Source organism: Bufo bufo, chromosome 3, assembly GCF_905171765.1.
Source record: "Bufo bufo chromosome 3, aBufBuf1.1, whole genome shotgun sequence".
Taxonomy (NCBI): Eukaryota; Metazoa; Chordata; class Amphibia; order Anura; family Bufonidae; genus Bufo; species Bufo bufo.
The window spans coordinates 99,510,497-99,571,444 of record NC_053391.1 but is presented as its reverse complement, the minus strand read 5'-3'; the positions used below and the strand labels follow the sequence as shown (position 1 = coordinate 99,571,444).

The 60,948-nt window shown below is 44.7% G+C and overlaps 1 protein-coding gene across 1 annotated transcript; it reads left to right on the top strand.

Moving 5' to 3' along the window:
- Nucleotides 1–240: 240 nt before the first annotated feature.
- Nucleotides 241–43,738, top strand: LOC120993637 (stromal cell-derived factor 2-like). The gene is made up of 3 exons (XM_040422115.1): nt 241–327; nt 5,839–6,072; nt 43,146–43,738. Exons 1-3 carry the CDS (start codon nt 241–243, stop codon nt 43,431–43,433), a joined length of 609 nt encoding a protein of 202 aa, XP_040278049.1. The 3' UTR covers nt 43,434–43,738.
- The last annotated feature ends 17,210 nt before the right edge of the window (nt 43,739–60,948 follow it).

The window sequence follows — 60,948 nt, the reverse complement described above, 5'->3', positions numbered from 1 at the left end:
GCCTAGGTGTGGGCGTGCCCCCCCCCCTTGCATATGTAACAGTTCGTCTTATTGTGTGTGTCAGCATTGTATTTCATCCATTCTAACCACAGGTTAGTGTCAGAAAATCCTGTATTGGCGGCCATAGTATCTTCAAAGGTGGGGTCTGCTATTACTGTCATCTGCCTAAGGGAGGTAGTGTAGGGTTTGGATGGACCCTTCTCTATCTTTGTGAGATTATGTAGGTCTTTGAGGTGGAACATGCCCATGTCCCCAGCAGTTGCCCCCATCCAGGTGCCTATAAGGTATGTCCCTGCCTCATTGGGGCTGGGGTTTTCTATTGTGAGGGTAAGTGGCATGTTGGAGCCTGTTTGTCCACTTGGGTGGCATCTTCCACTCTTAAACAGCGTCATGCGGGTAAGCAAGGATTTACCTATTTTGTCTTTTTTGTCTCGGGCACTCTGAGGTCTGTATCCCCATGGGTCACCCGTGTTCCACCTAACTGCTCCCCATGAGTTACACTGTTCCCCATACTAGTTATCAGTGACACAGATGTATGTAGATCTATGGCTGCCCGTTTGGTATATGCTACATTGCCATACTGGCATTGGGCACAATACTAGACTGCAGTAATCGAATTTGAAGGTAGCCACGTGAGTGCTGGAGGAATTAAACCAGAAAGTGGTCAATATGTAGCCATCCTTCTATTTTTGTTGGGTGATGGCCACTTGTCCTCCTGTCTTTGGAAGATTCTGTGTATATGTGACCGTGTAGGTGTAGACAAAAAGTAGCAGAGCGATAACTTGCAACAGGCATCATGCAGATTCAGCGGTGTTTCCCTTGATATCTGGAGCTGGCACTCGTATTCTTTTGCAATGTGATGCGTGGATCCAGTTAGGTCTCCCCTCGAGTTTTACAGAAGTTGGGGTGGTCAGCAGCACCTGGTAAGGTCCCTCATATCGTGGTTCAAGGGTGCTTCTGATATGCTTTTTGACCACCACCCACTCTCCGGGTTTCAGAGTGTGGCTTCCTTCTAGGGAGTTAGGATCTGGAATGGAAGAGAAAACTTGTGCATGTATGTTAGACAATTGTTTACTCAGAGCTATCACATATTTGGCAACATATTCATAATGCATTTGCAACTTTTGCAGGAAATACTGTCCCATCCTTGGCCCTGTCCCAAATAGGATCTTGTATGGTGTCAGTTTGTGTGGAGGCCTTGGTGTGTGCCTAACTTAAAAGAGTGCTATAGGCAAGCACTGAACCCAATTGAGCCCTGTCTCCCTGGTCATCTTCAACATTTTTTACTTCAACACCCCGTTCAATATTTCAACTTTGCCGCTGCTTTGGGGCCTGTAGGGGGTGTTATACGCCAGGTGCGACCCTACCATTTCCCAGACTTCTTGGGCTAATCTGGCAGTGAATGCTGCGCCCTGAACACTATCAATGACCTCAGGTACTCCGAACCTACAGACAAGCTCCTGCATCAGTTTTTTAGCAGTAGTAGTTGCTGTCTGATTTCGGACGGGGTAGGCTTCTGGCCACCCAGAAAACAAGTCTATCACTACCAGCACATATTGAAACCCTTGGCACATTGGTATCTGGATATGGTCGATTTGTATCCTCTGAAAAAGATATAAGGCCTTTGGGCTCGGTTCTACCTGGATTACACTCTGCGCAGATGGGGCACGCTTGAGTATGTCTCACCAGGACGGGGGTGATCCCTGGGGCCACCCATATTTTATCAATTAGCTCTTTCATGATGGTTTTGGATTGGTGGGTGGGTCCTTGAGCTATTGAGGCTATTAGGGTATAGAAAGTTCTGGGTAGGCATACTCTCTTTCCCTGAGTCCGGATTAGTCTTCGAGGGCTGACTCTTTCAACCAGGTTTCCTTTTCCCTGGGAGTGGCCTGTTTCTACATTTGTTTCAGTAGGTCCCATGTGACTTCCTCTTGCTCCAGATCTTCTTGTACTGTCAGCATCTGTTCTGTCTGGGATCCTTCCTCTTCCATTGCTGCTCTCTTCGCGGTTTGATCAGCTAGGGCATTTCCTCTGGCCTCAGGTATGTGTATGGGCCTTTACCTTGATCACTGCCACTTGCGTGGGCAGGAGTACTGCTGCCATTAGAGCCGCTACTGCTGAGGCATTTTTGATTGGGGTTCCTGCGGCTGTGATCTAATCCCATGCCTTCCATATTAGTCCAAAGTCATGAACCACTCCAAAGGCATATCTGGAATCCATGTAGATATTAGCGGTGGAATCTTTTGCCATAAGGGAAGGCTTCGGTGAGGGCAATGAGTTCAGCCTCCTGTGCTGACTGGTCTGGGCGCAATTGTTTTGCACACAGCACTTCATGCTCACTAGTGACTACCATGCCTGTATGGGATTTCCCTTTGTCATCGACGTACCTTGAGCCGTCCACAAAGAAGGGTTTGTCAGAGGAGTGTCTTGGACCGATGGTGGTGTCCCTACTTCAGCTTCCATCATTGTGATGCAATCATGATCCTGTTCCTGGCAAAGAGAGTCATTTGAGGTCCAAAATTCTTCCTCCTGAAGATCTTCTTCAGCATGCAGATCAATAAAATCTTCAGAAGCATCTCCTGAATCTCTAGTATACTCCCCCCTTGGAAGAGGAAGGAGTGTAGCTGGGTTAAGTATGTGACATTTCTGAATGGTGACATTATCTGGCAGGGACAGACTACACTGCAGCCGGAGGTGGCGTTGTGCAGTGAGGTGTTTGGTGAGTTTGGGTAAGAACTCCAGTAGTGTGACCTTGATGACATATAGCCTGAAGGGAAGGCTGTAGTTAGGAATCCCAAGGACCGGAGCGGTTGCAATTGCTGTCTTCAACTTGTCAAAGGACTCATTTGTCTCCCATGTTAACTGGAACGGAGAGGTTGCATTTCGGGGAATACAGTAATATAGGGGCTGCATCAGTACTGAGGCATTGGGGAACCAGGGTCGGCAGTTTACTACCTTGGGCAATACAGTGTCCAAGAAAGACTACCTTGGGTAAACACAATTGGAGTTTGGTTTGAGATACTTTGCAGCCCAATTCGGCCAGGAACTGTAGGAGATAGATTGAGCAGGACAGATATTCCTGAAAGCTTGAAGCACAAAGGAGGATGCCTCTGGCTGTACCGCGATGTAGGCTAATAAGGTAGGCTTCCTTGTAACTCGGTAGTTTATACACAGGTGCTCAAGGTCATAACGAAATCAGAGCAACGCAACACATAAAACACAGTGTATCAAAATCTCATCAATTACTGTGGGGTTCTTACTTGCGTGCCCTCAAAGGCACCCCAACTGCTACCGCACCCCTTCCTCAGACAGATGACAAGAGGCTACACCAGGGGACACAGTATAGGCAAGATTACTCAGTTTTCTTACCTCATATCACGGGTAGCGATCCCGGTGTCCGGTGGTGCGCCCCTACTATGTCTGTTCTCCGGGGGTACGGAGATCAGGGGGGTCCAACCTTCGAGCCCCACACGTCGGGCGCCAAAATGTTCTGGTTCTGATCAATGGTCAGGTAGGTTGATACACTGCTCCAAATTAGATAAATAGATACGTGCATGCATGGCGAGAGAAATAACACTGACACTCTAGATAAGGTCAAAGCATAACTCTAATTTATTAGGTGGGGGCTTCACATTATATACCTTCCATATTAGTGGGAGGAGTGGGCTCACATGATTGGTCTTTTAGCAAGAAGGAATGTAAACAGGAAATAAGTTTAAGGCCTCTTTCACACTACGGTTTTTTTTTCCGTTTTGCGGGCCGTTTTTTACGTTCCGTATACGGTCCGTATACGGAACCATTCAATTCAATGGGTCCGCAAAAAAAACGGAATGTACTCCGTATACATTCCGTTTCAGTGTTTCCGTATCTCCGTTCCGTGCAAAGATAGAACATGTCCTATATTTGTCCGCAAATCATGTTCCGTGGCTCTATTAAAGTCAATGGGTCCGCAAAAAAAACAGAATGCATACGGAAATGCATCCGTATGTCTTCCGTATCCGTTCAGTTTTTTGCGGAACCATCTATTGAAAATGTTATGCCCAGCCTAATTTGCTCTATGTAATTACTGTATACTGTATATGCCATACGGAAAAACGGAACAGAAAAACTGAACTGAAACGGAAACACAACGGAAACAATAAACGGAACAACGGATCCGTGAAAAACGGACCGCAAATAGCCATACGGTAGTGTAAAAGAAGCCTAAGGCATATGTATGATAGAATTCCTGACAGTTTCAAGTCTTTGCTGCAAATAGTTTCAATCATAGAATGCATACTGGGGGTTGTCTCTCGGACAGACACTATTTTGTAAGTGACAAGCAAGTGTCCATTATATTCCATAACACATGTTTACTTCATATGGAAGAGGGGAATAAGCTGCTCCCAGACATGCCAAACATTTGTTTGCCCAAATACCTGTCACTAAGGGCTCATGCATACAACCGCCTGCCGGCCATGCCTGTGCTGCAGACGGCACCATGTGCCCGCCATCTGCGGATGCGCACCTATTCACTTTTTTGCAGTGTAGAGGCGCGGACAGAAAACCTACGGAAGCACTGCACAGTGTTTCCGTGGGCTTCTGATCCGTGCCTCCATCCTGCATCTCACTGTATCTTCACACGGCCGGTGCCCATATATTGTGGACCCACTATTTGCGGGCCACAATATGGGCAAGGTCGTGTGCATGAGCCCAAGGATGTGTTTATGCAGAGGTGCCCATAGACTAACAGCCAAACGTATGCCAAAACTGTACTGTTGGCATACACTTGGTAGGTATGCATTTGTATACCTTTTTATACTTCCGTTTAAATCCTCCAAAAAATAAGAAACTATGCCCGCTATCTCTATATTCACAGTCATACATGGAAAGCTAGATAAATAGTATAGATTTATAGTGGCTCACCCTTCTGATTGCTAGGGTAGGTGCTCTAACTAAAGTGTGGTTTACCCTGACCACAATAGGGGGTTAAGAATTATAAATATGTTTTATAGTGGGCACTCAATATCTGTTGCTATACATCAGGTCTGATTTATTGTAACTTATTTATTAGATAGTCATTAATTCATAACAATATAACATACCTACAATAAATAGAATAGAAATAGACAGTATATAAAATATATAAAATACAAAATATCTCGGTCTGTTGTGAAATATCGCGGTTTGTTAGAATTGATGACTTCAGATATATATCCAATATCTCTAAAACATATTTAAAAATTTATATAAAAATTCTCATGTGTCCTTATAAACGCTGAACCTATGTTCCTAGCGCTTCAGAGTCTCAATCGTATATTATATTATTGGTAAGAACAGTTCACAGTCTTATGCGGTATATCCGTGAGTGTAAATGTTCAATTGTACTCACTATTTGAAGTCCGGCTTGTACGTATCAGCCCGTGGTAGTTGGAACCTGCTCACAACTTATTACTGTGCGCCCCACGTGTAGCTGGCGTCCTGCGTCTTACTAGCGTTCCATGTGGTTCGGGCGTCGGAGGAATCTTTACTGGTTAGTTAGTTCAAGGTTCCTTACGTTGAGTCAGGGGTGATGTCAATTACCGTAGCTACTGAGGAAGAGGTCAGAGACTTTGAAACGCGTATAGCGGTTGGGATCCTTATATTGAAAAAGACACCTCATCATATCGGAAATATCAGCTGATCAACACGCATAGTTACGGACATAACCGCAGAGACGGTAATTGACATCACCCCTGACTCAACGTAAGGAACCTTGAACTAACTAACAAGTAAAGATTCCTCCGACGCCCGAACCACATGAAACGCATTTCTGGCGCAGTTTTTGTCTCCTTTTTATTCTACATCTAAAAGCTTTAGGTGTCCAAAGTGATTGTTCCTTATCTCCTCACCCCAGGCAGTGGGCAGCAGTCGGTGACTGGAGTTACGGCCGCAGACGATGGTAACAGTTACTGGCGAATCCGTGGGAAGACGTCGACTGTTTGTGAAAGAGGAACATTGGTTAAATGTGGACACTCTATCCGTCTAACACATGTCAATACAGGACGTAATCTACACAGCCATCACTTCACATCTCCATTATCAGGAAACCAGGTGGGTTCCATGATAACAAAAAATTATATAAATTAATTTTTTTCCATTTTTCTGTCAGCTTCTGCATGGATTAGGTCATGTGCTCCACTGCAGCCAGTGACTGGCCTCAGCGGTGTCATGTCCCAAAGAAGCATGTCCTGTCACATGATGTGCATCTTGGGGACACATTACCGCTGAGGCCAATCATTGGCTGCAATGGAGCACGTGACACGATCCATGCGGAAATTGGACAGACAGGGACCAGAAGTCCAGTGAATAGAGCCAGGGAGTTGCAACAAAGCAGTGGGCGGCAGACAAACATGGATTTTTACACAGGAAAAGAAAAAACAAATCTAGTTCCGATCACCTTAAATTTAATTTTTCTTATTGGTCCCAAAGCAAGTAATATTAGTGTGATATTTAATCACAGATGTGGCTCCCAAGAATGTAGTATTGGAAAATCCAAGAGCACTCCTAAAATCTTGGAAAAGATCGTACTGTTTATCTGGGGAACGTATCTTCTTCCTCACCTTCCTGTAATCTCCTTTCAATGTTCACAAAACTTCTCAGTCACATAAACATAATTTTCGGATGTAAACCACAGTGCGACATCTGCGTGCAGCCAAAACACTGCTCATATGTAACAGCCATTGACCACAGAATTTTGCGGGTAAAATTGATGGATAATCAGCAGATTTGTGCAGCCATTGGCTGCCGCATGTATCCCTCAGAGAGTGCGGAGGGCACTTCTGTAATATACCATATTTTTCGGGCTATAATATATTTTCCATTATTCCTCCGACCTCTGTATTAGACCCCCATTCCTCTTCAGATCAAACCCCCAAGCACCATCAGACCAAAAACAAGCAAAACTTACCTCTTCTGCTCCAGACCGGAGCCTCGTCCTGCACTCGCCGCTCCCTAGTCGTCTTCCAAGCCCAGTGCTGCACTATGACGTGACATCACACAGCATCAGGTTATAGTGTGCGCCTGCTGTAAGCAGTCAGGACACAGTGCAGAGGAGTGGTGAGTAAAGCCAATGCTGCGCTTCCCTTATAGATCCCTGTGCCCTTTGCATCCATAATGGAAGTGTTCATTATCATTTGGACTATAAGAAACACTGCCATTTTCCCCCACTTTTTTTCGTCTTATAGTTCGAAAAATATGATACTGTGTTTATTTCACTCTTTTAATGACCAAATTGGCCCCTAAAGTTCAGAGTGTCTATAGCGCTCCGGAATCTGTACATTGCTGACATGTATACGCGATGTACAGCTTCCTCTGTAACTGCAGGCATAGGGGCACACATTGCTACTTCTGCCTGTGCCCGCTCTGGTCCGCTAAAGCCTGGCATAGCTCGTAGGTGCGAGGTCTCCTGAATCGATGTGCTATACCAGGCTTTAGCTGAGCAGAGCGGGCTCAGGCAGGAGCAGCAGTGTTCTATGCAGAGCCCCTGCCTGTGCCCGGTCCACTCGGCTAAAAGCACTGCTTAGTACATGGTTCCGGGACACCTGCACCTTATGCCTCATGCACACAACCGTTGTTTTGGTCCGCATCCAAGCCGCAGTATTTGCGGCTTGGGTGCAGACCCATTCACTGCAATGGGGCCGCCAAAGATGCGGACAGCACTCTGTGTGCTGTCCGCATCCGTTGCTCCGTTCCGTGGCCACGCAAAAAAAATATAACATGTTCTATTCGTGTCTGTTTTGCAGACAAGAATAGGCATTTTTACAATGGGCCGCCTGTTCCGTTCCGCAAATTGCGGAAGGCACACGGGCGGCTTCCGTGTTTTGCGTACAGCAAAAAACGGAACGGTCGTGTGCATGAGGCCTATATGTTATGCCAGGTTTTAGCTGTGAGGATCAGACACAGGCAGAGCAGCTATGTGCACTCCTGCCAGTACAGAGCTCACTGTGCATGCAGTTTTGTGGACTCCATACACGGCATACATGTCAGCAGTGTACAGATTTGAAAGAGCTATAGCAGCCTAAATTTCGGAGGCCTATTTTATCATAAAACAGTAAAGAAAATAAATTGTATTACAGAAATTAATCATATGCTATTTAGAATTGTTTAAAAAAGTTATATAAAAGGTTAGTTGTCCTTTAAAACCTGTAGACTGTCTATGGCAGGGGTGCACAGCCGGCGGGCCGCATGCGGCCCCCAGAGCCAAGGTTTGCCGCCCCCATCCTCCTGGACAGAAACACAGATGATCGTGTGATCAGCTATGTTTCTGCCATGAGCGTCACACGAGACAGCATTACAGCTTCTGCTCCCGCACTGTAACAGGAGCAGGTCTGTTCACGGCTGTCGTGACAGTAGGCGAGCCAAGGAGAAGGCAGAAGCAGTGTATCAGCGCTTCCGCCTTCTCCTCAGATAGGTGAGCGGTGGACTATGCAGGATGGACCCGGCTTTAGGCAGAGGAGAGCAGAGCCTGGAGGGTCAGGAGACCCTGCTCAGCTCTGTCTTGTACGAAGCAGGTTGGTTTCCCTGTAACTTGGGCTCCTTTGGATGTACCAGTTACAGTGGAACTAGTGCAAAAAAATCTCCTATTGTCTCCTAAAGGTCTTTCAGTGACCTCTTGGGGACAAATTATGTGGAAAAAATATGTATATAAAAAAAAAAATGTTAAAAAATTATTTAAAAAAAATAAATAAAAGAACATTTTTATGATCCATTGGGGGACATTTTGTGTTGCAAAAATATATACGTATATAAAAATAAAAAAAATTATAGAAAACTATTTAAAACATTTAAAAAAAAATAATAAACTACAAGTAAAATAAAAAAAAGTGCAAAATAATAGTGTTCATTGTCCCCCAATATTAGCCTAGAGGTTTGGACCCTTTAAAATGTAACTTTTATTGGTTCAATTAAAAAGCAAAACACATCACCCTGTGATAACTGGGTGACCGAAAAATATCAGGACAGGATGTCGCCCAGCTACCACCGTGAATAGGTGAAATTAATAAGATGTAAATAGTGCAAATTCCACAAGGGCACTTGTGACATTAGTGATAGGTATAGGTTTTGGGGGAAGGTTAGGGCACTTTTGATGGGTGCTGGGGATGATTCTCTCCCTGTACCCGCCCTAGGTTAACCCTTTGCCCAGGGATGATGGTGGGATCTCCCTGTCCCCGTGCCTGCCCTGTCTGGCCCTGTACAACCCTGCACGTTAGAAATTTCACACAAATAATGATGTCAATTTTAACCCCGACGCATTTCCCCACCACGGTTCATCAGGGGGTCGGTTAGAGGAGGATAATAGTTGTAAATAACATCATAGATAAAAAAATAGATAAACAAATGTACTATGTCCTGGGTGATACAGTAAGGCAGGCCATGCTTGGGGCTGGATAAATCACAAAGGCTCTCTTATTGGTGAAGAGGGATGTCACTGATGTGCCCCAACGATGTCCGGACTGCCACCTGCCGTGTTTGGTAAGGCAGTTCATTGTCCCCCAACAGTCTTTTTATGACCCCTTGGAGGACATACCCATATTTTTTTAAAGGAGAACAATAAGAAAAAAATATTTTTCATTAACCCTCAGGTCAGACCAGCAGTCAGAACCTCAATATTAATCAGACCTCAGCTCACAGCCCCTATCAGACCCCCAATGTTAATAAGACCTCAGATCAGACCCCAATGTGAATGACCCCCAATCAGACCTCAGATAAGAGCTGCATTGCCTCTCATTAGCCCCCATTGCCTCTCATCAGCCCCTATATGAGCCCCCATTCCTCTTAGCAGCCCCCATGCCTATGTGCAGCCACCATATGTGCCCCCATGCCTCTTAGTAGCTCCCATATGAGCCCCCATGCCACAGAAAACTTTAAAATTCGATCCACTTCCTCCTGCTGTCAGCTGTGCTGTGAAGGCTGCGCACAGCGTGAGATCACAGAGCGCACTCACTCTGTGCGCATCCATGCACAGCCGACAGCTGAGGACCAGGAAGCGGTGAGTACAGAGACTACACCGCTTCCCGGTCCTCCGGTACTAATGAGCGCTTCCATAATGGAAGCTCTTCATTAGTATTCGCCCCATAAGATGCAGGGGCGTTTCTCCCCACTTTTAGGGGGGGGGGGTGCGTCTTATGGGGTGAAAAATACGGTATTATGTGGCAAAAATATACACTGCTCAAAAAAATAAAGGGAACACTTAAACAACACAATGTAACTCCAAGTCAATCACACTTCTGTGAAATCAAACTGTCCACTTAGGAAGCAACACTGAGTGACAATCAATTTCACATGCTGTTGTGCAAATGGGATAGACAACAGGTGGAAATTATAGGCAATTAGCAAGACACCCCCAATAAAGGAGTGGTTCTGCAGGTGGTGACCACAGTCCACTTCTCAGTTCCTATGCTTCCTGGCTGATGTTTTGGTCACTTTTGAATGCTGGCGGTGCTTTCACTCTAGTGGTAGCATGAGACGGAGTCTACAACCCACACAAGTGGCTCAGGTAGTGCAGCTTATCCAGGATGGCACATCAATGCGAGCTGTGGCAAGAAGGTTTGCTGTGTCTGTCAGCGTAGTGTCCAGAGCATGGAGGCGCTACCAGGAGACAGGCCAGTACATCAGGAGACGTGGAGGAGGCCGTAGGAGGGCAACAACCCAGCAGCAGGACCGCTACCTCCGCCTTTGTGCAAGGAGGAACAGGAGGAGCACTGCCAGAGCCCTGCAAAATGACCTCCAGCAGGCCACAAATGTGCATGTGTCTGCTCAAACGGTCAGAAACAGACTCCATGAAGGTGATATGAGGGCCGACGTCCACAGGTGGGGGTTGTGCTTACAGCCCAACACCATGCAGGATGTTTGGCATTTGCAGAGAACACCAAGATTGGCAAATTCGCCACTGGCGCCCTGTGCTCTTCACACATGAAAGCAGGTTAACACTGAGCACATGTGACAGACGTGACAGAGTCTTGAGACGCTGTGGAGAATGTTCTGCTGCCTGCAACATCCTCCAGCATGACCGGTTTGGCATTGGGTCAGTAATGGTGTGGGGTGGCATTTCTTTGGAGGGCCGCACAGCCCTCCATGTGCTCGCCAGAGGTAGTCTGACTGCCATTAGGTACCGAGATGAGATCCTCAGACCCCTTGTGAGACCATATGCTGGTGCGGTTGGCCCTGGGTTCCTCCTAATGCAAGACAATGCTAGACCTCATGTGGCTGGAGTGTGTCAGCAGTTCCTGCAAGACGAAGGCATTGATGCTATGGACTGGCCTGCCCGTTCCCCAGACCTGAATCCAATTGAGCACATCTGGGACATCATGTCACGCTCTATCCACCAACGTCACGTTGCACCACAGACTGTCCAGGAGTTGGCAGATGCTTTAGTCCAGGTCTGGGAGGAGATCCCTCAGGAGATCGTCCGCCACCTCATCAGGAGCATGCACAGGCGTTGTAGGGAGGTCATACAGGCACGTGGAGGCCACACACACTACTGAGCCTCATTTTGACTTGTTTTAAGGACATTACATCAAAGTTGGATCAGCCTGTAGTGTGTTTTTCCACTTTAATTTTGAGTGTGACTCCAAATCCAGACCTCCATGGGTTGAAAAATTTGATTTCCATTTTTTAATCTTTGTGTGATTTTGTTGTCAGCACATTCAACTATGTAAAGAACAAAGTATTTCAGAAGAATATTTAATTAATTCAGATCTAGGATGTGTTATTTTTGTGTTCCCTTTATTTTTTTGAGCAGTGTATAAAAAAAATAAAAAGTAATAAACCAGTTATAAAAAAAAATATAATAAAATACAAATAAAAGGAAAAAGTGAAAAATTAACAAAGTGTCAGTGTCCCCCCAAAGGTCTTTTTATTACCTTTTGGGGGATATATTTAGTAGCAGAAATATATTAAAAATTAGGTTAAAAACACAAAAAAATAATAAAATACATAGAAGACAAAACACCCACACCAACCAAAACGGTCACCATTATCGCCCTATTCACGTGAAACCATACATATTATTAGATAACAAAACAACTGACACAAAATAGGGAACTAATTAGAGTAATTTATTTTGGTGTCAATTTTTTCATATTTAAAGAATAAAGAGCTATAGTTTGAAAATACTTTAAAAAAATGTTTTGTACAGTTTTTTTCCCCCAAATAAAAAAAATAAATAAATTATAAGGCCCTATGTGTCAAGTAAAAAATTGTTGCAAAAATTATTTCGGTAGTCACGACACATAAAACATAAAGTTCCAAATGTTTGAACCACCACGTGCGCTCACAAAAAAATTGACTGTTTAGGCCTCGTTATTAAAGTGGTAACCAATAAGCACTTTCCCCACTAGTAAGGTAAAGTGCTTACTGGTTAATACATGGCGCCTGTAACTGGGGGGCAGGAGGTGGTAATAACCAATGAGCGCCAGCCTCTGCAGTAAAGGAAAGCTCTGATTTATGAATAGGAGGCAGGATGGAAGGAAATGTCGCCACTTTTACTGGTTTTTTTCTGTAAAAAAGACTTTTTAACAGGTTCCTGCAGCACTGCCCCTGAATTAAAAGATTTATATTTACATGCTCCATGCCGCCCTGGTCTTTTGCGCTGCCTCCATCTTCCGGTTCCCGCGCTGTTTACACCTGGCAGTGCATGGCCATGGTCACATACGCCTCTCCAGTCAATGATTGGCTTCAGTGGTGACATGCTGCTTGTGGCCACATCACTGCTGAAGCCAGTCATTGGCTTGAGAGGTGTATGTGACCATGGCCATGCACAGCCAGGTGAAAACAGCGCGGGTACCGGAAAATGGATGCAGCAGGGGCAGTGCGGAGGACCGCACCGGTAGGGGAGCAGGTAAGTTTAACTTTGATTTAAGGGGCCATGCTGCAGGAACGTGTTCGAAATTCATTTTCACTGGGAAATCTCTTCATAAGAACGCTCATTCATAATAACTGGCCGGTATAATCGCGCCGCACATCTTTGTGTAATCAGGGATGTGCTGCCGATAATCAATATAACTAAATGAAGGAGGAAGGACTGTGATGGCGATCACTCCTCCCCAATCACTTTACATTGGCCTGTGTAATAGGCTGATGCAAATGAGCGCTCATCAACATTTATTTTTATTTGCGGCCCCTTGAAATAGAGCGTTGTGACAATGCGGCCCTCAGACCAAAAAAGGTTGTGTGCACCCCTGGTCTATGGGATAATGATTTAAAGTGGTACTACAGCTAAAGTTTTACAAAAACTAAGGAATGCTTTAAATGGTTACCGTACCTTCAGCAAACTGTATAAATCATTTCTATGGGTGAATATAAGAAACTTTGTAATATATATTATCAGAGAGGGAAAAAAATGACAGAGCTGAACCCGGACAACCACTTTTTTTTATTTTTATAATTGTCTTTTTATTGAAGGAAGTACCGTATTTTTCGCTTTATAAGACGCACTTTTTCCCCCCCCAAAAGTGGGGGGAAAATGACAGTGCGTCTTATAAAACGATGGTTGACTTTTTTTACAGGGCTGACACGGATGTATCGCGGGCCGCTATTCTGCACAGTGTGGCCGGCGATACAGTCACAGTGCGGGGATCAGTACTCACTATGAATGTAGCGTGCGGTCCGGCCGGCGTGTGACTGACTCACGCTCCTCCCACTTCATTAATGAAGCAGGAGCAGGATGAAGTCATGCGCCGGAGGGACCGCACGCTACATTCATAGTGAGTACTGATGCAGGCGATTAGGCTAGTAAAGTTTATCAAAAGGAGAGCGATTTATGGTATAAAGCATTAATGAAAGATTTTACATACTAAGAGACTTCTGTGCACGGGGCCCGGTGTACTACAGTGACTGCACCGGGCCCCGCTGTGAGTTGCCTCCAGCCCCTCCTCCCTCCCCGCACTGTGACTGATGTATCGCCGGCCACACTGTGCAGCATAGCGGCCCGCGATACATCCGTGTCAGCTAGTTTATCAAAAGGAGAGCGATTAATTCAGGATTAAAGAAATATTTTACATACAAACAATAAAGTACTGTAATGCTGTGAAACATAGGGCCATGAGGGGGACCAGCATAAGATGCTATATGTGTGTCACCCACACATATAGCATCTTATGCTGGCCCCCCTCATGGTCCTATGTTTCACAGCACACATCCGCCATAACAGTGCATCATCCATAGATCCCCCCCATAACAGTGCATCATCCACAGATTCCCCCCCATAACAGTGCATCATCCATAGATCCCCCCCATAACAGTGCATCATCCATAGATCCCCCCCATAACAGTGCGTCATCCACAGAGCCCCATAACAGTGTCATCCCCAGACCATTAGTTCAAAATCCACCAAAAGCACACCTTTTGGTTCAAAATATTTTTTTTCTTATTTTCCTCCTCAAAAACCTAGGTGCGTCTTATAATCAGGTGCGTCTTATAAAGCGAAAAATACGGTATATAAGAAACATAAACATTTCTTTGTGAAATCTGTTAACATCCAAGTGACCAGCATACATGAAAGATTTGACATTGCAAATAATTTTCAAAAATGCATACCAAGCAGTTCCATTTCTGCCAACACATATTGGTATAAACCACAATCAATAGAAAGGTAGATTTGAGCAGGCTAGTTTACAACCAAAGAGGCTGAACCCAATAGTAATATAACTGGACAAGAACAGTCCTCGAATATGTTTATGTAATATATAACAATTGAGTTACAATGGTCAAAAGACAAGACACAAGAGGGTAGAGGGGGGGGGGGAGGAATGCTACACAATGATCTCTGTGAATGTGTCCCACGGCTGCCATACTTTATGAAATTTGTCTGTAGTGTTATTGAAAAGCGCGGTTAGGTGTTCCATTCGTCTAACATCCATAACACTGGAGATTAGGTCAGGCCGAGTCGGTATGTCCTGTCTTTTCCAGTATTTAGCTATAAGGCGTCTAGTTGCCGACAATATACGAAGCACTAAGTAGAGTACATGTTTCTTTAGTACCGTTGGAGGCATGTTCAGTAAAAACATATAAGTGTCGAGTGAGAATTTTACATTAGTTAGTTGCAGAATAAGGTGTTGGGTTTTGTTAGGAGTTATACATGTTAACATGTTTACTGCCACCTGTAGGCTATATAGATATGACAGTTTATAACTTTTGTTATATTGTTTGTGTCTGAAGAAGGTTTGTTGAATTACCTCACATCACCTCAGGAAACATGGTGTCAGAAGTGGAGAGGGCTTTGGTGTTGTAGAAACCACTAAAGTCCTAATATCAGAACAAAAGATCAACAAGAATAGTTTCTCTGGTAATTTATTAATAAGAGACACACCGTGTTACAGAAAATGGCTGCAAACAACTTCCCTGTCCCGTCTCCCATGGACTGTAAAGGGGACCTGGCAGTTAACTGGACATATTTCAAATCCCAGTGGGAAGATTATGAGGTGGCAACTGAACTTGATAAGAAAGACTCCAAGGTAAGGATAGCGACACTGCGCTCAGTGATGGGGAGAGACGGTCTGCGTATTTATCAGCACCTCTCACTCTCTGATGCCGACAAGCAGGACATAGAGAAAACTCTGGATGCATTACAGAGCCATTTTATGCCTTCACGTAACATCATTTATGAGAGGTACATATTCAATACCACAAACCAAGGCCCATTGGAAACTATAGATCAGTATGTGACTAGACTGAGGCAGCTAGCCGCTACATGTGAGTTTGGAGTATTACATGATGAACTTATCAGAGACAGAATAGTTCTGGGATCAAAAGACATTAATGCTAGAAAGCGAATGCTCAGAGTACCAGACCTGAACCTACAGAGAGCCATTGATATGTGTAGAAGCCATGAACTTACAGAAATGCAAATACAAGCAATGCATAAAAGCAAAAGTGAAACTGAAGCTGTACATTATACTGCTAAAACCTATAAAAAGCCCATGAAAGAAAGCAAAGTAAAAACAATCAGATGTAGATACTGTGGAAACAACCACCCCTGGGGGAGAGACCACTGTCCTGCATATGGAGAAACCTGTAGTAAATGCAGAAAGCAAAAGCATTTTTCTAGAGTATGCAGGCAGAAAGCACATGCCAGAATACATATGGCTGCACAGATCAAGAGCAGCAGCTCAGAAGAATCAGTATTCACTATTATTCATAAAATAGGAGCAGTAAGCAGTCCAGGGTCACAGTGGTTTGTACCACTAGAACTCAGCATTGACAGAGAAGCAGGGGAAAGGTTACACTGTCAGTTAGACTGTGGGGCCACCTGCAACCTTATGACATACAAAGACTATTGCAAAATTGTTAAAGAAGGAAAAGCCAACATTACAGAAGAGTAATTTCAAATTAAAATGGTACAATGATACCTATATGATACCTATGGGCCAATGTAATCTAAATTGTACATATAAAGATAAAACATATACACTGCAATTCCAAGTTGTCCAAGGTAAACACAAACCACTTCTCTCAGCAGAAACATGTCAGAAAATGGGCCTCCTTACACTGAATGTAGAACATAATGTATTAATACATGATGACCAGCAAACAACTACAACCTAACCCTTTTCTTATGAAATGATCACAACTGAATATAGAGACATTTTCAAAGGACTAGGGTGTCTACCTGGAGAGTATCACCTAGAAATAGATGAAGCAATACCTCCTGTTCAACACCAACCACGTAGAGTGCCGGCTCCACTTAAAGCAGACTTAAAGGCGAATATAGAGAGATTAGAGACACTGGGAGTGATAAAAAAGGTCATAGAACCTACGACATGGATAAGTAGTATGGTTGCTGTTAAGAAACCAGGCAATCTGCGAATATGCATCGATCCCAAAGACTTAAATAAAGCACTAAAACGCTCACATTATCCAATGCCCACTATAGAGGAAATCCTGCCAAGTTTAACAAATGCAAAAGTATTTTCTGTCTTAGATGCTAAGGATGGCTTCTGGCAAGTAAAACTGGACACTAAAAGCAGTTATCTCACTACATTCTGGACTCCCTTTGAGCGTTACCGATGGCTACGCATGCCTTTTGGGATTGCTACTGCACCAGAAGAATATCAACGTAGACAACATGAAGCAGTAGAAGACCTGCCCGGAGTGGAAGTTATTGCAGATGATATATTGGTGTATGGCTGTGGTGACACTACAGAGGAGGCCACAAAGGATCATGACAAGAATTTGATTGGACTCTTAGAGAGAGCACGAAAGCTGAACCTAAAATTCAATAAAAAGAAGCTGAGATTGAGGCTATCTTCGGTACCATACATGGGACATTTACTCACAGCAGAAGGCCTGCGTCCTGATCTCGAAAAAGTCAGAGCAATTTTAGAGGTACCAAAGCCTGACAATGTACAAGCAGTTCAGAGACTGCTAGGGTTTGTAAACTACCTTTCAAAATTCTTACCACATCTTTCGGATGTATGTGAACCACTACGCAGACTGACAGACAAAGACAGCTTGTGGGCCTGGCAATCCAGCCATGATGAAGCCCTCAAGCAAATAAAAGATATTGTTACTAAACATCCAGTTTTGAGATACTACAATGTCAATGAAGAAGTAACAGTCCAATGTGATGCCAGTGAAAAAGGTCTTGGAGCAACACTTTTGCAAGGAGGTCAGCCAGTGACGTTTGCATCACGTACACTTTCTTCAACAGAACAAAGATATGCCCAGATTGAAAAGGAATATCTTGCCATTGTATATGCATGCCAGAAGTTTAATCAGTACTTACATGGAAAAAATATTATTAACATTGAGACTGATCATAAGCCACTAGAGAGCATTTTTTAAAAACCTCTCCTACTAGCACCAAAACGTCTACAGCGCATGATGCTACAGTTGCAAAAATACAACCTTAATGTGGTTTATAAAAAAGGATCAGAAATGTATATTGCAGACTTCTTATCAAGAGCAGCATTACCTCACAAAACAATGGACAAGGACACCCCAGATTATGAGATTTTCTTGATGCAATCAGAGGATGCCTTTTCTAAGGAACTGGAAGAGATAAACTTTGCAGAATATCTAAGAGTGTCTGATTTGCGCCTACAACAAATTCAGAAGTTCAAAATGAAGTCTTGCAAGCATTAAAAACTACTGTTCTTACAGGATGGCCAGACCAGAAAGAAAAAATACTGATTTGTATCAGGGACTACTGGGGCCAGGGGCGTAACGATCGCGGTCGCAGGGAGTGCGACTGCGACCGGGCCCGGCGGGGGGAGGGGGCCCGCTGTACTAACATGTAATGAAGCGCTGTGAAGGGGCCCGGCATGAAGTACAGTGACAATGCCGGGCCCCGTCAGGGCGCTCCATTACATGTTTAATATGAGGCAAGGTGGGGGAGGTTTGCGCAGAGGGGGTGGGAGGAAGAGGGAGGACGCGCGCACTCACTCACATACACTCGGCCCGGCAGTTCTTGTCACTGCCGGGCTGTCTCCAGATCATCAGTGAAGCAGGAGCTCTAGCGCTCCCTCTGCTGGCCGCACATCGGGCTGCTGGCTGTGGGAGGAGCTCTGAAGGCCCGGGAAACTGCCTTTAGTACAGCCAGCAGCGCGATGTGAGTGTGGCAGCGCAACATCAGGGAAGAGGGTAAGTATGTGTTTTTTTTTATTTTCCTAACACTGCAGACTGGGGGCAAAGGGGAAGGGGGGGGGGGGGTTGATGGGCACAACTAGAGTGAGGGGGCACAAAAGTGGGCATCTCTACTGAGGGGGCACCTAATCTGCCATAACTACTGTGAGGGGGGCACATAATCTGGCATAACCACTGTGAGGGGCACATATGTGGGCATATCTAATGTGAGGGGCACATAATCTGGCATAACCACTGTAGGGGGGCACATATCTGGCATAACTACTGTGAGGGGGGCACATATAAAGGCATAACTATGAGATGGCACATATAAAGGCATAACTACTGTGAGGGGGGCACATAATCTGGCATAACCACTGTGAGGGGCACATATGTGGGCATATTTAATGTGAGGGGCACATAATATGGCATAACCACTGTAGGGGGCACATATCTGGTCATAACTACTGTGAGGGGCACATAGTCTGGCATAACTACTGTGAGGGGGAACATATCTGGCCATATCCACTGTGAGGGGCACATATCTGGGCATAACTACTGTGAGTGGGCACATATCTGGGCATAACCACTGTGAGCGGGCACATATCTGGGCATATCCACTGTGAGGGGCACATATCTGGGCATATCCACTGTGAGGGGCACATATCTGGCATAAATACCGTGAGGGGGCATATATTTGGCATAACTACTGTTAGGGGGCACATATTTGGCATAACTACTGTGAGGGGCACATATCTGGGCATAACTACTGTGACAGGAACAAAGGTGGGCATAACTGCTGTGAGGGGCCACAAGAAGGACATAACTTTTGTGAAGGGACCACAAGGTGGGCTTAATTACTGTCAAAGGCCACAAGATGGGCATTACTACTGTGAGGGGCCACAATGTGGACATTAGTACTGTGTGGTAGCACTTAGGGGAAATGTCCTAAATTACCCTGCTATACATTGGCATAGCTCAGTCTACCAGGCCAGCAGAGCGCCCCCAGCTGGTAGTTTCACAGGGGTAGTCACCATCCCTTCCTTATGTGATTATTCTTTTTTTTTCTATCACCACAGGGACCTTGTTCTGGATCCAGCGGACATCACACCGACGCCAGCGACACCCTGGATGAGGTAGGACCAGATTTTATTAGGATTGGGTGAGTGTAGCCATGCATTGGGCTCTTTCACACGAGCGGATCCCATGTGGCTAATCTGCTGTGTGAAAGAGAGCCAAGCCCCGCTCCGGACAGCAGAGACACCGAGCAGTAACATGATTGATAATGCTCCATGCCTCTCTATGATCGTTTTGCTACAAAATCACGGTGACCACTTTATCTCCCTGTGATTTTTTAGTAAAAAGGTCACAGAGAGGCACGGAGCATTATCAATCGCGTTACTGCTCCGTGTCTCTGCTGTCCGGAATGGGGCTTGGCCCTCATTCACGCAGCGGACTAGCCACACGGGAAAGCCATTAGTAAGAAAATCTGCCGCTTCTTTATAAAAATCGGGGGGTAGGGGGGCCCCGATACAAAGTTTGCACTGGGGCCCATAACACTCTAGTTACGCCACTGACTGGGGCTTTAGAGATGAGATAAGCATACAAAATGGAATTCTGTATAAAGGACACAGAGTCATCATACCAAAAAACATGCGCCCAGAAATGATAGCGAGGACTCATTCTAGCCACTTAGGAATAGAAGCATGCCTTCGCAAGGCCAAGGATGTCATCTTTTGGCCACACATGGGCCCAGAGATTATAGAGGCAATAAAGAACTGTAATACTTGCAATGAGTATATGCGTAAACAAACAAAAGAACCTCTGATGACTCACAAATTGCCCACTCTACCCTGGAGCAAACTAGGCATGGACTTATTTTCCTTAACAGGACAAGATTACTTAATAATTGTTGATTATTATTCAGATTTCTGGGAAATTGATTTAGTTTCTGATACCACCTCTAAAACAATTATAGATTGTTGCAAAGCACATTTTAGCAGACATGGAATCCCTGATTCTGTAATTACAGATAACGGACCACAGTTTGTCAGCTCAGAGTTTGCACGATTTTGTAGAGAGTGGGAATTTGAACATCTTACATCATCCCCATATCACAGTCAGTCCAACGGTAAAGCTGAAGCTACTGTAAAAATAGCAAAAACACTCATAAAGAAAGCTAAACGAGATGACAAGGATATCTGGAAAGCGGTTCTTGACTGGAGAAATACCCCATCAGAAGGCACCAGCAGTAGTCCTGTACAACGGCTAATGTCAAGAAGGACCAGGACTTTACTTCCGACTGCTCAGAAACTGCTGTTTCCAAAGGTTATAAAAGGAGTGGTCGAGAACCTAACTGAAAGACGCAAAAAAGCAAAGGCATATTATGATAAAGGAGCCAAGGAACTTCCCGAACTAAGCATTGGTCAGCCAGTGCGAATACAACCATCGCCGTCGTCAACAGATGAAATTTGGCGACAAGGTATTTGTTTGGAGAAAGTTGCTCCACGATCTTATAAAGTGGAAGTAAATGGACAGTTGTACAGAAGGAATAGGAAGTTTCTGAGGACTGCAGATGACAAATCTGACATTGAAATAAGTGAAGTGATTACACCAGGTACATCTCCAGATGAGACAACTCCCAAAGAAACAGGGATGGATGATCATATGCAACAATGTGAAGCTCCTGCCACACCAAGACGTACTAGAACTAGGGTTATTAGAACACCAACAAGATATAAGGATTTTGTATGCAAGATACATTATAAAAAACATTGTCACCTTTGGAATGTATTGTGGTATCCAATCATCTTATGTTATCTATTACTTGATTTCACAAGGAAGGGAGGATGTTAGGAGTTATACATGTTAACATGTTTACTGCCACCTGTAGGCTATATAGATATGACAGTTTATAACCTTTGTTATATTGTTTGTGTCTGAATAAAGTTTGTTGAATTACCTCACATCGCCTCAGGAAACAGGTTTCCCTCCATAGTGGGAATATAGCATGACAGTCCCAGAAAATGTGAAACAAAGACCCTGGACCAGAGCCGCACCTCCAACATGTATTAGAAACAGTAGGATTCAAGTGTTTAAGCAACTGGGGTGTTTAATACCAAAACATCAAAAGCTTATATGAATTCTCTCTATAAGTCACACATGTGGATGTCATTGCCGCTCTACGCCATATAAGCTTCCAGTCACTCTGTGGTATTTCCCTCTCCAAATATCTCTCCCATTTAGACATATATGCATGGCGTATAATCCGTGGGGATTCCGGAGTTGAGAGAAGAACATACATGTCTGATATGAGACCTTTGGTGGAGGTCGAGAGTTTACATAATCACTCAAACATTGTCGGAGTAGATACCTTCGTGTCTTTAACCACCTCCGGACCGCTGTACGCAGATTCGCGTTCCGGAGGTGGCAGCGCTGCGCACAGTCACACATATACGCGTCATCTCGCGAGACACGAGATTTCGCTCCAAGCCGGCCCGCGCATGCGCATCGCGGGCCGGCAAAAGTTAAAGAACAAGTTCATCACCAGCCTGCCAGCAATGATCATTGGCTGGCAGGCTGGCGATTCCGGAGTTGAGAGAAGAACATACATGTCTGATATGAGACCTTTGGTGGAGGTCGAGAGTTTACATAATCACTCAAACATTGTCGGAGTAGATACCTTCGTGTCTTTAACCACCTCCGGACCGCTGTACGCAGATTCGCGTTCCGGAGGTGGCAGCGCTGCGCACAGTCACGCATATACGCGTCATCTCGCGAGACGAGAGATTTCGCTCCAAGCCGGCCCGCGCATGCGCATCGCGGGCCGGCAAAAGTTAAAGAACAAGTTCGTCACCAGCCTGCCAGCAATGATCATTGGCTGGCAGGCTGGCGATTTTTAAAAAATCCAATCACAAGCCATATAACAGATCATATTAGTAAATATGATCTGTTATATGGCTTCTCTGCTCCTCTGCTGGTCCTTTTCGTCGGTTGGATCCAGCAGAGAAGCAGACATCACTGTGAGTACACCAAACACTTCACTGTAGCCCCTGATCACCCCCCTGCACCCCAATTAACCCTTTGATCACCCCTTTGATCGCCCCTGTCAATCACCAGTGAAAGGAAAAAAAGTGATCAGTGTAAACTGTCACTTTTTTTTTTTCACTAGTATTGGCTGTTAGGTTTTAGGGATAGTTTAGGCCCCTTGGTTAGGTAGTTAGCGTCAGTTAGCGCCCACCCCACCGCACCGCAGTCACTTTTATTCGCTGAATAGCGTATCGCTAATCAGCATTTGTACTTTTATAGTATCTGTAAGTGATCAAAACTGATCACGGTCAGATCTATAATAGTATTAGTGTCACTTTAGTTCGCCCTCCACCCAAAACGCAGTGTTTGCCCGATCAGGCCTGATCGGTCGCCCACACGTGCGTTCACCCACGCCCGCCCCACCGCAGTGACAAAAAATATATATTTTTTGATCACTGCACATTCATTTTACACGCACTGCGGCGATAAAAAAATCAGTTTTGATATTTTTTATCAACCGCAGCGGCCTCTGGTACTTCGCTAGCCTCCCCTTTGTAAGACAGGTTTGCTTTTTTTCTTGGGTAGTCTCAGGGAATACCCCTAAATTTAGTAGTCCAAAATGTCAAACAGGGGGTATTCTTCTGAAGAGGCCTACAGGATTCTGACCCAGTCGGATGAGGAGTGGGAACCCTCATCTGATGAATCTAGCGGGTCAGAATATGAACCTGTGGAAAGCAGTGGCTCTCTGACCCAAAGTTCGGACGAGGAGGTGGAGGTCCCTGGCAGCACCAGGCGTACCCGGCCCCGTGTCGCTAGACCACAGGTTATGCAGGATCCGCTTCAAGAGCAGCAGAGTGGGGCTGTCGCTGCCGGATCACGTGGTGAGGCATACACCAGCAGCGCAGCCCTCCCTGGACCTAGTACCAGCACTGCCGTACAACATGGTGACGTGGCGAGCACCAGAAGGGCAGTTGAAGCTGGTACGGTGGCACGTGCAGTAGTTACCCCGTCGCAGCCACCGCACAGACAGGCCCGTAGAGCCCCTAGAATCCCTGAGGTGCTGGCAAACCCTGATTGGCAGTCACCAACTTCAGCCGCACCTGTAGTTCCCCCTTTCACCGCCCAGTCTGGAGTTCGGGTTGAGACGGCTCAAATCGGTTCGGCCCTGGGATTTTTTGAGCTGTTCTTGACTGCGGAGCTCTTGGACTTAGTCGTGGCAGAGACCAACCAGTATGCCACACAATTTATATCCGCCAACCCGGGAAGCTTTTATGCCCAGCCTTTCCGGTGGAAACCAGTCCAAGTTTCCGAAATTAAATTTTTTTTGGGCCTTCTCCTCAACATGGGCCTGACAAAAAAGCATGAATTGCGGTCATATTGGTCAACGCACCCGATTCATCACATGCCCATGTTCTCTGCTGCTATGTCCAGGGCACGATTTGAGGCCATCCTCCGTTTCCTGCATTTTAGCGACAACACCACCTCCCGTCCCAGAGGCCACCCAGCTTTTGACCGGCTCCACAAAATTCGGCCCCTCATAGACCATTTCAACCAGAAATTTGCAGATTTGTATACCCCCGAGCAAAACATCTGCGTAGACGAGTCCCTAATACATTTTACCGGGCGCCTTGGCTTCAAACAGTACATCCCAAGCAAGCGTGCCCGGTATGGGGTCAAATTGTATAAGCTCTGTGAAAGGGCCACAGGCTATACCCACAAATTTCGGATCTATGAGGGAAAAGATCAGACCCTGGAGCCGGTCGGTTGCCCTGACTACCTGGGGAGCAGTGGGAAGACAGTCTGGGACTTGGTGTCACCCTTATTCGGCAAGGGGTACCATCTTTATGTGGACAATTTTTACACAAGTGTGGCCCTCTTTAGGCATTTGTTTCTAGAACGGATTTGCGCCTGTGGCACCGCGCGAACTAGTCGCGTGGGCTTCCCCCAACGGCTTGTAACCACCCGTCTTGCAAGGGGGGAGAGGGCTGCCTTGTGTAACGAAGAACTGCTCGCGGTGAAATGGAGAGACAAGCGTGACGTTTACATGCTCTCCTCCATTCACGCAGACACGACAATCCAAATTGAGCGAGCAACCCGTGTCATTGAAAAGCCCCTCTGTGTCCACGACTATAATGCGCTCATGGGAGGGGTGGACTTCAATGACCAGATGTTGTCTCCGTATTTAGTTTCCCGCAGAACCAGATGCTGGTATAAGAAGGTGTCTGTATATTTAATTCAATTGGCGCTCTACAATAGTTTTGTTCTCTACAGTAAGGCTGGGAGAACACGATCTTTCCTCAAATTCCAGGAAGAGATCATCGAGAACCTCCTTTACCCAGGAGGTTCCGTGGCCCCATCCCCCAGTGTAGTTAGCCGTCTACACGAGCGACATTTCCCCAGTGTCGTTCCTGGTACCTCAACCCAACCGTCACCCCGAAAAAGATGTCGTGTCTGTAGCAGGAGTGGAATAAGGCGTGACACCCGCTATTTCTGTCCTGACTGTCCGGACCACCCTGCCCTATGCTATGGAGAGTGTTTCCGGAAGTACCACACACAGGTACACCTAGCATAGGGATTGCATCTCACAGGACAGGCACACAGGGCTATTAGGGCCCTTTTACTCTCAGCTGCTGCAAACCTCTCCTTTCACCTGGGATAAAGTGCATAACGTACTTCGCCACATCTTTGGGCGATTTGCGCTTTGCACATTGTCCCATGGGGAAGGAGAGGTTTGTTCTATAAAGGTAAAAAAAACTAAACCAAAAAAAAATTACCGGTAAGTAAAAAAGTTAAAAAAGTTTAAAAAAGTTCATATGTTCTGTTCTAAAGTTAATAAAGTTATTGCTTTGCGGCCTGGTTTTTTCTTTTTTGTTTTGTTTTTTTTTACCTTCCAGGTGGACCAACCGATCGACCAGCTGCAGCACTGATGTGCATTCGGACAGAAGCATTGCGCTGCTGTCAGATTACACGCAATTCGGTGTATGCGGCGCTGCAAGACGAGATTTCTCCTCTGCAGTAAAAGATATGTTTGCCGAGGCATATGAGCTGAGGAGGTGGCGGTGTTCATATACTTTGGCAAACACTTTGTATATATAAAAAAAAAAAATCCCGGCAATGATTTATTCATCCACATCGATTGATGTGAATGGAGAAATCGGGTTTGCCAGGGCATACGAGCTGAAGTGGGTATGGATGTTGGGCGGAGCTCCTATGTCCTGGCAGACGCCTTTCCCCTCCTTTTTCTTTTTGTGGCAGAGATTTTTTCATCCACATTGATCGATGCGAATGAAGAAATCTGTGCCGTTCATTTTTTTCTTTCAGCCCAGAGGCTGAACGGAAAAAAAAAATCTCATTACCCGTATGCTCAATATAAGGAGAATAGCAGAAACTCCTAATGCTGGGCATACATGTAATGATTGCGGAGACCCTCAAATGCCAGGGCAGTACAAACACCCCACAAATAACACCATTTTAGAAAGAAGACACCCCAAGGTATTCGCTGAGGGGCATATTGAGTCCATGAAAGATTGAAATTTTTGTCCCAAGTTAGCGGAAAGGGAGACTTTGTGAGAACAAAATCCCAAAAATCTATTTCCGCTAACTTGTGCCAAAATTTTTTTTTTTCAATGAACTCGCCATGCCCCTCATTGAATACCTTGGGGTGTCTTCTTTCCAAAATGGGGTCACATGTGGGGTATTTATACTGCACTGGCATTTTAGGGGCCCCAAAGCGTGAGAAGAAGTCTGGTATCCAAATGTCTAAAAATGCCCTCCTAAAAGGAATTTGGGCACCTTTGCCCACCTAGGCTGCAAAAAAGTGTCACACATGTGGTATCTCCGTATTCAGCAGAAGTTGGGGAATATGTTTTGGGGTGTCATTTTACATATACCCATGCTGGGTGAGATAAATATCTTGGTCAAATGCCAACTTTGTATAAAAAAAATGGGAAAAGTTGTCTTTTGCCAAGATATTTCTCTCACCCAGCATGGGTATATGTAAAATGACACCCCAAAACACATTCCCCACCTTCTCCTGAGTACGGAGATACCAGATGTGTGACACTTTTTTGCAGCCTAGGTGGGCAAAGGGGCCCACATTCCAAAGAGCACCTTTCGGATTTCACAGGTCATTTACCTACTTACCACACATTAGGGCCCCTGGAAAATGCCAGGGCAGTATAACTACCCCACAAGTGACCCCATTTTGGAAAGAAGACACCCCAAGGTATTCTGTGAGGGGCATGGCAAGTTCCTAGAATTTTTTATTTTTTGTCACAAGTTAGTGGAAAATGATGATTTTTTTTTTTTTTTTTTTTTTCATACAAAGTCTCCTATTCCACTAACTTGTGACAAAATTTTTTTTTTTCCATGAACTCACTATGCCCATCAGCGAATACCTTGGGGTCTCTTCTTTCCAAAATGGGGTCACTTGTGGGGTAGTTATACTGCCCTGGCATTCTAGGGGCCCAAATGTGTGGTAAGGAGTTTGAAATCAAATTCTGTAAAAAATGACCTGTGAAATCCGAAAGGTGCTCTTTGGAATATGGGCCCCTTTGCCCACCTAGGCTGCAAAAAAGTGTCACACATCTGGTATCTCAGTACTCAGGAGAAGGTGGGGAATGTGTTTTGGGGTGTCATTTTATATATACCCATGCTGGGTGAGAGAAATATCTTGGCAAAAGACAACTTTTCCCATTTTTTTATACAAAGTTGTCATTTGACCAAGATATTTATCTCACCCAGCATGGGTATATGTAAAAAGACACCCCAAAACACATTCCTCAACTTCTCCTGAGTACGGGGATACCAGATGTGTGACACTTTTTTGCAGCCTAGGTGGGCAAAGGGGCCCATATTCCAAAGAGCACCTTTCGGATTTCACAGGTCATTTTTTACAGAATTTGATTTCAAACTCCTTACCACACATTTGGGCCCCTAGAATGCCAGGGCAGTATAACTACCCCACAAGTGACCCCATTTTGGAAAGAAGAGACCCCAAGGTATTCGCTGATGGGCATAGTGAGTTCATGGAAGTTTTTATTTTTTGTCACAAGTTTGTGGAATATGAGACTTTGTATGAAAAAAAAAAATAAAAAAAAATCATCATTTTCCACTAACTTGTGACAAAAAATAAAAAATTCTAGGAACTCGCCATGCCCCTCACGGAATACCTTGGGGTGTCTTCTTTCCAAAATGGGGTCACTTGTGGGGTGGTTATACTGCCCTGGCATTCTAGGGGCCCAAATGTGTGGTAAGGAGTTTGAAATCAAATTCTGTAAAAAATAACCTGTGAAATCCGAAAGGTGCTCTTTGGAATATGGGCCCCTTTGCCCACCTAGGCTGCAAAAAAGTGTCACACATCTGGTATCTCCGTACTCAGGAGAAGGTGGGGAATGTGTTTTGGGGTGTCATTTTACATATACCCATGCTGGGTGAGAGAAATATCTTGGCAAAAGACAACTTTTCCCATTTTTTTATACAAAGTTGTCATTTGACCAAGATATTTATCTCACCCAGCATGGGTATATGTAAAAAGACACCCCAAAACACATTCCTCAACTTCTCCTGAGTACGGGGATACCAGATGTGTGACACTTTTTTGCAGCCTAGGTGGGCAAAGGGGCCCATATTCCAAAGAGCACCTTTCGGATTTCACTGGTCATTTTTTACTGAATTTGATTTCAAACTCCTTACCACACATTTGGGCCCCTAGAATACCAGGGCAGTATAACTACCCCACAAGTGACCCCATTTTGGAAAGAAGACACCCCAAGGTATTCTGTGAGGGGCATGGCGAGTTCCTAGAATTTTTTATTTTTTGTCACAAGTTAGTGGAAAATGATGATTTTTTTTTTTTTTTTTTCATACAAAGTCTCATATTCCACAAACTTGTGACAAAAAATAAAAACTTCCATGAACTCACTATGCCCATCAGCGAATACCTTGGGGTCTCTTCTTTCCAAAATGGGGTCACTTGTGGGGTAGTTATACTGCCCTGGCATTCTAGGGGCCCAAATGTGTGGTAAGGAGTTTGAAATCAAATTCTGTAAAAAATGACCTGTGAAATCTGAAAGGTGCTCTTTGGAATATGGGCCCCTTTGCCCACCTAGGCTGCAAAAAAGTGTCACACATCTGGTATCCCCGTACTCAGGAGAAGTTGAGGAATGTGTTTTGGGGGTGTCTTTTTACATATACCCATGCTGGATGAGATAAATATATTGGTCAAATGACAACTTTGTATAAAAAAATGGGAAAAGTTGTCATTTGCCAAGATATTTCTCTCACCCAGCATGGGTATATATAAAATGACACCCCAAAACACATTCCCCACCTTCTCCTGAGTACGGAGATACCAGATGTGTGACACTTTTTTGCAGCCTAGGTGGGCAAAGGGGCCCATATTCCAAAGAGCACCTTTCGGATTTCACAGGTCATTTTTTACAGAATTTGATTTCAAACTCCTTACCACACATTTGGGCCCCTAGAATGCCAGGGCAGTATAACTACCCCACAAGTGACCCCATTTTGGAAAGAAGAGACCCCAAGGTATTCGCTGATGGGCATAGTGAGTTCATAGAACTTTTTATTTTTTGTCACAAGTTAGTGGAATATGAGACTTTGTAAGAAAAAAAAAAAAAAATCATCATTTTCCGCTAACTTGTGACAAAAAATAAAAAGTTCTATGAACTCACTATGCCCATCAGTGAATACCTTAGGGTGTCTACTTTCAGAAATGGGGTCATTTGTGGGGTGTTTGTACTGTCTGGGCATTGTAGAACCTCAGGAAACATGACAGGTGCTCAGAAAGTCAGAGCTGCTTCAAAAAGCGGAAATTCACATTTTTGTACCATAGTTTGTAAACGCTATAACTTTTACCCAAACCATTTTTTTTTTACCCAAACATTTTTTTTTTATCAAAGACATGTAGAACTATAAATTTAGAGCAAAATTTCTATATGGATCTCGTTTTTTTTGCAAAATTTTACAACTGAAAGTGAAAAATGTCATTTTTTTGCAAAAAAATCGTTAAATTTCGATTAATAACAAAAAAAGTAAAAATGTCAGCAGCAATGAAATACCACCAAATGAAAGCTCTATTAGTGAGAAGAAAAGGAGGTAAAATTCATTTGGGTGGTAAGTTGCATGACCGAGCAATAAACGGTGAAAGTATTGTAGGTCAGAAGTGTAAAAAGTGGCCTGGTTTTTCAGGGTGTTTAAGCACTGGGGGCTGAGGTGGTTAAAGGGTTTCTGTCACCCCGCAAAACTCTTTTTTTTTTTTTTGGATAGTTAGATTCCTCATAGTGCGATATAGGAGAATATAATGCTCTTACTTACTTTCATGCGGCCGATTCTTTATAAAACGAACTTTTATAATATGTAAATGAGGGCTCTACCAGCAAGTAGGGCGTCTACTTGCTGGTAGCTGCTGCAGAAATCCGCCCCCTCGCCGTGTTGATTGACAGGGCCAGCCGTGATCTCCTCCTCCGGCCGGCCCTGTCAGTAATTCAAAAATCGCGCGCCTCGCGTCATTCGGCGCAGGCGCTCTGAGATGAGGAGGCTCGTATCCTCAGCACTCAGTCAGTGCGCCTGCGCCGATGACATCACCGAAAGAGAAGACGTCATCGGCGCAGGCGCACTGAGGGAGTGCTGAGGATACGAGCCTCCTCATCTCAGAGCGCCTGCGCCGAATGACGCGAGGCGCGCGATTTTTGAATTACTGACAGGGCCGGCCGGAGGAGGAGATCACGGCTGGCCCTGTCAATCAACACGGCAAGGGGGCGGATTTCTGCAGCAGCTACCAGCAAGTAGACGCCCTACTTGCTGGTAGAGCCCTCATTTACATATTATAAAAGTTCGTTTTATAAAGAATCGGCCGCATGAAAGTAAGTAAGAGCATTATATTCTCCTATATCGCACTATGAGGAATCTAACTATCCAAAAAAAAAAAAATGAGTTTTGCGGGGTGACAGAAACCCTTTAAATAAGGTTCTAAGCAGGTGTTGAATTTGTATATGCTGCCATCTAGGGGATTCAGGTAGATCGTATTTTTCCCTAAGCGACTCAAATGGTATAATCTCAAGGGTCCTATACTCCACTATATCAGCAAATCTAAATAATTTAAATCGAGTGTATATATACTGGCATCAATAATACAGTTTTATCGATAGAATATCGATTATAAAAAATTCAAATTTTTTTATAATCGATATTCTATCGATAAAACTGTATTATTGATGCCAGTATATACACTCGATTTATTTTATTGTGTTTGAATAAATAAGTTTGGTTCCACATCTCTCTTGGTGTTTTGAGTGCCGGTCCAATTTCCATTCACTATTTACTTTCACCACTTGCCGCTAAGCTAACGCCGAAAGGCGTCATCCCTGCGGCTCCCCCAGGCTACGCTAACGCCGATTGGCGTCATCTCGCGTGAGCCGAGATTTCCTGTGAACGCGCGCACACAGGCGCGCGCTCACAGGAACGGAAGGTAAGAGAGTGGATCTCCAGCCTGCCAGCGGCGATCGTTCGCTGGCAGGCTGGAGATGTGATTTTTTTTTTAACCCCTAACAGGTATATTAGACGCTGTTTTGATAACAGCGTCTAATATACCTGCTACCTGGTCCTCTGGTGGTCCCCTTTGTTTGGATCGACCACCAGAGGACACAGGTAGCTCAGTAATATGTTGCACCAAGCACCACTACACTACACCCCCCCCTGTCACTTATTAACCCCTTATTCACCCTTGATCACCCCTGATCACCCCATATAGACTCCCTGATCACCCCCCTGTCATTGATTACCCCCCTGTCATTGATCACCCCCCTGTAAAGCTCCATTCAGATGTCCGCATGATTTTTACGGATCCACTGATAGATGGATCGGATCCGCAAAACGCATACGGACGTCTGAATGGAGCCTTACAGGGGCGTGATCAATGACTGTGGTGATCACCCCATATAGACTCCCTGATCACCCCCCTGTCATTGATCACCCCCCTGTCAGTGATCACCCCCCTGTCATTGATCACCCCCCTGTCATTGATCACCCCCCTGTAAGGCTGTAATATCACCGACGGGGCGGCCTCTTGCTCCTCTGCCGCGATCCCCTGCGTTCCACTGTGGAACGCGGAAGTCGTGCGAACTCCAGGGAGTGGCGTGACGGATGCGTTCCAGGGTGGAACGCGGAAGTCATCCCGACCAATCGGCGAGCGCTGCGCACTTCCTGGTTTTACTTAAGGGCACTCGTGAGGCGGCATGGCGTGCTGTGATTATTGCCAGAACGCCTGCTGCCTCACGAACCTGTAATGGACATTACACCAAACCGGAACCTGCTCCTTCCACACCTGTCATCTGGAAGACGGACCCTGCTCTCTCCACACCTGCCATCTGGAAGACGGACCCTGCTCTCTCCACACCTGCCATCTGGAAGACGGACCCGCTCAGTCCTCAGACTACAGCCTTCCGGGAGTCTCCCCCATCACACAGCTACTGCCAATCGCAAGTACCCTTCTGGAGAGAGAGCGCTTCTCCTCTGCCTGCTTGCAGGCTATATCCACTGCATAAATGTGTTTCATCTACTAACCACCGTCTATGAAGCAATAGTACTGTGGCGTACCCTAACATTATCCCTGCTGCAGCCACTACATAAATGTGTTTCATCTACTAACCACCGTCTATGAAGCAATAGTACTGTGGCGTACCCTAACATTATCCCTGCTGCAGCCACTGCATAAATAGTGTTTCATCTACTAACCACCGTCTATGAAGCAATAGTTCTGTGTTGAATTGTGGTTGTGTTCCTTGATCACGTGATGGTAGAATCTCTAACTCACCTTTAAGACTGTGAGTGACGCCTGAGATTCATATCTGATTGATCATATAACTCCGCAGTTGCGATCCTCTATTGAAAAAACTGCAGACGTGACAGTATCACAGCACCCGTTTAAAAGATTGATCCAGCGGAACTCACTAGACATATGGTTACTTTATCTCAGAGAGTCGAGACCCTATCCACCTCTATGCAGGACCTACAGGTAGAGAACCAAAGATTGCGTTCTTTGGTTAATCAGAACATAGGAGCTGCAACTCCCAGAGAGGCCCCGGAACCCAAGGTCTGCGCCCCCGAACCTTTTTCAGGGGATAGGAAGACTTTTCGTCAATTTATAAGTTCGTGTAGACTCATGTTTGACCTACGCCCCCGCACTTACTACAATGACCGTATAAAGGTGCTCACACTCATCTCCTACCTTAAAGGGGAACCCCGAGCCTGGGCCGAGACCTACTTTGATGAAGAGGATGAGGTCCTAGAATCTTTCCCCAGATTCATGGAGGCCATGGCACTCCTCTATGATGACTCTAGTAAACAATTGACCGCTGAGACGGCCATCAGAGGACTCAAACAAGGCCGACGACCAGTTGAAGATTATATTGCTGAATTTAAACGCTGGGCTAGGGAGACGGAGTGGAATGATCTCAGTCTTCGTAACCAGTTCCGCCTCGGCCTTTCAGAGCCCTTAAAAGATGAGATTGCCCGTGACGAATTACCTTCTACCTTAGATAAGCTAATTCAACGCTCTATCACTATTGATCGCCGCCTCCGTGAACGGAGAGCGGAAAGGGTCTTCAACCCCACACCAGCCCCAAGAGTAGCTAGACCTCCCCCTAAAATACCCCACACATTGAAGCAAAAACCGGTCACAATTACTTTTTTAGATGGGTCCACATCCCCTTCAGGCCCAATCTCTCACCACACCCAACCGCTGCTGGTGGCCTGTGGAGAGGGTCACATCGAATACCTTATGTTTGATGTCATCTCCTCTCCCATGTTCCCAGTAGTGCTCGGGCTTCCTTGGATCAGACTGCACCAACCTTCTCTCCTCTGGCCTAAAGGGGAGGTGCAGTTGGATTCCCACTACTGTACCACCACTTGTTATCCAAACACTGCAATCATGCAGATAGCATCCACAGGGCTACCTCCCCATCTGGTTGAATTCGAAGACGTTTTTAGCCAATGTGGAGCTGCCACACTCCCCCCACATAGACCCTACGACTGCCCTATTGATCTCATTCCAGGCAGCCCTGTTCCTACGGGGCGTATCTATCCACTCTCCCAGCCTGAATTAGCCCACCTTAAGGCTTACTTAGACGAGAACCTAAAAAAGGGGTTCATAAGACCGTCAACCTCACCTGCTAGCGCAGGGATGTTCTTTGTAAAAAACAAAGATGGAGGATTAAGACCAATAATTGACTATAGGGAGCTCAACAAAATTACTGTAAAAAACCGCTATCCACTTCCACTTATCCCCGAACTGATCGAGAGATTACAAACATCCCGCATTTTCACCAAACTTGATCTCAGAAGCGCATATAACTTGATCAGGATCCGGGAGGGGGATGAGTGGAAGACTGCTTTTAGAACCAGGTACGGGCTGTTCGAGTACATGGTAATGCCTTTCGGATTGTGCAATGCCCCCGCGACGTTCCAGCATTTCGTTAACGATATTTTCCGTGATCTGCTGGACGTCTGTGTCGTGATCTATTTGGACGACATTCTGGTGTACTCGGACAGTCCTACCGACCACCGGAGGCACCTGAGATGGGTGTTGTCCCGTCTTCGAGTTCACTCCCTTTACGCAAAATTAGAGAAATGCATTTTCGAACAGCCTTCCATTTCCTTCCTGGGATATAACATCTCCCCCCAAGGGATTCAGATGGATCACTCCAAAGTGGATTGCATCCAGCTTTGGCCTGTGCCACACACACGCAAAGCACTCCAAAGATTCTTGGGCTTTTCCAACTATTACCGGAAATTCATAAAAAATTTCTCGGCAATAGTAAAACCCTTGACAAGACTAACCAGTAACAAAATACCATTTACATGGTCCTCCGAGGCCCAAGAGGCTTTCGAAATACTCAAACAAAAATATACCTCAGCTCCCATACTCCAATTGCCCAACCCCGAATTCCATTTTGTTCTAGAGGTTGATGCTTCCCACCTTGCCATAGGGGCAGTGTTATCCCAACAACCATCCTCTTCTGAACCTCTGCACCCAGTTGCATACTACTCCCGAACTCTTAATACGGCTGAAAAGAACTATCCCATTGGGGAAAAAGAGCTGTTGGCTATTAGGGATGCTCTGGGCAACTGGAGACATCTCCTGGAAGGTGCCAAACATCCCATTATGATTTTCACTGACCACCGAAATTTACAGTTCCTCAGGACTTGCAAAACCATGTCGGCAAGACAAGTACGGTGGAGTCTTTTCTTTGATCGTTTTGATTTTCACATAGCCTACAGACCAGGTTCCAAAAACACAAAAGCTGACTCCCTCTCCCGATTATACGAAGAGAGCACTGTCGCAGAGCCTCCTGCCTTATTGCTCCCGGCAAACCGGTTCGTCGGACTCGCCACGGGTTTTAAGGAACTCTTAAAACACGCTCCCTCTCAAGGGGATCCCCCTATTCCCCCTAAATTGACATCAACCGATGGGTTCTTTTTCAAAAACGACAAACTTTACATCCCTCCTAGAATGCAACCTTCTGCCATTCGACTCATGCATGACACACCCCTAGCGGGCCACCCGGGCATCACCAAAACGCTGGAGCTTGTACGTAGAAAATTCTGGTGGCCAAACATGTCCAAATCAATCCACGAATATGTCTCCACCTGTGATATCTGTGCCTCCACCAAAACCGATAGAAAGCCTCCCTATGGGTTACTGATGTCATTAGACACACCCACCAGACCTTGGGAGATTGTCTCTATCGATTTCATAGTCGACCTCCCTCGCTCAGAGGGTTGCAACACCATCATGGTTACCGTCGACCTACTAACCAAAATGGCCCACTTCTCTCCACTTAAAAAATTACCATCATCAAAAGAAACCGTCCAGACCTTCCTCAGCCAAGTCCTCCGCTTACACGGTTTACCCGCCGGGATTATCTCCGACCGGGGCAGTCAATTTATATCAAGATTTTGGAAGGCACTCTGCACAGCCCTCCAAATTGACCACAGGATGTCGACCGCATATCATCCGCAGACTAATGGTCAGACAGAGCGAGTAAATCAGTGTTTAGAACAGTACATTCGATGCTATTGCAGCCATCTCCAAGATGACTGGTTTGATCTACTGCCTCTAGCCGAGTTTGCATATAACAATTCCATGAATTCCTCCACTCAATATTCTCCTTTCTATGCCAACTACGGGTTCCACCCGACCAACCTACCACCTGATTACTTACCTGGTAATGTTCCTGCAGTTCAGGACTACCTCGAATGTCTAAAAGAAACTTCCCTCGTAATACAGGACAACCTAAAGACCGCAAAAGAACGTCAAAAAAGATATTATGACACTCGACACTCTAGTCCCCCCACATACTGTGTGGGAGACAAGGTGTGGTTGTCCACGAGAAATCTCCGCCTTAACGTGCCCACAAAAAAACTCAGTCACCAGTACATAGGCCCATTCCCCATCGAGAAAATCCTGAATCAAAATGCGGTACGCCTAACTCTTCCTTCCAATTGGAGAATCCATCCCTCATTCCATGTGTCCTTACTCAAACCATACAAATCTAACCGGCTCCCTCTTAGGGCCTCTCCTCCTGCCCCTCCAATTGAGGTCCAGGGTGAGGTTGAGTACGAAGTCGACAAAATACTCGACTCCCGAAGAAGGGGATCATCTATACAGTATCTCATTCGATGGAAGGGTTATGCTCCTGCGGATGACTCTTGGGAGGACTCACGGGATGTACATGCTCCTAGGTTGACCCGTTTGTTCCATCGTAGGTATCCGGATCGCCCTACTCCCACGGGGAACTCCGGAGGTGTTCCTTTGAGGGGGGGATACTGTAATATCACCGACGGGGCGGCCTCTTGCTCCTCTGCCGCGATCCCCTGCGTTCCACTGTGGAACGCGGAAGTCGTGCGAACTCCAGGGAGTGGCGTGACGGATGCGTTCCAGGGTGGAACGCGGAAGTCATCCCGACCAATCGGCGAGCGCTGCGCACTTCCTGGTTTTACTTAAGGGCACTCGTGAGGCGGCATGGCGTGCTGTGATTATTGCCAGAACGCCTGCTGCCTCACGAACCTGTAATGGACATTACACCAAACCGGAACCTGCTCCTTCCACACCTGTCATCTGGAAGACGGACCCTGCTCTCTCCACACCTGCCATCTGGAAGACGGACCCTGCTCTCTCCACACCTGCCATCTGGAAGACGGACCCGCTCAGTCCTCAGACTACAGCCTTCCGGGAGTCTCCCCCATCACACAGCTACTGCCAATCGCAAGTACCCTTCTGGAGAGAGAGCGCTTCTCCTCTGCCTGCTTGCAGGCTATATCCACTGCATAAATGTGTTTCATCTACTAACCACCGTCTATGAAGCAATAGTACTGTGGCGTACCCTAACATTATCCCTGCTGCAGCCACTACATAAATGTGTTTCATCTACTAACCACCGTCTATGAAACAATAGTACTGTGGCGTACCCTAACATTATCCCTGCTGCAGCCACTGCATAAATAGTGTTTCATCTACTAACCACCGTCTATGAAGCAATAGTTCTGTGTTGAATTGTGGTTGTGTTCCTTGATCACGTGATGGTAGAATCTCTAACTCACCTTTAAGACTGTGAGTGACGCCTGAGATTCATATCTGATTGATCATATAACTCCGCAGTTGCGATCCTCTATTGAAAAAACTGCAGACGTGACAAAGGCTCCATTCAGACGTCCGCATGATTTTTACGGATCCACTGATACATGGATCGGATCCGCAAAACGCATACAGACAACTGAATGGAGCCTTACAGGGGGGTGATCAATGACTGTGGTGATCACCCCATATAGACTCCCTGATCACCCCCCTGTCATTGATCACCCCCCTGTCATTGATCACCCCCCTGTAAGGCTCCATTCAGACATTTTTTTGGCCCAAGTTAGCGGAAATTAATTTTTTTTTTCTTACAAAGTCTCATATTCCACTAACTTGTGTCAAAAAATAAAATCTCACATGAACTCACCATACCCCTCACGGAATCCAAATGCGTAAAATTTTTTAGACATTTATATTCCAGACTTCTTCTCACGCTTTAGGGCCCCTAGAATGCCAGGGCAGTATAAATACCCCACATGTGACCCCATTTCGGAAAGAAGACACCCCAAGGTATTCCGTGAGGGGCATATTGAGTCCATGAAAGATTGAAATTTTTGTCCCAAGTTAGCGGAAAGGGAGACCTTGTGAGAAAAAAAATATATATCAATTTCTGCTAACTTGTGCAAAAAAAAAATAATTTCTATGAACTCGCCATGCCCCTCATTGAATACCTTGGGGTGTCTTCTTTCCAAAATGGGGTCACATGTGGGGTATTTATACTGCCCTGGCATTCTAGGGGTCCTAAAGCGTGAGAAGAAGTCTGGGATCCAAATATCTAAAGATGCCCTCATAAAATGAATGTGGGCCCCTTTGCGCATCTAGGCTGCAAAAAAGTGTCACACATGTGGTATCGCCGTACTCAGGAGAAGTTGGGCAATGTGTTTTGGGGTGTCATTTTACATATACCCATGCTGGGTGAGATAAATATCTTGGTCAAATGCCAACTTTGTATAAAAAAATGGGAAAAGTTGTCTTTTGCCGAGATATTTCTCTCACCCAGCATGAGTATATGTAAAAAGACACCCCAAAACACATTGCCCAACTTCTCCTGAATACGGCAATACCACATGTGTGACACTTTTTTGCAGCCTAGGTGGGCAAAGGGGCCCACATTCCAAAGAGCACCTTTAGGATTTCACAGGTCATTTACCTACTTACCACACATTAGGGCCCCTGGAAAATGCCAGGGCAGTATAACTACCCCACAAGTGACCCCATTTTGGAAAGAAGACACCCCAAGGTATTCCATGAGGGGCATGGCGAGTTCCTAGACTTTTATATTTTTTGTCACAAGTTAGCGGAAAATGATGATTTTTTTATTTTTATTTTTTTCCCTTACAAAGTCTCATATTCCACTAACTTGTGACAAAAAATAAAAAACTTCCATGAACTCACTATGCCCATCAGCGAATACCTTGGGGTGTCTTCTTTCCAAAATGGGGTCACTTGTGGGGTAGTTATACTGCCCTGGCATTCTAGGGGCCCAAATGTGTGGTAAGGAGTTTGAAATCAAATTCTGTAAAAAATGACCAGTGAAATCCGAAAGGTGCTCTTTGGAATATGGGCCCCTTTGCCCACCTAGGCTGCAAAAAAGTGTCACACATGTGGTAACTCCGTATTCAGGAGAAGTTGGGGAATGTGTTTTGGGGTGTCATTTTACATATACCCATGCTGGGTGAGAGAAATATCTTGGCAAAAGACAACTTTTCCCATTTTTTTATACAAAGTTGGCATTTGACCATGATATTTATCTCACCCAGCATGGGTATATGTAAAATGACACCCAGAACACATTCCCCAACTTCTCCTGAATACGGAGATACCACATGTGTGACACTTTTTTGCAGCCTAGGTGGGCAAAGGGGCCCAAATTCCAAAGAGCACATTTCGGATATCACCGGCCATTTATTACAGAATTTGATTTCAAACTCCTTACCACACATTTGGGCCCCTAGAATGCCAGGGCAGTATAACTACCCCACAAGTGACCCCATTTTGGAAAGAAGACACCCCAAGGTATTCGCTGATGGGCATAGTGAGTTCATGGAAGTTTTTATTTTTTGTCACAAGTTAGTGGAATATGAGACTTTGTAAGAAAAAAAAAAAAATCATCATTTTCCGCTAACTTGTGACAAAAAATAAAAAGTTCTATGAACTCACTATGCCCATCAGCGAATACCTTAGGGTGTCTACTTTCCGAAATGGGGTCATTTGTGGGGTGTTTATACTGTCTGGACATTGTAGAACCTCAGGAAACATGACAGGTGCTCAGAAAGTCAGAGCTGCTTCAAAAAGCGGAAATTCACATTTTTGTACCATAGTTTGTAAACGCTATAACTTTTACCCAAACCATTTTTTTTTACCCAAACATTTTTTTTTATCAAAGACATGTAGAACAATAAATTTAGAGCAAAATTTATATATGGATGTCGTTTTTTTTTGCAAAATTTTACAACTGAAAGTGAAAAATGTCATTTTTTTGCTAAAAAATCATTAAATTTAGATTAATAACAAAAAAAGTAAAAATGTCAGCAGCAATGAAATGCCACCAAATGAAAGCTCTATTAGTGAGAAGAAAAGGAGGTAAAATTCATTTGGGTAGTAAGTTGCATGACCGAGCAATAAACCGCTAAAGTTGTGGAGTGCCGATTTGTAAAAAAGGGCCTGGTCTTTAGGGGGGTATAAACCTGTGGTCCTTAAGTGGTTAATAAGAGCAAGGGGTGACTCTTTTTGTCCAGAGCACCTAGCGTGATTGTTCATAGTGAGCCATCTGTTCATTTTCTCCAAATCTAAATAGTTTGTTAGAAAACCATGGCTTAAAAAAGGTGTGCTGTAACCCTAATGGGAATAAGGGATTAAATAAAAACGAGGTCATGGAAGATTTATCGGATACCAATGGGAATTTCTGTTTGCAACTTTTCCAGATATTATATGTTAGGGACATAGGACCCAACAAGTGGGCCATACAGTTGGCCGGTAATGGTGACCACAGGAGGGCATTAGGGTGAGTAGGGGCCAACCATAGCTTCTCAATTTCCATCCATCTAGAGAATACTAGGAGGGAAGACCATGCGGGGATACGACGTAGATGTGTCGCCCAGTAGTATGTAGTTACATCAGGGAGTCCAAGACCACCTTGCGACTTGAGGGCGGTAAGAGTGCTGCAAGAAATTCTGTGTCTTTTGCCATGCCAGACAAACCTGAGGATGGAAGACTGCAAGGCTCTCAAATCCTTCTTAGGTATGGGAACTGGAATAGTTTCCATCACATATAATAATTTGGGCAATATGGTCATTTTGACCGCTGCAATGCGCCCTAGTAGAGAAATCGGCAGGGGCATCCACTTAGTCATGAGCGAATTAAGTTCCCGAAAAATGGGTAAAAAATTATGGGCATAGAGAGTATTATATGTTTTTGTTAATTTCACTCCCAAATATTTAAGGGTAGTATCATTCCACTTGAAATGGAAACTGCTTTGCAGAGTACTCAATATATCTGGTGGAATATTAATAGATAAAGCCTCTGTTTTAGATGTATTAATCTTATAGCCAGATAGTCTGCCATATTCCCTTAACGTCTGGAATAGGTTTGGTAACGAGGTATGTAGGTTTGTCAAGGCAATGTCACGGCCATGGCCATGGCCATGACCGTGACTCCTTAACCGCATGCGGTTGCCTGCAGTTTGTTTTTGGTTGTTCAACCACAGGTGAGGGCTGCTTGTGTGTGGCCTCACTTGTGGTTGCCGCGGGCAACAAGTGTTTGCAGATTGTTGCAGATAGCAGCCTGAGCTGGTGCTAGGCAGCTTGCGGCATCTTCATGCGGTTACACCTAGCTACCGCTTTGTTAGGTGTGTGTGTATGTATGTATGGTGTGCACTGTTTATGTTACGTGTGCACTGAGACCTTTCCCTTCACTGTGGCTGCTCGCAGCAACGTTTTGTATAGTGTGTACATGTGGTGGCAGTGTCCCGGCCTTCGGGCTGACTCCCAGGACATGGTAGCCACCCATGTCGTTGCTTGCGGCAACAGCCACAGTGTGACTTTCGTTTTGACACTTCCCCTTTAAGTTGGTGTTTTCCCTTTCCTGTGGTGCTGGAAGGGTTAACTCCCTTCCCAGTGTGTGTGATGTCACTGGGTGTGTCTGACTGTTGGGTGTGGCCTCTTAGGCCTATATAGCCTTGGTGTTTGGCATGGCTCAGTAGGTTGCTCCAGACATGCTTAGCTGGAGCAGCCTCCTGTGTTTACCAACTGCCAGTGAGAGCCACCCTTGTGGTTCACAAAATATAATGTCACATTTAGGTTATGTTCATCTTTATGTGTGATGTCTATGTGATGTCTGTTGGGATTTTCCTTATGTTGTTTAGTGCAGCTTATGGATCTGGATTCCTGTTTGCACAGGGATCCAGTCAGCAAGGCTGTGGCAGGTAGGTCGAACTCGGATAGTTCACCTGCCATATCCGTAAGACTGTTTGTGTTCCCCTTTTCCCTGCAGCTTGGCCAGTGAGACCCCTGTTCCTCCGTGTCCAGTAGGAACAGGCCATCTTACCTTGACTCCTAGCCCAGGGACCGGTCGGAGGGTGAGTTAGGGATCCGAGGTTCCTGCGCATGGGTCCTCCTACCATCAAGGTCGGCCCATGCAGGTAGGAGACAGGGTCAGCGTTAGGGACGCTTTAGGAGGTGACCTGCTCCCTAATCCTGTTGTCCTGGCCGAGCAGCCACAACATCATCATCTGGCATCGCACGGCTGAGGATTTTCCCCATCCTCAGCCGTGACAGGCAAGAAGTATATCGTCAGCGAAGAGTGATAATTTAAAGGTCACCTTATTGACCTCTACTCCTTGAATATCAGGGTGGGCCCGTATTAATGCTGCTAAAGGCTCTATGCAGAGTACGAAGAGTAGGGGGGATAGCAGGCAACGCTGTCGAGTTCCGTTCCGAATAGTTATCATGTTGGACTGGGCATGTGTCATTTTTACAAAGGCCGTTGGGCGGGTATAAAGAGCACAAATGGCATTCATAAAAGGCCCCCCTATACCAAAACACTGCAATGTAAAAAACAAAAAAGGCCAGCTTAGGCGGTCAAAGGCCTTTTCTGCATCCAGGCCCAATATTAACGCCTGCTGTTTCCGTCTGTTAATGATGTCTATCAAATCTATAGCCCTTCTCGTGTTATCGCCCCCTTGGTGATTTAATACAAAGCCGACTTGATCTTTATGGATCAAGCTCGGGAGCAGGCTAGCAAGCCTGTTCGCCAGAAGTTTCGTAAATATCTTTAAGTCTGAATTAAGGAGGGCTATAGGACGATAGTTGGAGCAATCCATATGATCCTTCTCAGGTTTTGGAATAAGGGTGATGAAGGATTGAAGCATTGTCTCTGGTATAGGAGAGCCCTCCAGGAAAGAATTAAATATCTTGACCATGTACGGAGGGAGGGTGTCTACGTATGTCTTGTAGTAAAGGTATGGCAGACCATCAGGACCAGGTGACTTGCGATTAAGGAGGTTCTTTATCACTTCTAATATTTCTTCAGCTGTGGACAACCACTTTAATGTGGTCATAAAAAAATAAAAATAAATCAGCTATAAATGTTATCGAGCAGAAAAAGAAACACACTCACCTCTTCCTGGATATCAATCACCGACACTTTGGTGGTCCTTTTGTTTTCAAGCACCCAGCACGTGACCACAGCAGTTATTCTATTCACTTCTACGGGACTGTTGATGGTGTGGTGGTCATACATGCAAACCACTGCTCCATTCTCATGGGGCACTTTTGGACCTCCGTTCAGGGACCAGACACTTGTGGATAAGGGGATATGTATTGTCAGTGGGAAAACTCCTTTATTGTAATCCCTGACCTATTTCTCCCTTGTTTATTGGCAGGAGGTCAGTGCATTTGGAGACGATGGAGAAGGAGATATCTTAGATGACTGGACTGTACTCTGCAATGGGGAATTCTGGCAGCGCAATGAAGAAGTGAGGTTCAAGCACGCGTCTACAAACGTACTGCTGTCTGTCACAGGAGAACAATATGGGCGTCCTATAAATGGACAGAGAGAAGTGCATGGCATGACCTACGCAGGTCCACATAACTACTGGAAAGTGATGGAAGGTATCTTCATGAAACCTAGTGAACCTCCACGGACTGACTTCACTCACTCCGAGTTATGATAGGACTCAGACTGGTCTAGGTCTTTCAGTCTTCTTAACCATACAGTGTTGACTTCCCTGAGGATTTCTCCAGGGTCCCACAAAGTACACTTTGAAGAGCAATTAACAGTGAAATATGGGGCACAGTTTGGATGTTGCACCCTTGTGTCATTTATTATTATTATTATTGTTATTTCATATTTTATGTTATGGCAGCAAAGGGCCGGACTGATCCGTGAGCATGACTGCAGTTGAAAAAAATATCATTCTGTATTATCGTCTCTGCAGCAAATGGTTTTTAAAATTATATTTAAAAAAATTCAATTGTGGTTCTCAATTTTATTTATCTTTTGTCCTTATCCCATGTTTTGTTTTGTTTTTGTCACTTTTATATTATCCTTATCATACGTTTATCTAGCTTGATAAAACTGCAGATATTCTGTTATACTTATATTGTAATGTATGTATATGCTTGTAAAGAGGTTGTCCCATCTGACCATTTGTGGTATGGCGACAAGATATGCCATAAATATTCCTTAGATGTGGGTGCCAAAAAGGTTGGACCGACATCTGTCTCAAAAATACAAGTCTTCCATGAATTGAGCTGCAAGGGCTCAGCTATATTCAGTAGTCCCATAGCAGTGAATGGAAAAAGCTGTGGGGTGTACTCTCCATTCATGGTGGAGCCCCATTCTTGAGAGGGTAGTGGGTACAAGAGGTGGGAGGTGCACCTATTGGACATAATTGCCATATGCTGTTGATACGCTATAAATGTCCAAAACAACCCTTGTCCATATGTCCTACTACTTCATAGGGACTTCATAGAACTCCTTTCCTGGTGGGCCCATATGAACAGGCATTGATTTGAATAAAAACGAGCATGTAATGTTGCTTGGCCACAGCTGCCCCTGCCTGAGGTGAGAGAAGCCAGACCAGCGGCGATCAGCTAATTTTATAAGGAAACTGCGTCCATACTAAACTGTAACTGCAGGTATAAGAACAATCATTGTTTCACAGATTCCAATACAGATAGTTTCTTTAACCTTGCTGTGCTAAGGCTGTGTTCACACTTTGCGCAGGGTATATGCATCTGTAGGCCTTGGTGTTGTGGGGTGGTCTAGAAGACTAGGATGCTGAGCAATATCCAACAACCTACACAACCATGCAGTGCAGATATGAGGTGGCTGGGACGGGAGCTGCTACAAATAAGTGGTTGCACCCTGAAATTTTTGAAAATTGTGGACACACTCCTTTTCCTAAGACTCCACCACCTTCCATGTATGCCCCCACCCCTTTCATGATGTGTCCTTCATGCCCTGTGAGGGGATTTACAAACCCCTCTGGGAATTCAGGAGGTCTTCCCTTTTTGGGAGCCTCCTGTATGTTTCAGGAGAGTTGCCAACTCTTCTCTATACATACCTACTCACTAAACGTATAACTTAATTACAGACCTACATGTCCATTATATAAATGGGCAGGGCGTTAACTAAGCACTGAGAGAAGGGTAAAAGATATACAGAGGGCACAGCACTATTGCTGTTAGGTTGGGTTCACAAGAGCGTTATCACACTCTGGTCTTCTGCTTTCACCGGAGCAGAAGAACAAATATAATGGAAGTGCTAAATTGAGCACAAATCTTAAAGTAAAAGAACGAAGCAAGCGCCATTAACTATAACTGGGTCTGCTCTGGATGCTGCTTCTTTACCAGACACAAAAAAATCCAGCATGCAGGACTTTTTTGTCTGGTCTTTTTGACAGATCTGTGACAGATAGCCACTTGCTCATTATGAAGGAGAAATCTTGATCCCCGAAACGCGTTGAGCCACATATTTTCCGTTAAAGGTGATTTGATCAGAAGCACACTGCCTGCTGCCATTATTCACTGAGACTCTACACACGATCCTGGCCAGGGGGGAATCGTCACAGGTGTTTTATGCTTATCCTGTTGACGACCCCCCAGTGAAGTAAGTGCCTCACTGGATGTTTTCTCATCCATTCTATTCCTTGTTTTTAACCTTTGCCTTCAACCTTCCGTGTAAACCACAGCAGGGACCTTATTTTATTTTAATTTTCAACTTTTATTTCAACTGTTTAAAAAGTTTTTTTCATAAAAATAGTTTTTTACCTATATACATAATATGCTAGTACTATAGCACCATGATACCAAAATCTTGACATTTTTTTGTGCATTTTTGCTCGGTCTGGCGTCTTTTGTACCTTCCCCTCATTATATAAATGGGCAGGGCGTTAACTAAGCACTGAGAGAAGGGTAAAAGATATACAGAGGGCACAGCACTATTGCTGTTAGGTTGGGTTCACAAGAGCGTTATCACACTCTGGTCTTCTGCTTTCACCGGAGCAGAAGAACAAATATAATGGAAGTGCTAAATTGAGCACAAATCTTAAAGTAAAAGAACAAAGCAAGCGCCATTAACTATAACTGGGTCTGCTCTGGATGCTGCTTCTTTACCAGACACAAAAAAAATCCAGCATGCAGGACTTTTTTGACTGGTCTTTTTGACAGAATCTGTGACAGAGGACCCGACAACGCAGATGTGGATAGATAGTATCAGATCAAAGTACAGCATCAGATGCATATTTAGCACACAAATGCAGGGCTGTGGAGTCGAGGAGTCGGAGGCAATATTGGGTACCTGGAGTCAGTCGGCAAAAAATACTCCGACTCCTACTAGATTTAAATTGGAATAAAAAAATAAAAAAAGCAAGTTTAAATGTCCCAATTCACAAAAAGTTATAATTAATTACGGTATTTTTCGCCCTATAAGACGCACCTAGGTTTTTGAGGAGGAAAATAAGAAAAAAAATATTTTGAACCAAAACGTGTGCTTTTGGTGGGTTTTGAACTAATGGTGGTCTGTGGATGGCACTGTTATGGGGGATCATTGTGGGGGCATCTGTGGATGACACATATATAGCGTCTTATCTTGTGTCATCCACAGATCCCCCCCCCCCATAACAGTGTCCCTGTGTAGTGAATGGGGTCGGCATCTGTTTCTGTAATGGCAGCGAGGCCCGGTGCCTGCTTTATTAATAAAGTGAGCTACGCTACGAGCACCCACCCAGCCACCTGACTGCCAAGAAGTTAGTAGTAAGTAGTACAGCGCTAGATTTAAGATGATTGGAATACTTTAACAATACCCACAAGTTAGATATGATTACTGTATACTACAGTGAGCGGGGCCCGGTGTAGTAGAATACAGTGACTGCACCGGGCCCCGCTGCCATTACAGAAACAGATGCCGGCCCCCAGCCCCTCCTCCCTCTCAGCCTATTCACCGGACGGTCGCAGCAATCGCCTCATAAAACGCACTGCTATTTTCCCCCCACTTTTGTGAAAAATACGGTACCTCTCTACTGTAAGAATAAAGGCTAATGCATGCAGAGCGTCACGTTACCACAAAACGAACACGTTAAGTGACCATGAAGAAGCATGCTTTTCATATGCTTCACTATATGGCACGCAACGCACAGTTAAGGAGCGGCAATACTTATACTTTGCATTGTGTTGTGTTCCGCTGTTACAGGGAACGCAACGCCCATGGTTAACCTAGCCTCTCACTGATAACTGGTTAAGTAAATATGTTTTTTGCAGGACTAGACACTTGTATAAGTGAAGGGAATGGATAGTCAATAGTTCAGACTGAAGCTGTAAACCATTTGAAAAACTGCTGTCATTCAGCTAAGGCTATAAAACCTTGTAAACTCAGATTGTTAGCTTAAACTTTAAACATGACTATGGGATTCTACTAGGGAAAACATGTTTTACAATAAATGCCCCTTCCCCTGCCCCGTTCTGGATACCCCCACAGCCCGATCTTCAGCAGAAGATGAGCACAAAGGAGAAGGCAGCAGCTTCCTAGCCAGTAGTTCTGTGGTAATGACATGTATGTTGCCTTTCTTTCCTTCAAGGAATGTATAAAATACATTTGCATATTAAATACAGAGTCGTCTGGGAATCTGAGTCGGAAGTACCAAAAACTGAGGAGTCGGAGTTGGAGTCAGAGCATTTATCTACCGACTCCACAGCCCTGCACAAATGCAGTGCTAGAACTACATAATTACAATGCTGAAACTAAGCACAGAATGTAGATACAGCACTAGAACAAAGCTCATAACACAAATACTACACCATAACCAAGTTCACTACATAAATGCAGCACCAGAATTAAGCCTATAAGTCAAATACAGTGCCAGAACCAAGCTCACTACAGAAATACAGCACCAAAATTAAAAATAGCTTTAAAGTCATCAATATGTGATCTGTAGGAGTCTTACTTCCAGAATCTCAGCCTCGTCCTCCTCTTTTGATATCATATCCATTGGTCACATGGCCTTTTTGCAGCTCAATCCCATTACAGTACAAAAATATCCTCTTATGTGTGCCAATACAAAAAATGCGGCACAAAGTATATGAACTGTGATGTCACACGCAAGAATAAAGCACATATGCTGTCACAGAGCAAAAATATGCAAAAAGTAAAGCTTAACAAAAGAGATATTGCAAACAGCAGAAGTAACCATGAGGCTCCATTGAAACACTGAAAGAGCATTCACACGACCGTATTTTCGGTCCACATCAGATCAGCATTTTTTGCGGATCAGATGAGGACCCATTCATTACAGTGGGCCCTGTAAAAAATTTTAATAAAAATAGAGCATGTCCTATTCTTATCCGTTTAGCAGACAAGAATAAGCATTTCCAACAAAGGGCAAGACGTGCTGATCCACAAATGCGGAATGCACAAGGCTGGTATTCATGTTTTGCGGATCTACAATTTGAGGTCTGCAAAATGGATACGGTCGTGTGAATGCTCCCTTAGAATAGGTCATATTAAATTATCCATGTATATGTTTTTACTAGAGATGAGTGAAGTTTTCAAAAATTAGATTCGGACGCTTCCTTGAATTTTTCCAACAAATTCAATTAGAATTAATTAGTGATGAAGCGCGTTAAAAATCAGCTATTTGCCGGCTGCAGGGTGCGTGTATATGGGTGTACATCACTGTGCATTGCAGAAACATTCATAGCTAGTCCGCTGTGGTAGTGAAACAATTATTGTGCATTCGTATGACAGGCCGTTGACAGGCGTCACACTTAGAATCAGTTCACACTTAGAATCAGCCTTACATGTCAAGGACTTAACCTACAGTGGCCCAAGATTCTACTATAGGGTGAAAGAGCCCTATCTTTTTACACCGTCTGCTGATTCCATATAGATTGCTAGAGAACCAGTTCTGTTACACGCTGATACAAGTATGGCCCCCATGACAGAGTGGAGAGAATGTCAGCAGTAAGTTTGTGTTGACGTCACTGTTTATTTTTCCAGCATTTGGTCAGTAATTGATCAGTATTGCTAAGGCCAAGTGAAAACAGGAGTGGGTCCAAAACAGAGATGACTTGTGATTGGAATATTTGCATGTCTTCTGTGTTTTGTACCCACTCCTGCTTTTAGCTTCCAAATCATGAGCAAATCCTGATGCAAAATACTGACCGTGTGATAGAGACCTTATGGATGCTCCAAAGACAGAATCTGTTGTGTTTTTCATTTTTCAGTTCTTCTGACAGATCAGAAGTGTAAAATCTGGGTATTTTTGATATCTCTTTATATTTTTTCCAAAAAGATGTCATTTATAATGCCCATAAAATGACAACCACTGCTTACATGCTGTTTACTTATATAGAAAAATCTATCCTTGCCATTACCACACTATTTATGTCACTTCCAGAGATTGGTCTGGTCACCACCAAGAAGTTTCCCATCCTCTATTATCTAATATTAGGTATAATAAGTTGCCTACAATGAATGATAAAGAGACACGGACACATTGTTTGCTACCTCATCTGGTGACTTTTATTTATTAAAAGGGCAGAAATTTTGAAATGGCCCTGTTGATGGAAAACCCCTAACTCACAAAGAGTCGTCCTTCAACACTCAGGAGAGGAAAAACCCCCAGTGGAGGAAACCTCTAGGGAGCCATGGCTGAAGGACTGCCCCTCCCCTGGGCAAAGGGGTAAAAAGTCAACATTTTATGTGAAGTAGCTCTGGACAATCAGGTAAATGCCATGTCCAGAATTGAGAACAGAGACCGAGCCCGGAATCTGTCTCTTGATGCAGCAGATTAAATATACATCTGACTGCGGAAAGTCCGGTAAGTGTCATATCCAGTAGCGAGAACAGAGACCAAGCCTGGAATCTGTCTCTTGATGCAGCAGATATAATATATATCTAACTGCGGAGAGTCCGGTAATTGCCATGTCCAATGGTGAGAACAGAGACCAAGCCTGGAATCTGTCTCTTGATGCAGCAGATAAAATATATATCTGACTGCGGAAAGTCCGGTAAATGCCATGTCCAGTGGTGAGAACAGAGACCAAGCCTGGAATCTGTCTCTTGATGCAGCAGATAAAATATATATCTAACTGCGGAAAGTCCGGTAAATGCCATGTTCGGTATTAAATCCAGCAATGTCCAGATGGTTTTAGTTGTCTTCCTGGCACTCCGCCCCTGGTTCTTAACCTTAGATTTTATTGGGGGTTTTCAGGGTCCTGGGTCTTTTTCCTCAGAACGATGGAGATGCCTTCTCGGGACAACTCTAATGACAAACACTGAGAATAAAAGAAAAGGGTCATTTATCATGAAATGGCTTTCTTCAATATATTATCATTAAAAAGCTTACTGGGTGCATGAGACCTTCATGTATAATCTACTCACCTGGAAATCTGTATAATTCATGACAGGGTAAACTGTCAAGCCGAAGAATCCCGTCCACTCACCCACCAGGCCTGTTATAGAGAAGATCTGCAGAAGAGAGAGGGATGGAATAGAAGATATTAGTGCCCAGCAGTACTCACCAGTGGTTCTGGTATGGAGTTGGGTGGGAGGATCACATATCCACCATGAGTTTCTATATAACTATTACATAGGACACATGTGGTTACTTAAGATGGCAAATAGAGACATAAACTCACCTCTTTACAGCTATCAGTGGTACATAGAAGGAAGAAGCTGCCCAAACCTACAGCAACTGGAAGGAGATGTTAAGGAGAAGTAACAGAAGTCTATTAATATTGTGTTTTCTATATTGTCATGTCTCATCTATGCTGCAATGAAGTCACTGGAAGCAGATAATCACCAGTGTATCCAGCACACAACATTAAGACGTATATTGTTATCCACTTGGAAGGTCTTAGGGAAATCAATATAGATATACTAAGGCCAAAACGCCAAAAAACTCCCGCTTAGGACAAACCAAAATGTTATTAAAATGTAACTTGTATTTCTTAATAACTTAAAATGCAAATATATCTACACAAATAATTGTACCAGCCGGCTATAAAAGGATACAGATTAGCAGTGCCACAATGGTCACCAAGGTTGATGCCAGTCTAATGTGGCACATGCAACGACTGCTGAGGGATCTCTTGTACAGGCATACAGATTGACACAGGTTGTAAATGGCAAAACTGAAAAATGCCACTCCTGCGCTGATCCTGTGGACGAGGGGATTGGTCTTCAACTAGAATGTAGAGAGAGATATAAATGTCACAATGAGCTCGTTATGGAGATCTGAGAATGCAGAAGAGCAGAGTCCGCAGGTGGAGTGCAATTACACAGGGGCAGTAATACCTAAGGATAGTTACCAGGGGGTATCATGGTAATGTATGCTTCATTCGGCACTATGCCACTGAGCATCAGACACTATGGGGGAGATTTACTAATAGTGTCACAATTTACACTAAGAATACGAATTACAGTCTTGTTATTAGACAAATTTACTATTCTGGTGTATGGACCCAGATTCAGGACAGAAATGTATCTTATACTTTATAGTTTTACAAAAAAAAAATTGTCAAGATTTTGGTGCGTTTTGTCGCACATGAAGATGCATTTAGGCCGCACCCCTTTCCTTTAGGCGACACTCCTCCTTATCGGAAAAGGCATAAAAAGCTTAGCAAAGTGTGTAAAACACTTGGCAAATGTGATGCTACACATGGACACCAGTTTTTTGGTGCAAAATGCACATTTTCAAATAGAAATTCCGCCCCTATGTTTTCTATGGAACAAACACTAAATGGGGCCCCAGCCCAGTATATATGTAACACCGGGCCCAAGCATTGACCCCTCTACATGTAATTGTTCTGATTCCTCTGTGTATTTATACTTTATATAAAATCTGACTAACCGAAAATGCGCCGGTCAAGGCTGTCCCAATACACGCAAGCCATCCCATGGCATAGAGGATTCTCTGGCCGATGATATGTCGCTTCTCTGATGGCTCAGAATGAATGATCATGAACCTGTATTTGACGGAAGCGATGCCAGCTCCTGAAATAGACAATACATGTTATCAGTCAGAGATTTCCATAGGTCATTTCTATAAACACTTGCAATAACCTTGAGGAGTCAATGATGATTACAATCTCTAGTGATGGCCACCGCTCAGTGCTGGATAGTGATCATAGATCTGGAGTCACTGAGATCTTCATCATGTAGTCTCCCTATAGGAAGCTGCATCCACTTACCTACAATGGATATAACCATGAAGACGACTGTGAAGACCACCGATTCGGGGAACTCTTCTCCCGTGTTACTGTGAAATAAAGCAAAATATTGGAAGTTACTAGGACATGAGTCGGAAATGTCTCATCAAGAGCAGAGGAGAATTTATGCACTTTTACCTGCCCTGCTATATATCTATTACTTCCCCAGTACACCCAGTGATATAGTCCCTGCGGAGAAGCAGAGGAACTGGGTAAAACTCGTTAAGAAATGAATAATTATTACTATCATCACCACCATTATTATTATTATGACATTTATAGTGGACACATTGATGTTCTATAGACTTATAGTCATTGTGATATTTCCCACATGAACAATAAGATGGAGCTTATTAATAATCCACTAATAGTAATTCTAATGTAATAATACCCTCCCAGGAATGAAACCGCAGTAATACTAATAATTATACTACACAGTCAGGAATCTGGCCCCCGTCCCCTCTTACCTGATGTATGGATATTTTGAATGGCCTAAGATGACAGTAATGGTGGTCGTGGAACAGAGACCTAATAGCATCCATATGGACAAGAAGATAGGCAAGAATGCCAAACCCTTGATCTCCATGATGCAAAGAAAAGATTTGCTCAGCAAAAGCAAAAGCCAATCTGTCTCTCTGTGTATTCACAGTTAATTTGGCCAAGGTAAAGTCAGCCAGTGGTTTTCCTAGACTCAGAACTTGGTGATGTCACTAGCTTCTGTGATATCATCACATATGCTTGAATCTGATTGGTCCTCAGGCTCCTCACTAGTTAATAGGCAGGACCATCACCCCAACAGAGCCAAATACCACAGTCCATCACAAAATACTGCCAGAAGCACAAAATGCATCCCCAAAAACTTCCAATGGCTGGCCCTCTGGGCATCGGTCCACCAGGAAATTTCCCTGTAAGGTCTATGGTCAATCCACCCCTGACGCTCTCCTATCCAAATTACTCCTAATATAAGGCCAGAGATTGAGGTTGTAGGCATTTATTTTTACACTATATCTTGGGGGAGGGGGACAAGGGCTGGTGTTTTTTTTTTTTTGTGCCAGAGTTGATTTTTTAATGCAAATCCGGCCCTGCCAGTGCTATGCTGCTCCTTAGTCTTCATGTTATCACTCAAGCTGGTAAGTATTACAACAACAAAATCTCCTCAAAACCATACAATATACTGAACCAATGAGGATATGGAGTAATTTAAAACATATCTTTTATTAGTTCCAAAAATAAAATAAATGAGGCTCAAACGATTAACCATAAATTGGTGATAGAGAAAAAAAATAAATTCTTACCACCTCTGGCGTGTGTTGCTGATTCTTTCTTTCTAAGTCCAAAGGGGTAGTAATTATCCTGCAAATCTTGCGTCACAAACACAGAGCACCCGCTCCGATAGGGGTGACCTCGTCCGGAATCTGTCCCTTCAGTGGCCGTATCCCTAAAAAGCCCTCACTTTATTCCCATGGGGCGGGTGCTCTGTGTTTGTGAGGCAGGGACATATAGCCCCTTCCCTACTTACACAGTGTTTTTTAAGGGTAAGATACTTATTGTCCCTATGTAACAATCACAGCGTCCCGCCAAGATATTATTATTTACGGACAGAAAGATCCAGGATGGTAAGATTTACATTTTTTCCTTATTACCAATTTATGGTTAATCGTTTGAGCCTCATTTATTTTATTTTTGGAACTAGTAAAAGCTATGTTTCAAATTACTCCATATCCTCATTGGTTCAGTATGCTCCTTAGTTCTCCACTAAGTTTTGAACTCATTTGAGTGGAGCAGAATCATTGACCAGCCGCCTGTTTTACATGATATTTTTTCACACTTGAAAGTATATCAAAGGAGAGTGCGGGACATAAGATGTTCAGTAGAAGAATGGTTTCCGGATCAGGATGGAGCCGGCAAATGCCATTTCATATGGAGGTAGGGCCAGATTAAGGGTTCCAGAAGTACGGAGTACTCCATTTATTTGGGGCCCACTAAAGCAAAGCTTTCCTCCACCACACACTGGGGGACAGGGGCGTAACTATAGGGGAAGCAAGGGAAGCGGCTGCTTTGGGGCCCTGACCCAGAAGGGGGCCCATCCAGGAAGAGGAGGACTAAAAGATTTTGTCAGGGCCCCCTCAACAATATTACACAATGAAATGATATACAGTGACAGTATAGACAGTGTAGAAAACGGATGGAACAGCTGCCGGGCCTGGTCTGAGAGAGCGATCTTTACTAGCTACAGGAATGGGGGCAGCATGAAAGGAAGGGGTTGAGAAAAAATTACTGGGGGAGGGGGCCCCATTCAAAAATCTGCTGTGGGGCCCAGTCATTTCTAGCTACGCCACTGCTGGGGGACATATGGACTTATACACTGCTTTAAAATAATTCAGGAGGATTTGTTAGTGCAATAGGCTGGAGCATTTTCCTATAGTGTGCAAGCACGACCACCACTGCTAGATTGCAGGGTGGTTGTAACCACTGGATTCGAGTAGTGTATAATGTGAAGAAAAAATGAATCCGGCCAGCAAAGGAGGGAATTTGGACATTCACAATACATTAGTAAGTGCCTTGTAGTAACTTTCTCTACATGATAAATGCTATTTGCTAGACTCAGAGGAATTCCTGACCATTTCAAGTCTTAGCTGCAAATAGTTTCAATCATAGAATGCATACTGGGGGTTGTCTCTCGGACAGACACCATTTTGTAAGTGACAAGCAAGTGTCAATTATATTCCACAACAGTCCCCCCTTGGATTCTTGATTGTAGAACTTTCCCTGCCTAGTGAACCCTTGGGAATACCATTCGCAATCCTCTTCACCCACAGTGGCGACAACCTACCCCTTTTGGTCAGACTCCCGGTTAATCGGACTTATGATAGTACCCTGGGATTCATCTTTCCCTATCTCGGTACGACATCGTAATTGGTGGGGGAACTGTGTTGAATTTTTTGGTTTCCATTTCTTCTTCACCATATAGCAGCATGATAGGCTGTTCAGTAGTTGAGGTCACAATATTTTCACATATTTTTCAGACACAGGGTACAATGCAACATAACACTACTGACATTAATACTAGCATCAAGACTATCACCATACCTATCTGGGTGAGGAAGGATTTCCAGTTTTTGAACCTTCCAAAGTACTCATCCCATGGGTCTGTTATCCCTGAGTTGCGTTTTAATTCCTCTGAGAGGTTATTGCTTCAGTTACCTTCCCTTTGGGGCCAGTGTTATCTGGGATGTAGGTGCAGCAAGTTTCCCCAATCATTTTACAAACTCCCCCAGTCTCAGCTAGGATCATATCAAGGGCCATCCTGTTCTGAAAGGCCACATCTGAAGTAGCCTCTAACTGTTCTGCAATTCCTTTTAGGGCATCACAGGTGTAGTTTACAAATCTTTGCTGATTATAATATATGTAGTTTATCCAGTTGACGTTCTTGTTGATTGTCACTATTGGGAGTAGGGATTCAAATCCAGCTGCCACCTGATCTCTGGCCTTAAACTCGTTGGGGACCCCCCTTGGGACTCCTATTGCGTCTATACACATGTGGGTCAAAGCTCCCCTGTGGGGAGGCCTCCCTTTTTGACCTCCCTAAATAGGTTTTTTGAGTATACCCTCTAACGGTGGGGTCATCTTCTAGTATGTGAAGGGGCATTATGGCTTTTGCTAGGGCGCATTCACTGGACCAATTGCCTTCTAACCTAGTTCTTATTTTTCCGTCTCCACAGATCCAATAGATGTCCCCCAAAGATACCCTCTGATTATGTGTTTCAGTGGACAGGTTGCTGTAGGATAAGCAGTACCCCTTTGTGAAGTTGCCCAAGAATTTCTGACTGCCACGGTTAAAGTAACAGGTGTAGTTACCGGGATATATGGTTATGCCTTCACCTGGTTTGGGGTTTTTTACTACCAGGGGGTATTTTCTCTTCCACTTTTCACAGGCAGAGTCATTCACACTAGTGTTGGTGTATAGGCTGAGGAAGCAGCTTTCAGTCTCAGGAGGCAGATGCAAGGGCACTGTGCCTAGGTGTGGGCGTGCCCCCCCCCCTTGCATATGTAACAGTTCGTCTTATTGTGTGTGTCAGCATTGTATTTCATCCATTCTAACCACAGGTTAGTGTCAGAAAATCCTGTATTGGCGGCCATAGTATCTTCAAAGGTGGGGTCTGCTATTACTGTCATCTGCCTAAGGGAGGTAGTGTAGGGTTTGGATGGACCCTTCTCTATCTTTGTGAGATTATGTAGGTCTTTGAGGTGGAACATGCCCATGTCCCCAGCAGTTGCCCCCATCCAGGTGCCTATAAGGTATGTCCCTGCCTCATTGGGGCTGGGGTTTTCTATTGTGAGGGTAAGTGGCATGTTGGAGCCTGTTTGTCCACTTGGGTGGCATCTTCCACTCTTAAACAGCGTCATGCGGGTAAGCAAGGATTTACCTATTTTGTCTTTTTTGTCTCGGGCACTCTGAGGTCTGTATCCCCATGGGTCACCCGTGTTCCACCTAACTGCTCCCCATGAGTTACACTGTTCCCCATACTAGTTATCAGTGACACAGATGTATGTAGATCTATGGCTGCCCGTTTGGTATATGCTACATTGCCATACTGGCATTGGGCACAATACTAGACTGCAGTAATCGAATTTGAAGGTAGCCACGTGAGTGCTGGAGGAATTAAACCAGAAAGTGGTCAATATGTAGCCATCCTTCTATTTTTGTTGGGTGATGGCCACTTGTCCTCCTGTCTTTGGAAGATTCTGTGTATATGTGACCGTGTAGGTGTAGACAAAAAGTAGCAGAGCGATAACTTGCAACAGGCATCATGCAGATTCAGCGGTGTTTCCCTTGATATCTGGAGCTGGCACTCGTATTCTTTTGCAATGTGATGCGTGGATCCAGTTAGGTCTCCCCTCGAGTTTTCCAGAAGTTGGGGTGGTCAGCAGCACCTGGTAAGGTCCCTCATATCGTGGTTCGAGGGTGCTTCTGATATGCTTTTTGACCACCACCCACTCTCCGGGTTTCAGAGTGTGGCTTCCTTCTAGGGAGTTAGGATCTGGAATGGAAGAGAAAACTTGTGCATGTATGTTAGACAATTGTTTACTCAGAGCTATCACATATTTGGCAACATATTCATAATGCATTTGCAACTTTTGCAGGAAATACTGTCCCATCCTTGGCCCTGTCCCAAATAGGATCTTGTATGGTGTCAGTTTGTGTGGAGGCCTTGGTGTGTGCCTAACTTAAAAGAGTGCTATAGGCAAGCACTGAACCCAATTGAGCCCTGTCTCCCTGGTCATCTTCAACATTTTTTACTTCAACACCCCGTTCAATATTTCAACTTTGCCGCTGCTTTGGGGCCTGTAGGGGGTGTTATACGCCAGGTGCGACCCTACCATTTCCCAGACTTCTTGGGCTAATCTGGCAGTGAATGCTGCGCCCTGAACACTATCAATGACCTCAGGTACTCCGAACCTACAGACAAGCTCCTGCATCAGTTTTTTAGCAGTAGTAGTTGCTGTCTGATTTCGGACGGGGTAGGCTTCTGGCCACCCAGAAAACAAGTCTATCACTACCAGCACATATTGAAACCCTTGGCACATTAGTATCTGGATATGGTCGATTTGTATCCTCTGAAAAAGATATAAGGCCTTTGGGCTCGGTTCTACCTGGATTACACTCTGCGCAGATGGGGCACGCTTGAGTATGTCTCACCAGGACGGGGGTGATCCCTGGGGCCACCCATATTTTATTAATTAGCTCTTTCATGATGGTTTTGGATTGGTGGGTGGGTCCTTGAGCTATTGAGGCTATTAGGGTATAGAGAGTTCTGGGTAGGCATACTCTCTTTCCCTGAGTCCGGATTAGTCTTCGAGGGCTGACTCTTTCAACCAGGTTTCCTTTTCCCTGGGAGTGGCCTGTTTCTACATTTGTTTCAGTAGGTCCCATGTGACTTCCTCTTGCTCCAGATCTTCTTGTACTGTCAGCATCTGTTCTGTCTGGGATCCTTCCTCTTCCATTGCTGCTCTCTTCGCGGTTTGATCAGCTAGGGCATTTCCTCTGGCCTCAGGTATGTGTATGGGCCTTTACCTTGATCACTGCCACTTGCGTGGGCAGGAGTACTGCTGCCATTAGAGCCGCTACTGCTGAGGCATTTTTGATTGGGTTTCCTGCGGCTGTGATCTAATCCCATGCCTTCCATATTAGTCCAAAGTCATGAACCACTCCAAAGGCATATCTGGAATCCATGTAGATATTAGCGGTGGAATCTTTTGCCATAAGGGAAGGCTTCGGTGAGGGCAATGAGTTCAGCCTCCTGTGCTGACTGGTCTGGGCGCAATTGTTTTGCACACAGCACTTCATGCTCACTAGTGACTACCATGCCTGTATGGGATTTCCCTTTGTCATCGACGTACCTTGAGCCGTCCACAAAGAAGGGTTTGTCAGAGGAGTGTCTTGGACCGATGGCGGTGTCCCTACTTCAGCTTCCATCATTGTGATGCAATCATGATCCTGTTCCTGGCAAAGAGAGTCATTTGAGGTCCAAAATTCTTCCTCCTGAAGATCTTCTTCAGCATGCAGATCAATAAAATCTTCAGAAGCATCTCCTGAATCTCTAGTATACTCCCCCCTTGGAAGAGGAAGGAGTGTAGCAGGGTTAAGTATGTGACATTTCTGAATGGTGACATTATCTGGCAGGGACAGACTACACTGCAGCCGGAGGTGGCGTTGTGCAGTGAGGTGTTTGGTGAGTTTGGGTAAGAACTCCAGTAGCGTGACCTTGATGACATATAGCCTGAAGGGAAGGCTGTAGTTAGGAATCCCAAGGACCGGAGCGGTTGCAATTGCTGTCTTCAACTTGTCAAAGGACTCATTTGTCTCCCATGTTAACTGGAACGGAGAGGTTGCATTTCGGGGAATACAGTAATATAGGGGCTGCATCAGTACTGAGGCATTGGGGAACCAGGGTCGGCAGTTTACTACCTTGGGCAATACAGTGTCCAAGAAAGACTACCTTGGGTAAACACAATTGGAGTTTTGTTTGAGATACTTTGCAGCCCAATTCGGCCAGGAACTGTAGGAGATAGATTGAGCAGGACAGATATTCCTGAAAGCTTGAAGCACAAAGGAGGATGCCTCTGGCTGTACCGCGATGTAGGCTAATAAGGTAGGCTTCCTTGTAACTCGGTAGTTTATACACAGGTGCTCAAGGTCATAACGAAATCAGAGCAACGCAACACATAAAACACAGTGTATCAAAATCTCATCAATTACTGTGGGGTTCTTACTTGCGTGCCCTCAAAGGCACCCCAACTGCTACCGCACCCCTTCCTCAGACAGATGACAAGAGGCTACACCAGGGGACACAGTATAGGCAAGATTACTCAGTTTTCTTACCTCATATCACGGGTAGCGATCCCGGTGTCCGGTGGTGCGCCCCTACTATGTCTGTTCTCCGGGGGTACGGAGATCAGGGGGGTCCAACCTTCGAGCCCCACACGTCGGGCGCCAAAATGTTCTGGTTCTGATCAATGGTCAGGTAGGTTGATACACTGCTCCAAATTAGATAAATAGATACGTGCATGCATGGCGAGAGAAATAACACTGACACTCTAGATAAGGTCAAAGCATAACTCTAATTTATTAGGTGGGGGCTTCACATTATATACCTTCCATATTAGTGGGAGGAGTGGGCTCACATGATTGGTCTTTTAGCAAGAAGGAATGTAAACAGGAAATAAGTTTAAGGCCTCTTTCACACTACGTTTTTTTTTCCGTTTTGCGGGCCGTTTTTTACGTTCCGTATACGGTCCGTATACGGAACCATTCAATTCAATGAATCCGCAAAAAAAACGGAATGTACTCCGTATACATTCCGTTTCAGTGTTTCCGTATCTCCGTTCCGTGCAAAGATAGAACATGTCCTATATTTGTCCGCAAATCATGTTCCGTGGCTCTATTAAAGTCAATGGGTCCGCAAAAAAAACAGAATGCATACGGAAATGCATCCGTATGTCTTCCGTATCCGTTCAGTTTTTTGCGGAACCATCTATTGAAAATGTTATGCCCAGCCTAATTTGCTCTATGTAATTACTGTATACTGTATATGCCATACAGAAAAACGTCTTTGCTGCAAATAGTTTCAATCATAGAATGCATACTGGGGGTTGTCTCTCGGACAGACACTATTTTGTAAGTGACAAGCAAGTGTCCATTATATTCCATAACACATGTTTACTTCATATGGAAGAGGGGAATAAGCTGCTCCCAGACATGCCAAACATTTGTTTGCCCAAATACCTGTCACTAAGGGCTCATGCATACAACCGCCTGCCGGCCATGCCTGTGCTGCAGACGGCACCATGTGCCCGCCATCTGCAGATGCGCACCTATTCACTTTTTTGCAGTGTAGAGGCGCGGACAGAAAACCTACGGAAGCACTGCACAGTGTTTCCGTGGGCTTCTGATCCGTGCCTCCATCCTGCATCTCACTGTATCTTCACACGGCCGGTGCCCATATATTGTGGACCCACTATTTGCGGGCCACAATATGGGCAAGGTCGTGTGCATGAGCCCAAGGATGTGTTTATGCAGAGGTGCCCATAGACAAACAGCCAAACGTATGCCAAAACTGTACTGTTGGCATACACTTGGTAGGTATGCATTTGTATACCTTTTTATACTTCCGTTTAAATCCTCCAAAAAATAAGAAACTATGCCCGCTATCTCTATATTCACAGTCATACATGGAAAGCTAGATAAATAGTATAGATTTATAGTGGCTCACCCTTCTGATTGCTAGGGTAGGTGCTCTAACTAAAGTGTGGTTCACCCTGACCACAATAGGGGGTTAAGAATGATAAATATGTTTTATAGTGGGCACTCAATATCTGTTGCTATACATCAGGTCTGATTTATTGTAACTTATTTATTAGATAGTCATTAATTCATAACAATATAACATACCTACAATAAATAGAATAGAA

Bases quoted from the DNA above. Each gene is read 5' to 3' on its own strand.
- LOC120993637 (XM_040422115.1), top strand. From the start codon at position 241: ATGCCCATGTCCCCAGCAGTTGCCCCCATCCAGGTGCCTATAAGGTAT. The intron at 328-5,838 runs GTAAGTGGCATG...TAAAAGCTTTAG, and splicing joins TGGGGTTTTCTATTGTGAGG to GTGTCCAAAGTGATTGTTCC. The intron at 6,073-43,145 runs GTGGGTTCCATG...GTTTATTGGCAG, and splicing joins CTCCATTATCAGGAAACCAG to GAGGTCAGTGCATTTGGAGA.